This window comes from Salvelinus fontinalis, chromosome 36 (genome assembly GCF_029448725.1).
Source record: "Salvelinus fontinalis isolate EN_2023a chromosome 36, ASM2944872v1, whole genome shotgun sequence".
Lineage (NCBI taxonomy): Eukaryota > Metazoa > Chordata > Actinopteri > Salmoniformes > Salmonidae > Salvelinus > Salvelinus fontinalis.
The window spans coordinates 15,483,453-15,555,033 of NC_074700.1; the positions used below are offsets into that span (position 1 = coordinate 15,483,453).

General features: G+C 43.2%; 4 protein-coding genes and 1 long non-coding RNA gene across 5 annotated transcripts; 3 read left to right on the plus strand and 2 right to left on the minus strand.

Annotated features, from left to right (window-relative positions):
• Positions 1-2,830: 2,830 nt before the first annotated feature.
• LOC129835268 (uncharacterized) lies at positions 2,831-7,960 on the minus strand. The gene is made up of 3 exons (XM_055900829.1): positions 7,736-7,960; positions 7,562-7,620; positions 2,831-5,719 (listed from the first exon to the last, which is right to left on the minus strand). The coding sequence occupies exons 1-3, from the start codon at positions 7,762-7,764 to the stop codon at positions 3,075-3,077; spliced, it is 2,733 nt and encodes a 910-aa protein (XP_055756804.1). The 5' UTR covers positions 7,765-7,960; the 3' UTR covers positions 2,831-3,074.
• Positions 7,961-8,281: 321 nt separating this feature from the next.
• Positions 8,282-9,919, minus strand: LOC129835269 (RING finger protein 227-like). The gene is made up of 2 exons (XM_055900830.1): positions 9,398-9,919; positions 8,282-9,201 (listed from the first exon to the last, which is right to left on the minus strand). Exons 1-2 carry the CDS (start codon positions 9,855-9,857, stop codon positions 9,143-9,145), a joined length of 519 nt encoding a protein of 172 aa, XP_055756805.1. The 5' UTR covers positions 9,858-9,919; the 3' UTR covers positions 8,282-9,142.
• Positions 9,920-18,487: 8,568 nt separating this feature from the next.
• Positions 18,488-19,554, plus strand: LOC129835816 (E3 ubiquitin-protein ligase RNF186-like). The gene has a single exon (XM_055901591.1). It carries the CDS (start codon positions 18,488-18,490, stop codon positions 19,127-19,129), a length of 642 nt encoding a protein of 213 aa, XP_055757566.1. The 3' UTR covers positions 19,130-19,554.
• Positions 19,555-20,028: 474 nt separating this feature from the next.
• LOC129835270 (segment polarity protein dishevelled homolog DVL-2-like) lies at positions 20,029-51,338 on the plus strand. Its single transcript, XM_055900831.1, has 15 exons — positions 20,029-20,116; positions 20,328-20,523; positions 37,388-37,457; positions 38,950-39,113; positions 40,508-40,617; positions 40,876-41,096; positions 41,210-41,279; positions 41,710-41,849; positions 41,970-42,046; positions 42,165-42,232; positions 42,398-42,532; positions 43,037-43,168; positions 43,288-43,464; positions 48,945-49,178; positions 49,427-51,338. Exons 2-15 carry the CDS (start codon positions 20,363-20,365, stop codon positions 49,969-49,971), a joined length of 2,304 nt encoding a protein of 767 aa, XP_055756806.1. The 5' UTR covers positions 20,029-20,116; positions 20,328-20,362; the 3' UTR covers positions 49,972-51,338.
• A 10,541-nt stretch (positions 51,339-61,879) lies between these two features.
• On the plus strand, positions 61,880-69,194 carry LOC129835271 (uncharacterized). The gene is made up of 3 exons (XR_008756401.1): positions 61,880-64,739; positions 64,831-64,891; positions 64,992-69,194. It is a non-coding gene; the product is annotated as an uncharacterized LOC129835271 (long non-coding RNA).
• The last annotated feature ends 2,387 nt before the right edge of the window (positions 69,195-71,581 follow it).

Here is a 71,581-nt window from a genome sequence, read left to right on the forward strand (position 1 = left end):
AGGGGAAGATGACGGTGAGGCCTCCATGCTTTACTTTCCTTGAAAGCTTCCTGAAAACCAGACACATGGTACAGAATTCCCCTCACAGTGGGAGACAGGGGGACCAGGGGTTAGGCCGTTTTAAAGAGAGAAAACACACACACACACACATACATACATATGCAAAAACAAACACACAGAGTGAGAAAGAGAGTTATGTGAGAGAGAGCTTAGAAAGAGCCGTCAGTCTAACACCTTGGCTTTGATGGCTTTGAACTCTGAGGGGGACTTCTATGGGAAAGTGGAACACCACGAGTTTTGCAGGGGAGGGGTGGGTGGGCTGTAGGGTAGTTGCATTAATCCATTGTACAATGTACTTCAACTTGATTGACAGATCCCCCAAGCTTCTCCCTTGGCCCCCCGCTGCTGGATCCTGAAAAGCAGTTGAGGACAAGCGAAGAAGTGGGTATTTTAGTGAGGCTTGCACGCTGGGAAAAGGTAAAGGGTCATCCTCCATAAATTAAACTGTTAGCACTGGGATTTGAGCTTAGCATGGACACATGGAACTGTGTTAGATCACTAGCGGCTGGACCAAAGCAACAACATCCCTGTACTTGTGAAATATGTCTAATTCAGACTGAAGAAAATTCCCAGTTAAAAGCCACTAAACTATACTGAAAACTATAAAACGCAACATGCAACAGTTTCAACGATTTTGCTGAGTTACAGTTCATAAGGAAATCAGTCAATTGAAATGAATTCATTAGGCCCTAATCTATGGATTTCACGACTGGGCAGGGGCGCAGCCATGGGTGGGCCCACCACCCATTTGGAAGCCAGGCCGACCCACTGGGGAGCCAGACCCAGCTAATCAGAATGAGTTTTTCCCTACAAAAGGTTTATTACAGACAGAAATATACCTGAGCACGTGGCATTGTGTTGTGACAAAATTGCAAATTTTAGAGGGGCCTGTTATTTTCCCCAGCTCAAGGTGCACCTGTGTAATTATTTTATTTGGATCTCTTTTAGTTCTCAAACACTTAAACATTAAAATACAATTTATAATACAATCACAATACACTGACATATGTATCAGATAAATACTCTAACAGTCTGAAAAGATAATTGGTTCCTTCATCCTCCATAGTCCTGCACAATAGTATGGTTTGAATGTATATATTGAAAGGTTTCTGGTTTGCTCAGATAAATTATTCAATTTCTTTATTGCTCTGAATCAAAATGTTGTTTTGCCTAGTGGGCTAACTATTGATCATGCTGTCAGCTTCTTGATAGTCCATCCACCTGTCAGGTGGATGGACTATCTTGACAAAGGATAGAATGCTCACTAACCGTGAAGTAAACAAATTTGTGCACACATTGAGAGAAATAAGCTTTTTATAAATATGGAACATTTCAGAGATTTTATTTCAGCTGGGACCAGCACTTCACGTGTTGCATTTATATTTTTGTTCAGTGTAGTTTCAAAGTTAATGTCACATCTACAAATAGTGAAATGCCTTTCTCGCTAGCTCTAACCCCAATAATGCAGTAATCTATGACAATGTAATACTAAAAATAAGTTAGAACAAAAACAAGAAACTAAGTTGGACTATAACTAATCCAGCAATAATGTTTGTATGTACAGTGAATTTGTTTTAGAGTTTCATATTTTTGAGTTCCCCTTCTCTACTTCTACAGAGTCTTGTAGTAAGTAAGCACTAACATAACACTTTACACTGGGGAAACCAAGGGGACCTGGAAAAATAAAATATGCCTTTGGTTTTAAATAGTCAAACGCCACCTAGTGGGCTAACTAAGTACTTGGAATAAGTGCACTTGAAATCAATGAGTCCAACACAAGTCTAGACACGCTATTACTCCACTGTGTGTATGTCAAGAACGGCACTGACTACAATCTGGATATCAGGTTGACTGAATATGTATGTGACCTAGAACTCGGGGATTGTCTCGACAATAATTCCAATGTACATGTTCTTATGACAGATGCATTTCAACTATTGTTTCGATCTCATTTGACCTATCCCCCCCCCCCCCCCCCCCCACTCTAGCAGCAAGGTCAAGTGAACATAAACCACATATACAGACTTTCTTGCGATAGACTTGTAAAACTAGACTCATTTACAACATCCAAAAGAGCAGTCGTTATCATTTAAAAGAGACGTTTTCCATGTGGTTTTGTCAAACAAGGGACCATTATGCCAAACCCTCAAGCCGAGACTGGATAGAAAGTCTGTCAGTAGATTTTAGCCAGAGGACCTTTACAAGGGACTCAACTGATGGGTAAACTATAATTTCACCAACAAAATTCCAATAAGTCTCCCTCCATTTCCATTAACTAATACTCCATGACAAAATCCAAAGAATTTGTTCCCAAACAACCCTAAAATGATGTACTGTGGACCATGTGTGCATCCCAAATGCTACCCTTCTCCCCTATGTAGTGCACTACTTAGTATTAGATTAGAATGGGCATCTTGGGGTGAGATGTAAAAAATAAAAATAAAAATTAGCACTAATTGTTAATTTACTGTATTTTGCCCTTGAGATGTCAATGCTTGAAGTGGGTTAATACATCCTATATTTATAAGCCGCTAAACCAATGTCAGATGCGGCTAACCAGATAAAGTAGACTAAAAAGTTGTTGGGGAATATGGTTGGTTCAACGTAAGTAAATTCTTCCCAAAGAGAAAGTCTAACATCACACAACAATATCACCACTTATGGTGTCACCTGTACAAAAGGTTAACCACGCTGCAATCCTGTTAGTCTTCGCTGAATTGTTAAGTTTCAACCCAATGGCAAGTCTGCATTAAAGAGAACAAGAAAAATCTAAGTATGAATATTTATTATAAATTATCACATTTACAAGCACAACCATGTTCTGAATAAATACTTGAGCAGGGCTATGGGGTCAGGTCACATCTTTCATGAATTCAAACCGGACTGACTTCAAGGAAAGATTACCTGCAGACATCCTCAACTAGTTAAGTTCTTTCCTCATGGCTCCCAAACTACTACCACTTTGAACATCCCCTATGACACTACCCACATCCCCCTTGCCACTCTGAGCAGTGTTACTTGGGAATGGTGGGAGTGGGAAGGCCTTGGGGTGACCCGAACCCTCTGGGTGTTGGTTGATCCTTGTCCAGTGCACCGCCATCGTGGCCTGACGCTGCGGTATTGGATGTTGACTGCACACTGGGTCTGGAGCTTCCCCATGGTTGGATTCCACTGAAAGAGGCACTTCCTAGGATATCAGCAAATGGGATAGCCTTGAACCTCATGGTTTGGGGCTTGGCTGGTTGGGAGGCGGTGTCGTTCGAAGGTGAAATACTATTTTGGCTCTTCACCTTGACACGTTTGCCCTTTACAATGCTGCTGGTGGGTTTGCGATGCTCTGCAAGTTCAGTGGGGCTTAGGTCTGGTTGAACTTGGACTCTGGGAGGGCTTGGGTGGACACTGGGGGCAGAGGTGGGCACAACTGGGGGTGGATGCTCTTTGATGGGAGGCACCGTTTGTGCACCGAGATCAGCGACCTTGTCCTGGGTTGATCCTGCTTTGCTTCTAGGTTTTTGGAAGCCCATGAAAGCATAGCTATTCTGGCTTTTTGGGAGTTTACCAGATATGAACCTAAAGGGATTTCTTGTCATTTCATTTCTATCCGAGTCATGTGGGTGAGACTTGGGGTCTTCATAACCAGAATGATTCACAGTTTTGTGAAATGAGTCACTGCTTTGAGAAGCTTCTATACTGTGGAAATTTTGGCTCTGACTGGCTGTTGTCAAAGTAATGGAGGTGGGCTGGATTTCAGCAGGGGCAGATGCATTGCTGCCTGAGGGCCTAGTTTCACCCGGGAGCTTTATGCCCAGAACACCTTCATACTGTCTGAACCTGGAACCTTTGGGGCTTCTGTAAATTACAGACCGAAACTTGTTGAACATAGCTTCAGGCTTGAAAGGGGCCGAGCTTGTTGGACCAGGTTTAGCCTCTCCTGCAGTCAAACTGTCATGGAAAACATTGTTGCCGGGCAGACTAAAGGTTGGCTGAACATGTTTTAGACTCTCACTCTGGTGAGATTGTAGTAGGGTTGGTTGGGATCCCTTGAAAACATGGCCGATTTTAGCCTTGTTATCCTCGCTAGGTGTATATCTAACAAACCAAGGCCTACCGGCTCTCGTGGTAGAGCCGGGCATGTCAGTGGTAGTAGTCTGCGCTTCTGAAGACTGGACATTGGAGGCATGCAGGCTGTTAGAGACTAGGTCGTCTTCTATGGATATAAGTTCGACTTCTCGTGGACCTGATTTGAATGTCCTTGGGGCTAGAGTATCGCTTGGGGCAGAGGAAGTTGTAGTGGAAGCTACTCGAATTCTAGGTGCAAAGCTATACTTTCTGTATACAGCTGGATACCCACTGACAGAACTCATTCTCATGCCCCTAGGTATACCATGACTATTTCTCCAGCCAGTAACCTGACTCTTTGCAGTGTTTGTGTTGATTGAAGGTCTGATAGCAACAGAGGGTATGTCATCGTCACTCACGATGGGAGCCAATGTTTCCTCGGGATCTTGATATTGGAACCCTCCGAGTGTATTGACATTCATGGATCTTCCAGGTTTGTAAACACCTGTGGCTAACCCGTACTGACCACTGGATGAGCTTCTTAGCCCAGATTTCTTCCAAGGGACATAACTACTCTTGGTTTTCAAAGACTGGTCAGGGGCAGTTTCTCTCGCTGCAGGCTCAGAGGGACTTTGGGTGGGTTGAGTTGCAGTGGGGGCTATTGTGTTCCAGAAAGAGCCAAATCTAATAAGAGGTTGAATTCTGCTGAAAGCACTTTTAGCCATTTCACCAGGGAAATAGCTACTAGGGCCATCTCCACTTTGAGCAAAGTTGGCACTGTGATGGAAGGGTTTGTTGATACTAGAAGCATGTTGGGCTTCACTGGTAGCATCTACTTTAGAAGAACCGGATTGGCTCAGAGTTGGTGGGTGCACTTGTTGTCCATTGGCAGACTTAAAAGCTGTAGGGTACAACTGAGAGCCTATGTAGTCATACCCCCTTTGCACATGTGTGGCTCTTCCAGATCCATGAACACTGGAGTTTCCTTCACTTTGGTTAGCAGAGGCAGCACCAAGTCTGCTAATGGTCTTCACTCCTTCACTAGGGCCCTTGCGAGTGGTGTCAGAGGTGCTGGAAGTGGGTTGGGATTCCCTGAAGCGGTAGGAAGACAGAAACGTTCTGTATTTGGATTTCTCATTCGTGCTCACAGGGTTTTCAGCCTGTTGTGCTGGGATGGGGGTGTGTTCAACAGCAGGAGAGCCAAATATGTCCCTGGCAGGTTGCGAACTACTGGTGGTAACATGGCTCCTTTGGATCATAGGGTTTGAGACTGAATGAAAGGTACCAGAGGCACCCCAGGTTCTGGGGACAATTGGGCTACCTAGGCCACTAGAAGGGTAGGTACGAAAATGGACAGTCTTACTGGGCACAGAGATGTTTGAAAATCTGTTAGATTGACTGTTGGGAGGTTGAGACTCCTCACCATCAGGGGAATCTTCTATCCCAGTTTGGTCTCCCGGTCTCAGCCTAAGGACACTACTGGGGACCGGTTGGCTTGGGCTGAGACTATGGCTAAATGTGTAAGGGTTGTAGAAAGTCCTCCATTTTATTGGGCCCTGTGTACCGAGAGAACTTCTCTGTTCGTGTACTGCTCTCCTGCCTACAGGGAAATAAGAGTGCAATTCAGTATTACTCATACATTTCATGTCTAAATACACTGAACAAAATTACAAGATGCAACATGTAAAGTGTTGTCCCCATGTCCTGAAATAACAGATCCCAGAAATGTCAAACAGCTTATTTCTCAAATTTGTTCACATTCCTGTAAATTAGCATTTCCCCTTTGCCAAGACAATCCATCCACCGGACTGGTGTGGCATATCAAGAAGCTGATTAAACAGCATGATCATTAAACAGGTGCACATTGTGCTGGGGACAATAAGACATGTGGCATTGTGTTGGTGTGACAAAACTGCACATTTTAGAGTGGCCTTATGTTTTTAGGGAGCGTGCAATTGGCATGCTGACTGCAGGATTGTCCACCAAAACTGTTACCAGAGGAAGGAATGTTAGTTTCTCTACCATAAGCCACCGCCGTAGTTTTAGAGAATTTGACAGTACGTTCAACCGGCATAACAACCGCAGACCACGTGTAGCCATGCCAGCCTAGGCCTCCACATCTGGCTTCTTCACCTGCGGGGGTCGTCGGAGACCAGCCACACGGACAGCTGATGAAACAGGGTTTGCACAACCAAAGAAATAAATAATCTCAGGGAAGCGCATCTCGTCATCACCGTCAAGCTCGTCATCACCAGCGTTTGGGCCTGACTGCAGTTTGGCGTCGTAACGTACTTCAGTGGCAAAATGCTCACCGTCGATGGCCACTGGAGAAGTGTGCTCTTCACGGATGAATGCCGGTTTCAACTGTACCGGGCAGATGGCGTGCATGGCGTTGTGTGGGCGAGCAGTTTGTCAATGTGAACAGAGTGCCCCATGGTGGCAGTTGGGTTATGTATGGGCAGACATACACAATTGCATTTTAAAAATCAGTGGCAATTTGAATGCACAGATATCATGAGATCCTGAGGCCCGTTGTCGTACAATTGATCCGCCACCATGTTTCAGCATGATAATGCACAGCCCCATTTCGCAAGGATCTGTACACAAAGTGTCCCAGTTCTTCCATGGCCTGCATACTCAGACATGTCACCCATTGAGCATGTTTGGGATGCTGTGGTTCGACATGTACAAAAGCATGTTCCAGTTCCTGACAATATCCAGCAACATTGCACAGCCATTGTGGAATGTTGTCACACTCCTCTTCAATCAGCCTGATCAACTCTATGCGAAGGAGCTGTTGTGCTGCATGAGGCAAATGGTGGTCACACCAGATATCAACTGGTTTTCTGACCCATGCCCCTACCTTTCTAAAGGTATCTATGGATTTCACATGACTGGGAATACAGACTAGGGCGTAGTGAATTTTACATTTGACAGATTCCCTTATATGAACTGTAACTCAGTAAAATTGTTGGTGAGTGAATTAAAACCTCACATCAAATTGTGTCGCTGAATGAAATGGACATGTTGGTAGTGCTCAGTTTCCTAGTCAGATTATTTGGACAGAAAAAAAATGCTGAGCTCTAAATATAAAAAGTTAAGTTTGCTTGTCCTTACATTTAATATGTATGGTTACTAATAAAGTAACACGGCAGCTATGGAAGTTCACTGAGCATGTTGTTTTCAAACTAAGTCTAAATCATATCGCCTCAAGGAAAACAATTTCACGTCACAAGATACGAGGTCAAGCACACAGGTTATGTAAGGATAGATTCTGAGCAATACCCCTGGGCAGCTGGATGTTGTTAACCATTAACCCAACTCACGTATTGAAGTCTATGACAAACAAAAACTTTACAGACATAGGTATGACCCAAAAAAAACATTAACTTTCTGTACAATAAGTTAAAAATAGAAATGGTATCATGTTTATTACGCTTACCCCTTGATAAACATGAACTGACATCCACAGTAGCTAATACCAGGCACAGGAACAGAAGTCTATAGGACAAAAAAAAAGTGATATTTACATTACTGAAAGACTAGTCAACCTCTCATTGTTATCAGTACACAAAGTATTGGGCAATAGTCTGAGGCTACCTGATTAAGAACATACCTAGATTTAAGTCTTAGAGTCCTCGACATTATTGCTGGCCATCAACCAACATATGATACACGGCAGCACAATCAGATTGTAACTGACAAGGAGTCCAAGGTAAAAGCCTTGTTTTAACAACCTCTTGTTCCTCTAGTTGTTAAATAGTGCGCTGTGCTCACAGATCCTCTTGATTAGCATATTAGATGTGCCTGTTGCTATCTCAACAGGTGCATCTAATTCAGGACCCGTTCAGAAGAGTGCAACATTACAGTATGTTTCAATAGGGATGTATTGTGTAGATTAAAACATATTCTTGTCTGTATAGAATAGGCCAGGGAATCACGTTAGCGCTGTTACATTTCAATTTGCGTCCTGAAATTTTCTGAATGTTTCACCTCACTGAACACACGCCCGGCCCATGTGAACACAGGTGCAACCATTTATGTTGATTGCATCCTCCAGATTTTTTGGGGGAAATTACACCTGGTCTCACTTGTTGGATAGGTCTATATGGCATGAGCTTACGCAGTCTTATATTCTAAATAATGGTAAACCAAGCAGAAGTTCAGAACAGTATTATTTATTAATTTATTCTTCAGCGAAAAAGCAAGCATCAGTTATTACTGCACGCCATTCATCCCGGCGAGATGAAAATTAACAAAACAATAACATGTTTTATTACAACAAAACAAAGGTGCAAAATATCACACACAATCAATAGAAGTGAATTAAATAAATACATTATATTCAAATAAAGTTCTCTTGAACTGAGCACCAACAATATTCAACACATTCTAATATTTGGAAATGGAAAGCCATAGGCTACATCAAAGCACAAAAAATACAATTTTAGATAAAACTATTTCATTCAGTAGCCCATTGGCTTCAAATAATAGCCTATAGTTGTGTTATTTTAGGACTTTACAATTATGTTACCATTATGTGTTTGGTCACCATCAATTATTACATGCATGTGTGAAGGGACACATAGGCCTAGTTAGCTATTATATGAAATACATATTACTGCTTGCTCCAACTGGACCCGCCAGTCTTCTACATTCCAAATTGGCTACTGTAGCGTAGGCTCGTGGACGGCAACGCCCCCTCTCTGATCAATCAGGTGCAACTGAGGTGCGTTCAGTTCGATCAAACGTTTGCTAAGTAACGGAAAGGTTTGTACCGACTGACACGACACGTTTCCCCAAAACGTTCTTGAACAGACTGTGATAGGCGGCTCCCGTTTGCTGGGTGTGTCGAGGTGTGGCTTGAAGCAATGAGTGACGTATTTAAAAGGGCAGTGGCCACGCTGACAGCTTTCTCAAACTGGTCGTTCAGTACAGCACCGGATCCGTTCAACTGAACGTGCCAGAACGTAAAAACGTACTGAATGCAGCCCTGATGACTTTCCAGTCAACGAAGTCCGCATCAAATGGTATAGCATGACATCATGAAGAGGTCTATTAGGTCTTCATCAGTCATACAATCTGTAGGGGAAAAATAAAATATGTATGAGAATACAATAAATGGCCTTCTTTAGGCAGGCTATAATAGCCTACTTTGGTCCGCAGGTAATTTGTTAATGAAAATGCCATCAAAGTAGGCTAAGAAAAGAAACTACCGGAATATGAAGTGATGTTTTCTGAAAACTAAAGAGTATTGCAATAGAATAGGGCTACTTACGCGCTCTCCTTTGGGAATGATTCCCAGTGAATTTGCCCCAGACGCGCCTCAGCGAACGGTGGAACCTTCCACCTCTGGAACCCGAAGATGAGTCCCTTTCCTCGGCTGAGTTCTCATGAGGAGTCTCGTTGTCATCCTCCTTCCCCTCACTATCCTCCTCGTCGTCTGTCATGCTTTCATCGAGAACGCCAGATACCACCATGCGCTCTAGAACACTTTCGTCTACCCGAAGCGCTGCCCTCACTTTACCCGATACAGAGGTCGGGTATCGGCAGAGTGGGCAAACAATTGTCTTGTCCTGCGGCGAACATTCCTTGGATTCCACTTCACATACTGAGGATTGGGAAAGAGTCACTAGACAGCGCTCACAAAAGCTGTGTTTACACTGTAACTCACGAGGACACCGACGGCCGGTGTTGTAGCTTCGGTAACAAATTCCGCACTCAAGTTCTGAACACATTTTTCGTTCAACGAGAATTAACTGTCTGAATGAGTTGGCTATTAGGCTATATGTATATTTCTTAGTGTGGGAGGGACTTTCACTTGACAGATTGCCAAAAAAATAGTAGTAACCTATGACTAATCTTTTGGAAATAGTGATGTCATCAAAGAGACGCGGCGTTCGCGTGCTAACCCTCCCACTCTCCACCCACACGTCCTTTTTACTGTATATGGAAGAGAGTTAGTGGGCCATTCTGCTACAGTTTGGCCAATGTCTCTGATATTCAACCACAGTTTCCAGGTATGAAGAAAGCCCACTATACAGATGAACTATCACCCACATTTCCCAGATATAACAGAACCATGAATGTAAGACAAAGTGCTTGCATCAAGAATGTTTCCTCTCCTTTGAAATAGTGATTTTAATATTATTATGTGTCAAACTGGCTCCTGTCTGTCTGTGTCTTTAAACAACAGAACTGCCTTATGGGGGGAGGAGAGAGGCAAAGATACGATTAAGAATCTTTTAAAAATTCCAGATCCCTTAGTAAATTCCCTCTGTCTGTTTCTTGATGACAGCAGACTACTTTGTAGCTGGATAGAACAGGAGTGAACCATGACTGCAAGGAGCATGCGCTGTCAACTTCCTATGCTGTCCCATAGCCTATCTGCTAATGCCTGTCTAGCCCATAGATAAACCCATATCAGTCACTTAAGATGACCCATATGTCTCACTGTTGTCTACTCTAGTGACTCACACTGGCTCCGATACCCTTTGAATTCCATCTCATTTGATATGCCCTTGATTACTGTAAGCATAATAGAAACATTGATATCAAACAAGCTGATAGTTGCGAACGTGTTGTGCAACAATCTGTTATGAAAACACAGCAACATACTATTGTCTCTGTTGCCGCTGCCTACTCACTCTACTCACTCTACTGGCTTTACCCTTCCCAGAAATCCCAGCACCTCCCTCTTACTGACACTCTCAGGGGTGTATCTGGTCGTAAACGTGACGTCAGCCTTTCGTCCCCACGCTAATCCTCCAGACAAAGCCCAGGACCTATCAGGTGACCCAGTAACTCTTTTCATGGTGATTTCCTCCTCCTACAGCCAAAGCCAAGAGTAACAGGATCTTAGGGAGGATAAGACATTTGAAAGAAATTAGGCAGTACTCTTTGATGTGTTATTGTGATCTGAGGAACCATTTTCCTCTGTGCCTGCCACCTGTAGATTGACTTACTGTAAAAAGGGATAGTCTATTTATGTAAAGAACAAAACCGTGTAGAACTTGTACTGAACAGAAAAAAGAGGTTTAAGGCTAGTCTTCCGGAACCGGATTAGGCCTATTCCTGGACTAGAAAATACTCTCAATGGAGATTGAGCATTGAGCATTGAGCAGCATGCTTTTTAGTCCAGGGGTAGGCTTAATTTGGGTCTATTAAACCTGCCCATAACCTTTACAAACATAATACAATTTTATTTTTTTAATGACACATTCCTTTCACTTTCTCATTCCCAGCTCAGTCCATATAATGATGAATTGACAAACTATTTAACTTTTGTCATGTGATTGGGAAGTACCGAGATTCCGTTCTTCATTTGAAATAACACCCACATGGGGCTCTGAAGTTTAAACTCAGCTCAGATAAGGAGACGGGGAAAGCTGGGTGTGTGTTTTGAAAGTGAGTCATCCTCTCGTGGGTGAAAGAGTGTAACGTCCAATCTCACACATACATTATGGTGACTCGATGCAATAAGGTCCACTGACTGTCATACCTGACCAGACACGCCACTCTGGGTTTCTTCACGGTACCCAAACAAAAAAACGTATTGAATACGTTGCTTAGTTATGTATTAGAGCCATGTCATCATGGAATGCTCTGCCACCAGAGGTTACTCAGGCAAAAAGCAAGTTTAGCTTTGAAAAACAGATACAAAAAGACATATTGTATCACAATGCCTCTTCTCTCATCTAATGTAACGGCACTGTATATTAATATGTATATATGGATAGTGTGTAAATATTCATATATAATTGTGACATACGATACACACACACACCATACCACAGCATGAATGCACAGAAACACATGCACACATAATATTTTTGAATTAGGCAAAGAGTGATTTTTTTGTATCCTATTTTTGGCAACCTAACTGTATAGGGATCTTATTTGACTGCATACATGCATGATCAGAGACATGTTTCTCTGTAGATATACTATATATACAAAATAATGTAGACACCCCTTGAAATTAGTGGATTCAGCTATTTCAGCCACACCCCTTGCTGACAGGTGTTTAAAATTGAGCACACAGCCATGCCATCTCCATAGACAAACTTTGGCAGTAGAATGGCCTTACTGAAGAGCTCAGTAACTTTCAACGTGGCACCGTCATAGGATGTCACCTTTCCAACAAGTCAGTTCATTACATTTCTGCCCTGATAGAGCTGCCCCCGTCAACTGTAAGTGCTGTTATTGTGACGTGGAAACGCCTAGGAGCAACAATGGCTCAGCCGCGAAGTGGTAGGCCGCACAAGCTCACAGAATGGGACCGCCGAGTACTGAAGCGCGTAACACATAAAATTGTCTGTCCTTGGCTGCAACACTCACTACTGAGTTCCAAACTGCCTCTGGAAGCAATGTCAGCACAATAACTGTTCGTCGGGAGCTTCATGAAATGGGTTTCCATGGCCGAGCAGCCGCACACAAGCCTAAGATCACCATGTGCAATGCCAAGCGTCGGCTGCAGTGGTGTAAAGCTCGCCGCCATTGGACTCTGGAGCAGTGGAAACGTGTTCTCTGGAGTGATGAATCATGCTTCACCATCTGGCAGTCCGACGAACGAATCTGGGTTTGGCGGATGCCAGGAGAACGCTACCTGCCCGAATGCATAGTGCCAAACTGCCACCTGTAAAGTTTGGAGGAGGAATAATTGTCTGGGGCTGTTTTTCATGGTTTGGGCTAGGCCCCTGAGTTCCAGTGAAGGGAAATCTTAATGCTACAGCGTACAATGACATTCTAGACCAGGCCTGGGGCATTTAAACTGAATATCATGATTAGTTGATTATTGGAGTCAGGTGTTTTAGCTGGGGCTGGGGCAAAAGTGTGACACCAATCAGGCCCCTGAGGACTGGAGTTGACCAGGCCTGTTCTAGATGATTCTGTGCTTCCAACTTTGTAGCAACAGTTTGGGGAAGGCCCTTTCCTGCTTTAGCATGACAATGCCCCCGTGCAAAAAGCGATGTCCATACAGAAATGGTTTGTCGAGATCGGTGTGGAAGAACTTGACTGGCCTGCACAGAGCCCTGACCTCAACCCCATTGAACACCTGTGGGGTGAATTGGAACGCCAACTGCAAGTCAGGCCTAATTGCTCAACATCAGTGCCCGACCTTACTAATGCTCTTGTGGCTGAAGGGAAGCAAGTCCCTGCAGCAACGTTCCAACATCTAGTGGAAAGCCTTCCCAGAAATGTGGGGGCTGTTATAGCAGCAAAAGAGGAACAACTCCATATTAATGCCCATGTTTTTGGCATGAGATGTTCGACGAGCAGGTGTCCACATAATTTAGTCATGTAGTATATTTCAGAGAGGATGTTAGCATGTGTGGCAATATGTTTCCTGGGGTCTTGCAGATATACAGATAGAAAGACTAAACATCATATAAGTTCCATTAGACCAGCACCAGTAACTCAACTAGTTATCAGGTCGCTGCTTTTTGAACTGATATCCCAAAATCAGAAAACATGTATTCCACACTTGAATGATATCCACAGTAATTTGACTCACAACTGTCATTCTGAATACCCTGTACATTGACAAAGACAATGTACATACAAAATACTGTACTGTGAGGACTGTGAGAAGTGTCAGGGTTATAGGAGGTGGCTTCTACCTCTATTCCATGTCCCTGGTTACCAGTTACCACCACAACCTAGAGATGACTTAATGTCAGGGCAACCAGGAGATAACCCTGGCTCCAGTAGGAGAGAGGAGAGGATGTCAAGGCATGGGTAAAGCAAGAGAGGAGAGGAGATATGGAGTGAAAGAAAACAGAGGGAGAGCGAGCCAGTATAAATAAGAGGTAGAGAGGTAGATTAACGAAGTGTGTTGTTAATTTTTACTGTAAATGAGAACCATGATGTGTCCGGTGAGAATTTTGGTAGTGGATAAGAACGCCAAAGCTCACCCTTATCTGAGGGGTGTGTGACAGCGAGTGTATGAGGCGGTAAGTGTTTGTTATCTTCCCACACACTACATGGTTATGAATTCTCGGTGACTTTAACTCCCATGGTGGTTTCATATCAACTGAACTACATACAGTAGATCAAGTATGGCAATATATTAATATACAGGCCATCATAGCAGTTGTGACATCATGCAGTATGTATTTTTGCCATTCTGTTGTAATGCTGCACTGTATACCATTTCTGACTGTGGATGTCAAGGAGTTGGAGAAAGTCATTCATTGTTGTCAAGCAAATTACACAGGGTAAATGTTGACCAAATTTGTCTGGAATGTGTATTGAGATTATTGAACCAAATACAAGTGTGACATGTACAGATAGACCAATCCCATGGAAACATGTTTCTTACAATCTCTGCTCCTGGGGCCCAATACAAAATAGACCACTATTGCTAGGCAACTGCCCTGTTGAGTATGGCTTGCCTTGCTCTATCCCATGTGAATGGAGAGGCTGCTGTTTATGAAAGTACAGTTTGATCTTTATGAGGTAAACACATGGACACCTAAGGGAATATCAGATGAGTACAGCACACCCCTTTTCCATCATGTACTGTATATTACAATTGATTTTCATATTGTGGTTCATTGGTCCTATTGTGCAGCAGTGGAACAACACTTTGGGAGGAGATCCTTGGCAGTTTACTTGATTCAAATCTCTATTTCACTAGTCAACTATCAGTGGAATTTTAAACAAACCCAGTAGTGCTGAGGGCATTCTTATTCCTTGTATGATCGTTGCGTTGGTGTTGTTGGTGCATCAGCATTCTAACTAGCCCACAGTGAGAAATACCTGAAACGCAACCAAACACAACAACACACAGAGGAACAGAGAGAGTGTCGGGCCCGGTAATCACTTCTATTCACAGCTCCTGTCCTACTTTGTTTTTCCACCTCCACTTCTCTACCTTTTACTTATTATACTGCTTATACTGCTATTATACTGCTAGAGAAGAAAAGGGACATGTTTATCTGACCCCTCTTACAAACAGACCCATTTTTACCACCTTATGCCTGCATAATCCTTTTATAATTACCATGTGCAGGCTGAAATGCCAGGGACAAGTGGCAGTAGTGGTGTGCAGATGTTGGGGGGCATCTATTTTAATAAATCTATTGAATATACACCATCAAAAATCAACATTATTAATTTGTTTTGGCAGGTGCTAAGAAACTAAAAAATGTATTTTCAAAACTATAGAATGGCATATTTTTTGTTGAATTATGTTACCTCATGTTAGTCTGAAGCCATTCGGCTATGGGTTTCACAGCCCTGTAATAATATATATTTTTTAAACTGACAAATACAGAATTTTACTCCAATCTGGCAACCCTCATAAAATCTGACAAATTACCAGTATCCCAAAGTATTAAGTGAAAACAAGCATAGAAAACAGTATTGGCATTAATACAATTTTTAAAAACGTAAGACTACTATTATATTATAACTATTTCGGCGACAACCTGGTTGATTAACAATATTGGGTTGTTGTTTTATAAATAACAAAATGTGGGACACATTTTTTTTTTTAAATAAATTGCAATCCTATCTTCAAACGCGTGCGAGTATCCTGTTCATATTTCACAACCACGGGTTTTTGTAGCTGCCTTTACTCGATTGAGCAAAAATAATAGCCTTACACTTGATTTGGGATAAATTATTGCATGCTAAATGATCCTGATCAGTGATAGTTGAGCAAACGAATAGATGAGCTATACCACCTCCACTTATTTGCCCATTATTTCCCCATCCAGAAACCAATTAACCAAGTAGCGTATACAGAAGGAGATCAGTGAAACAAAATCACATTGATTGAAGTCACGGGCTTTTGGTTGGGAGTAGTTCTAGGCTACTAAACGACTGTGAGTGAAGAGCAAAATAATCCACTAGCTAAACTAAACTACATAACATGCAGGCAAAATGTTCTAATAAATGAGCCAACTAGGCAAGAGCAGCACTCGCCTCAATTTAGCTAACATTTTCCCAGCCTAATTGTAGCCTAACCAATATGCAAACAGAGATTCAGTGAAAACAAATCGGACATTGATTTATCAAGAGCCCCCATGCTTGTCTCAAAGCAGAGCGATGGCGCTGTCCCAATCTGAAAACTGCGCACAAACTGAAATTATAATCTTGTTGACTGTAGGCGGGTAGGCTATTGTTTGAAATGGATTACAATGATTGGATGACTTTGGGCGTTTCAGTAAGCAACAATTTGATAGTATGCCTTCAATTGCATTAGCCTACTTTATGCCAATATTTTCATCATTCAGTGATAGTTATTCCCACAGTAATTCTTAATGGATCCATCCAGTTGTGGTTAGGAAAACATTGCATCCTTAGTGGTGGGTTATGGGAGAAGTGGCAGGACGATGGTTAACTGGCGTTGCCTCGCAACCATCAAGTTTAAAGCCTCTTAAATTGTAAAGTCCCCTGTTTAGGGGACCAACATTTTGTTTTATAAATCGATTTGTGCACATGCCTGCAATCGTTACATCATAGCGCAGTAGGAGAGAGTGGTTTCATCACAGTAGCAGATTCAGAGATCGATTTATAGCGATTCATCTCAAATAGTTTATAGATTAAAAAAAAAACTGTCATAGATAGACAAGATTAATATGAGATGAAAGAGAAGTTCCTAATGGGTTCAGGAAGCTAAAATAGAGCTCAGTGAGACGTTCACAGTGATGGGGGCTGATGTTCTGATCAAATCACATTTTATTTGTCACATGCGCCAAATACAACAGGTGTAAGACCTTACAGTGAAATGCTTACTTACAAGCCCTTAAGCAACAATGAAGTTTTAAGAAAAATACAACAAAAAAAGAAATAAAAGTAACAAATAATTAAAGAGCACCATTAAAATAACAATAGCGAGGCTATATACAGGGTGTTCTGGTACAGATCAAGAGAGACCTTTAGAAAATATGCACATTTTCTCTAACACTGTCACGACTTCGACCGAGGCAGGCTCTCCTTCGCGTGCGGGTGGCGTTCGGCGGTCGTCGTCACCGGCCTATTAGCTGCCACTGATCCTTTTCTCCCCCTCCCTATGTGGTTATTGGGTTCACCTGTTGTGTATTAGGGTTAATTAGTTGGGCTCATTAGTCAGCCAGCCGGCACGTTTCTTTGTGCGGGATTGTTTGTTTGTAAGTAGTGGTGTTGTTTTTGGTGCTACGTGTTTTCTGGACTGTGTTTCCCCCCCCCCCCCCCCTCCCGTGTCTGGGGCTGGTTAAATAGTACACCCAGTGTGTTAGTAGGGTGGCCTAGTTTGCCCGTGTTCATTAAAGAACATTTTGTACTGGCACCTGCTGTTTCCTGCGTTTTGACTCCACGCTCCGACACCCAGGCCTTACAAACACTAAACATACAAATCTGTATTTTATAGTTATAAGGAAGATGAAATGTTATAATCTGATTATACTATATTTAGGAAGTATATAAATAATTTCAAGCGGTATTTATACAGTTCTGTTGAATAGGAAATACGTCATATAAAATACTTCATATTTTTATCATATTTGTACTGTGTATTTGAGCTGTGTCCTCAAGTGAATACACCTCAGCAATTAATTTTTTTAAATTACAAAAAAGTGAGACTTTCTTGGAGTATGCAACATTACTAGTTATTGTTTATGGCCCTCTCATAATAAATAATTACTTTGGGGACTTACAATTAGTTACATTTAACTGGTTTAAATAGCATAGTGCGTGCCAATGCCGCCTCAGCATTATGGCTAAGTTTCATACTAAGCCGTAGGCAGAAGTTTACCGAAATGATTACTAGATCATTAGGCGGCAATAAAAGTTTTGGCTTTGATACCGGCAATAGCTTTCAGATATATGGAAAAGGCAGAAAAAAGTTGGCAGTATGCGAAAGTTGGCGGAAGAACGTCTTAGTATGAAAGGGATATCAGTTTGAGTGTGGATCCTGCAGTCAGGCTTTCCATTTCCTCTGCTCCCCACTGCTAGGGGCTAGGGGGCAGGCTTTACATCTCTTCTTCATTTGGTAATTAACTGAAGCCAGTGATTCAAGGGCTTAGGAATCTCGTCATAAACCAAGCTGAAACAGAACAGAAAACCCCAAGGACCAGGTTTAAGATGGACTATTTGTACCCCATATAGGCCTAGGCCCATTTTATTTCCCCTCTGTTATACACATACTGAAAGGTTAGGTTACGATAGCCAAAAACACTTGAACTGTAATACTGTATCAGAATATAATCAATATGTATTATATAATATCTTCCTCCATATTCTGCAGACATAGAACATCTGCAGCAAAGAACATCTGCAGCAAAGAACATCTGACCACCCCAAACGCAGTCTGACCCTGAACCCCACCCCCCTCCCCCCCAACTCCCATCCCCACTTCCATCTCTCCCTTTCACTCACGATGGCTGAGCCTCCAGAACCAGTGCACTTCCAGGGGGACCAAGCATCAGCAGAAGCAGCGGCACTCGGCTCTGAGCCGGGTGAGTCCACAGAGGTGGAGTGTCCCATCTGCTACCACGAGTATAACCAGTGTGGCAAGTGTCCTCGCATGCTGGAATGCCTCCACGTCTTCTGCACCGAGTGCCTCCAGAGAATCCAGCTGTTCCCGTATCCAGCTGAACCCGCGGATCCCCAGAGCCCTCGCAGCACTGCCATTTTCTGCCCCCTCTGCCGCCACCCCACCCTGCTGGAGACCGGCGACCCCCTCACCCTGCCCTGCAACTCCCGCATTCTGGCTCAACTGCCCCCCATGGCTTTCTGCACACCCGTGTCGATGGCTGCCCACTTGGCCACCGTCACCCAGAGGGTGGTCCTCTCCCTGGATACCAGCAGGGACGCCCGCTTCATCATCCTGCCCACAGTGAGCCTAAGGGTGGAGCAGATGCACCCAAGCGATAGGCCCCATGGTGGAGGTGTGGGCCTGGTGGGTGAGGTGGAGGTGCTGCAGCACCACAGGAGGACCCTGGCCGTGGTGTTCTGGGTGTTGTTTGTGATGACCTGCGTGGTGGGACTGGTGTTTGGGCCCAGGTTTTTCCGCAACTAAGGGGAGAAGGAACCGAGGGGCCTGTTCCAATACTTTTACATGCAGCCTTCCTTCCTTTTGTCTTTCCTTGTTTCCTTCCCCCTTGCTCAAGGAAGGAAGGAAGGAAGGGTGTATTGTCAAAATATTTGAATATGGCCTAAGATCTAGACTGAACTACGTGCCTACATCCAACGTAGCCTTGAAACGTCCTGTTAGCTTCAATTCAACTGTAAATGACATATCTTTAAAATATATAAAAGGTTGATGCATACAGTCTCATAATCACATGTCTAGTTCCGATTGTTGAGAAAATTATATATAGACAGTTCTGAGTTGTTTGGCTATGCACTGATTTAGAGTTCCCTCTAGTGGTCTAATCTAGGAGCACCTATTACATTGGGGCGCCAGGTAGCCTAGTGGTTAGAGTGTTGGGCCAGTCAACAGCTTGCTTGTTTCGAATCCCTGATCCGAATAGGAGATAAATCTGCCGATCTGCCCTTGAGCAAGGCACTTAACCGTAATTGCTCCAGGGTTGCGCAATAATGCCTGATCCCTGGCCTTGACCCCACTCCCTGAGAGTGTCTCAGGGGGAGTGGAATTTCACACCAAGCACTTGTACAGGTTAACCATTAGTACATGTGTGAAACAGGACAAATATAAGCACCCCCTATTTGACCTTTGATTGTATTGGCTATTTATTCAAATATTTTCATATGTTTCACATTTTGACTCTCTCTCCCTGTGCATGTGTGTGTGTGTAAAATCATTTAGGCTGCATAATGAAGATGAATTATGGCTAATGTGAATGTGGAAAATGTATTGTGGAATAAAATCTCCGGAATATCTCTACAGGGGGACGAGGGCACGTTTAGCAAAAACGTAAAGGGAGCATACACGACGTCATACGCCGCGTTGGCTTGCAACAGTCGAGAGAAACGGTTTTAGAGTCCCCCTTCCCTCCGTATGTTTTTGGTGGGGGAAAAGTTGTGGGTGGCCGATAGTGTGAAGGTAGGGTGTGCTTGGTTTTTAACCATTTGGCCGTAGGAGAATGATATATTGTATCTTTGGGAGATAGAAACTAAGGGGATATGCACGTGGTATAAGTATACTTTTTAACTTTTTTGTTAGTTCTGGCCAGTGCAAATTTACTGGCTAGCGTTGTAAGAGCATTTCACCTCACCCCCTTTTCCCGTTAGCCTGTTAGCTTTCTCTTCCATAGTTTCTGTGGGACAGCTGAAAAAAGGGTTTAGAGAAATGGCGGAAACCAAAATAATATACCACATCGACGAGGAGGAGACGCCGTATTTGGTGAAGATTCCGATTCCTGCCGAAAATATCACTTTGTTGGATTTTAAACAGGTCTTGAACAAGCCAAACTACAAATTCTTCTTCAAGTCTATGGACCAGGACTTTGGGTGAGTGAGAGCTAACGTTAGTGATTCATGATTGTGCGAGAGTCGGGTTGTGGGTTTCAGGCAAATTATGATAAAGGGGAAAATCAACCAACCCAGAATGAGTTCTATAAGCGCAATAGGAGCCAATGAATGTCTCCAAGTGTGCCTTAATGTTACGAACGTTTGTGAGTGACTTTCGCCTTTCGAAAGGGATGGGATGTGGGGGGTGACTGACTGCGCGCAGAATGCGAACCATTCAATTAGGCCTCTCTCGCCATACATCACACCCTTCCCTTTCTCATAGCTAAGAGCGCCTTCTCTCTTAGAGATTGATAGAAATGTACATAATTGATACCTGGAGGAAAATGGAGGAGGGTCATGCTTTTTCAGTCAAGGGGAGGCTTTAGTATTTAAAAAAAATTCTAGTCCAGGGGAGGGTCATGTGATTTGTAATGGCAATATTTCTCAGTGTTTGCGTTGCTTATTAGGCTATACATCAATGTGTGCTATAGGCTACAAAGTGCATACTCAGAAACCCAGAGCAGAGTTACATTTCTTAGATAGCTGCTGGGATGGTGTAAATAAAACTAGGCTACATTACACACTGCAATTCCACCCCTGAGCCCCTGCCAGCTCTGCTCTTGGGCCCCTATTCCAACCCAAGTTAAGCGACTGTAAATGGAACGTAATTCCATTTTAATGTGCTTTTTTCTCTATGTATTGAGACTTTGAACTTAAGTATGAGAATAACATGCTATTCACCTACTTTGTTTGAGGTGTCGCTCGACTAAAGGTGTGTTTACAGATGACATATTCTGACCTTGACTTAATTTCCTTATAATTCCACCAATTTTACGCTTGAGGAAACCATAAGATCAGCAAACCTGTCAGTTCCAAGTGGGAAAAGCGTCTGCTTTTTTCCAATTAAAAAAAAGCAATAATTTATAAATTGGTAAGAGCTATTGATAAGAGCAAGTTAAATTAGTATTGTAAATGCACATAGCAATTGTTTTACATGGTTTTTCCTTATGATCCCAGGAGATGAATGTGAAACCAGCCATATGGAAGCAAACTGAAAATCATATCGACATGTATTGCGGCCCCTTTTTCTACAGTGAAATCGGATATTAATTAGGGCCGATTTCAAGTTTTCATAACAATCAGATATCGGTATTTTTGGGCGCTGATTTGCCGTTAAAAAAAATATATATATTATTTTTTATTATTTTTTTTTATTATTTTTTTAAAATATATATATTTTTAAATTATTTTTACACCTTTATTTAATCTTTATTTAACTAGGCAAGTCAGTTAAGAACACATTCTTATTTTCAATGACGGCCTACAAGGCAGAACGACAGATTTTTAACCTTGTCAGCTCGGGGGATTCAATCTTGCAACCTTACAGTTAACTAGTCCAATGCTCTAACACTTGATTACATTGCACTCCACGAGGAGCCTGCCTGTTACGCGAATGCAGTAAGCTAAGGTAAGTTGCTAGCTAGCATTAAACTTATCTTATAAAAAAAACAATCAATCAATGACTGTCATTGCTCCAATGTATACTTAACCATAAACATCAATGCCTTTCATAAAATCAATACACAAGTATATATTTTTAAACCTGCATATTTAGCTAAAAGAAATCCAGGTTAGCAGGCAATATTGACCAGGTGAAATTGTGTCATTTCTCTTGCGTTCATTGCACGCAGAGTCAGGGTATATGCAACAGTTTGGGCCGCCTGGCTCTTTGCGAACTAATTTGCATAACATAACATTGTAGGTTGTGCAATGTAACAGGAATATTTAGACTCATGAATGCCACCCGTTAGATAAAATACGGAATGGAATAAACGTTTTGTTTTCGTGGTGATAGTTTCCGGATTAGTCAAAGGTATATGGTTTAGAGAAATAGTCGAAGCGTTATAATTCCTGTAATAACTTGCGGCTGAACTTGAAAGGTGTTCCTTCGTTATTTTACCGTTCATGTCTTCCATAGAGAATGTCTTGATCTACTTCAAATAAGGTCTGTTTTTCGCGGAGGAGGAGACTGACAGGGGACCATGCAGACAAGCTCTGCTTTCTGCACTACAACCTAAAACTTTGTAACTGGGAATATTGAAGACCCATGAAAGCTGGTGGTTCGTTTTAACATATGTTCTCATGTTATTTGAGACTAAATTGATTTTATTTATGTATTATATTAAGTTAAAATAAAAGCGTTCATTGTTCATTCAGTATTATTGCAATAGTCATTATTACAAAAATGTGTGTATGATATATATATATACACACACACTTTTTTTAATCGGCCGATTTAATCGGTATCGGCTTTTTTTGTCCTCCAATAATCGGTATCGTTATTGGCGTTGAAAAATCATAATCGGTCGACCTCTAATAGGAACGGTGGGTTAACTGCCTTGTTCAGGGGCAGAACGACAGATTTTTACCTGGTCAGCTCGGGGATTCGATCTTGCAACCTTCCGGTTACTAGTCCAACGCTTTAACCACCTGCCTTACATTGCACTCCAAGAGGAGCCTGCATGGCAGGCTGACTACCTGTTACGTGAGTGCAGCAAGAAGCCAAGGTAAGTTGCTGGCCTGCTGTCGCTGGCCTGCTGGAGGTCATTTTGCAGGGCTCTGGTAGTGCACCTCCTTGCACAAAGGCGGAGGTAGCGGTCCTGCTGCTGGGTTGTTGCCCTCCTACGGCTTCCTCCACGTCTCCTGATGTACTGGCCTGTCTCCTGGTAGCGCCTCCATGCTCTGGACACTACGCTGACAGACACAACAAACCTTTTTGCCACAGCTCACATTGATGTGCCATCCTGGATGAACTGCACTACCTGAGCCACTTGTGTGGGTTGTAGACTCCGTCTCATGCTACCACTAGAGTGAGAGCACCGCCAGCATTCAAAAGTGACCAAAACATCAGCCAGGAAGCATAGGAACTGAGAAGTGGTGTGTGGTCACCACCTGCAGAAGCATTCCTTTTTTGGGGGTGTCTTACTAATTGCCTATAATTTCCACCTTTTGTCTATTCCATTTGCACAACAGCATGTGAAATTTATTGTCAATCAGTGTTGCTTCCTAAGTGGACAGTTTGATTTCACAGAAGTGTGATTGACTTGGAGTTACATTGTGTTGTTTAAGTGTTCCCTTTTATTTTTTGAGCAGTGTATATTATATATAAACCATCCAAGTAATCGGTATCGGCTTTTTTGGTCCTCCAATAATCGGTATCGGCGTTGAAAAATCATAATCTGTCGACCTCTTCTCTGGAGGGACCTGAAAATAGCTGTGCAACGACGCTCCCGATCCAACCTGACAGAACTTGAGAGGATTTGCAGAGAAGAATCTGAGTAACTCTCCAAATACAGGTGTGCCAAGCTTGTAGAGTTATACCCAAGAAGACTTCGTTTAAAATAAAATAAAAATGTATACATTTGTCAACATTTCTAAAATGTTGTTTTTGCTTTGTCATTATGCGGTATTGTGTGTAGATTGAGGGGGGGGGGGGGGGGGGGGGGGGGGAACTATTTAATCGATTTTAGAATAAGGCTGTAACATAACAAAATGTGTGACAAGTCAAGGGGTCTGATTTCTTTCAGAATGCAATGTATGCATAGTCACTTTACCCTACATGTACAAATTACCTCGACTAACCAGTACCCCCGCACATTGACTCGGTACCAGTACCCCCTGTATATAGCTTCATTATTGTTATTTTATTGTTACTTTAAAATATATATATTTTAGTTCATTTACGCAATATTTTCTTAACTGCATTGTTGATTTAAGGGCTTGTAGGTAAGCATTTCACGATACGGTTGTATTCGGCGCATGTGACACACAAGATTAGATTCTTAGGGCTGAAGCTGCCGAGTTGTCGTATGCGCTTTAGAATGTTTTGATTATATGCCCAGGCTTTTCTCTGTTTTATTTTACAATTTGTATCATTTTAAACATTTGCCACTATCGGGAGCCATCGTCAGTAATACCCACATACATGTATTATTGCATCATTGCATTTGGTTTACCTTTCTTTCCCTTGTCACATCTTTGTAAGTTGTGCCTGAGGATCGCTAGCATTAGTGGATCATGCATCTGTGAGAATGCTGCTCATCGACTACAGCTCGGCCTTCAATACCATAGTGCCCAATAAGCTCATTACAAAGCTCGTAACCCTGGGTCTGAACTCCTCCCTATACAACTAGGTCCTGGAATTCCTGATAGTCCACCCCAAGTGGTGAAGGTAGGCAACATGACCTCCTAGACACTGATTCTCAACACGGGGGCCCCGCAAGGGTGCGTCCTCATTCCCCTCCTGTATTCCCTGCGTGGCCATATACAGTTCCAACTCCATCAAATTCGCTGACGACATGACCGAAGTAGGCCTAAATAACTATGCAACAGCCTACAGGGAGGAGGTAGGCACTGTGACGGTGTGCTGCCAGGTAAACAACCTCTCCCTCAACGTTAGCAAAACAAAGGAGCTGATTGTGGACTTTAGGAGGAACCAAGCCGGACACGCCCCCATCCTCATCAATGGGAGACGGCCAATAACTTCAAATTCCTTGACGTACACGTCTCTGATAAGCTGAAATGGTCAAACCATACAGACACCGTAGTGAAGAAGGTGCATCAGCGACTCTTCAACCTCTGGAAATTCGGCCTGTCCCTGAGCACCATCAAGAGCATACTGTCGGGCTGCATCACAGCATGGTACGGCATCTCCATTGCCGCGGACTGCAAGGCTCTTCAGAGGGTGATACGTGCAGTCGAATGCACCATTGAGTGCACACTGCCTGCACTACACTTTTCGTAAAAATACCATCGGCTACACATTACTCAATGTAAACTTGCCTAGCCTACATCTCGACCGCTACCTCTGGAGGTAGTGCACTACACTTGCCCGACAGTTGCCATCCTTGAATCAGGGCAGTGTTGAGCCAACACTCCTACAGTATAAATGGTAATAGCGGAACAAAGTTTTTGAAACAGCTGAAATATTTCCTAATATTTGAGACATGTTTTATTGAGTTTTTACTTGAAATTGCACTACCAGCCTGTTGCATCCTGAAACTGCCGGCTGCACTGAGCCACCTAAAACTTTGGAAGGTCATCTCCAAGTAGGCTGTTGTGCCTTTGGCCAGACGGAAGACACTCCTCATTAAGTCTGCCATAAAGGCCTGATTGGTGGAGTGCTGCAGAGATGGTTGTCCTTGAAGGTTCTCCCATCTCCACAGAGGAACTCTGGAGCTCTCTGAGTGACCATCAGGTTCTTGGTCACCTCCCTGACAAGGCCCTTCTACCCTGATTGCTCAGTTTGGTCGAGCAGCCAGCTCCAGCAAGTCTTGGTGGTTCCAAACTTAAGCATGATGGAGGCCACTTTAATCTTGGGGACCTTCATGCTGCAGATTTTCTTTGGTACCCTTCTCCAGATCTGTGCCTCGACACAATCATGTCTCTGAGCTCTACGGACAGGTCCTTTGACCTCATGGCTTGGTTTTTGCTCTGGCATGCACTGTCAACTGTGCAACCTTATATAGACAGGTGTGTGCCTTTTCCAAATCATGTCCAGTCAATTGAATGTACCGCAGGTTGACTCCAATCAAGTTGTAGAAACTTCTCAGGGAGGATCAATGGAAACAGGATGTGCCTGAGCTCAAATTTGAGTGTCACAGCAAAGGGTCTGAATACTTACACTACCGTTCAAAAGTTTGTGTCACTTAGAAATGTCCTTGTTTTTGAAAGAAAATCACATGTTTTGTCCATTTTTAAAATGACATAAAATTTATCAGAAATACAGCCTAGACATTGTTAATGTTGTAAATGACTATTGTAGCTGGAAACGGCTGAATTTTTATGGAATATCTACATAGGCGTACAGAGGCCCATTATCAACAACCATCACTCCTGTGTTCCAATGGCACGTTGTGTTAGCTAATCCAAGTTTATCATTTTAAAAGGCTAATTGATCATTAGAAATCCCTTTTGCAATTAAGTTAGCACAGCTGAAAACTGTTCTAATTTAAAGAAGCAATACAACTGGCCTTTAGACTAGTTGAGTATCTGGAGCATCAGCATTTGTGTGTTCGTTTACATGCTCAAAATGGCCAGAAACAATTAACTTTCTTCTGAAGCTCGTCAGTCTATTCTTGTTCTGAGAAATGAAGGCTCTTCCATAAGATATTTCAGATTTTTTACTGAATACATTTAGAAAATTGTCTAAACATGTTTTTACTTTGTCATGCATGGGTTATTGTGTGGAGATTGAGGGTATTTAAAAAAAAAAAAATACATTTAGGAATAAAGTTATAATGTAACAAAATGGAAAAAGTGAAGGGGTCTGAATACTTCCCGAAGGCGCTGTAAATGCATAGCTGAGCCTTTAAAAACATGTGTTTTCCCCTGGCCCAGATGGGATCGCTGCAGAAAGGCTTCGCTAGGCTACCTACAGCTGTTATCAGTAGGCTACAGTTGATCAGACTGAGGAGGACTAATTGTGCACTTTGAAAAAGCAAGATGTATTTCATTTTTGGGTGCTTCCCATATAAAACAGCTCATCGTGGTAATTCAATTTTACCACATGTAAGGATTATGCATGAAGCCTGTGGTCCCGTGTGGCTCAGTTGGTAGAGCATGGCGCTTGCGCTTGCAACGCCAGGCTTGCAACGCCAGGGTTGTGGGTTCAATTCCCACGGGGGGACCAGGGTTCAATTCCCACGGGGGGACCAGGATGAATATGTATGAACTTTCCAATTTGTAAGTCGCTCTGGATAAGAGCGTCTGCTAAATGACTTAAATGTAAATATAAGCCTGGTTAGTTGTAAGGTAGGCCTACTGTACTTTTTTTATATGTATGAGAGGGTTAATTGTTCATTTTGATAGGCTAATATTACTTAATGAAGACATGCTGTTATAGCAACTGTGCTTTTCTCTTGAAGCTAAAATGTAATGATTGATGACTACAGATGAGAAAATAAACCCTTTAATTTTCTGCAAATACAAGCTTGTGATTCACAAGTTGTGAATTGTTGAATTATTCAAGAGTGTAATATGGTTTGGTTGCATTATTCAGTATTGTAATATGTTTTAGAAGAAAAGTTTGTCATTGTTGAATATTTTGTGCTAGTGTATCTACTGTGATATTTACGATCAATTTGAGCTGTAGACCAAGAATGTTGTTAGCCACAACGAAAGATAAGGTAAGACAAGAATGTAATGTGAATTGAAAAGTATAATTCCCTTTTCCCTTCCCCGCCCCTCACTCTTCTTCATATCTCGTAGTGGGAATAGGGCCTTGGAGCATATGGGTCAAAGCATAACTTCTGCCATGAATACTACCTTTTACAATGAATGGACACCAAAAGAAAAAACTCACCCTGGCTGTTCTCATCCCCATCTCTCGCTCTCTCTCCCTCCCATCTTGTTAAATCCTAAGCATCTCTTACTTTTGGAAACTGGACCAAGTTTTTGTCTCCCTGAATACCATACCGTGGCCGGCTGGGGGGGTGAATAAATTTATTTTTATTTATTATTTTTATTATTTATTTTTTATATATATTTGTAATGACAATTACAACAATACTGAATGAACACTTTTATTTTAACTTAATGATACATAAATAAAATCTATTTAGTCTCAAATAAATAATGAAACATGTTCGATTTGGTTTAAATAATTCAAAAACGGTGTTGGAGAAGAAAGTAAAAGTGCAAAATGTGCCATGTAAAAAAGCTAACGTAAGTTCCTTGCTCAGAACATGAGAACGTATGAAAGCTGGTGGTTCCTTTTTAACATCTGTCTTCAATATTCCCAGTTCTTCAATATTCCCAGTTAAGAAGTTTTAGGTTGTAGTTATTATAGGATTATTTCTCTATACCATTTGTATTTCATATACCTTTTGACTATTGGATGTTTATATTGGAACTTTATTGCCAGCCTAATCTCAGGAGTTAATAGGCTTGAAGTCAAACAGCGCTGTGCTTCAAGCATTGTGAAGAGCTGCTGGCAAATGCAGGAAAGTGCTGTTTGAATGAATGCTTACGAGCCTGCTGCTGCCTACCACCGCTCAGTCAGACTGCGCTATCAAATATCAAATCATAGACTTAATTATAACATAACACAGAAATACGAGCCGTAGGTCATTAATATGGTCGAATCCGGAAACTATCATTTCGAAAATGTTTACTCTTTCAGTAAAATATGGAACCGTTCTGTATTTTATCGAACGGGTGGCAACCCTAAGTCTAAATATTGCTGTTACATTGTACAACCTTCAATGTTATGTAATAATTCTGGCAAATTAATTATGAGCCAGGTGGCCAAAATGTTGCATATACCCTGACTCTGCGTGCAATGAACGCAAGAGAAGTGACACAATTTCCCTGGTTAATATTGCCTGCTAACATGAATTTCTTTTAACTAAATATGCAGGTTTAAAAAAATATATACTTCTGTGTATTGATTTTAAGAAAGGCATTGATGTTTATGGTTAGGTTCATTGGTGCAACGATTGTGCTTTTTTTTCGCGAATGCACTTTTGTTAAATCATCACCCGTTTGGCAAAGTAAGCTTTGATTTGAAGATAATTTAACAGGCACCACATTGATTATATGCAACGCAGGACAAGCTTGTTAAACTAGTAATATCATCAACCATGTGTAGTTAACTAGTGATTATGTTAAGATTGACTTGTTTTTTATAAGTCTTATGCTATGTAGCAACTTACCTTGGCCCCTTGCTGCACTCGTGTAACAGGTGGTCAGCCTGGCACGCAGTCTCCTCGTGGTTTGCAATGTAATCGCCACACAAAAAATGCAGATTACTGATTGTTATGAAATCGGCCCTAATTAATCGGTCGACCTCTACTTTAGACATACTTTTTTCCTCCCCTTACTCCCATTTAAAACCTCCAGACTGAAAGAGCTGTCACTGTCAATTCATCTTTCTTTGGTAGCTGTTTGTCAGTTGTGCCCTACCCTAGGTTGAATGGAATGCATGTTTGTGGTGGAGTTTGCCTGATGAGACCTAGGGCTTCTGTTAAACACATTAATTGCAGTAAAACCGCTTGCGTTTTGTAAGCTACTCTGAAATGTAAACTTACTCAAACGAAGAACACCACAAAATTGCAACTTATATTATAAAAACAGTCGCTAAAACAATCAAGTGCTCCTGCATCTACTGAGTTGTCTGACCATACTTCTACCGCAACATTTTGAAACGAACCTCAAAGTCAGTTACAAGTAGGTTACATTTAAACTCTGCTCAGAAGTCAGCTACCCAATCAAAACCGAGCTACTTTTCTCAGGGTCTGTTCCTTCAGCCTGTGGCCTCAGCAAAGTAACTAAAGCATCAGGGTGTTTTCTGCCTGTTCCTTGTGTGTTTTCATTTCCGGGAGTGCGAGCCAGCTGTCAGACAGGCTGTGTCAGTCAGGGCAGAGCCAGCAGAGTGGAGCAGACCAGGAGACCCTAGGGTTGGAGAGATGCCATTTGCTGGGGGTCTGGCTGCGGCAGAGTCAACATGAAGAGAGGCGAGAGAGATGCACAGGAGGGGTGGGGGAAGTGGATGGTTGTTTTGGGTGTGATGTGTGAGAGATTAATAGATGGGAGAAAAAAGTTTGTTTGGGATGTGCGGCCAAGGAGTAATGGTTATGAGGGAATATTCGAGATGTTTGTGTTTTGAGGCTTTTTTGTGCGTTGGTGAAATAGCTTGAGGGGAGGTAATTTGTTAGTTTGTAATGGTGAGGTATGTGGACAATTACTCTGTGTAGAATGTTGCATCTGTCTGTCCCTTTCTGGATGCAATTTGAGTCCGTCCTCACTAGGGTTGGAAACTTTCCGGAAATTTTCCATGGGAAGTTAAGCCCGGGAATTTGGGGAATTTTGTTTAAATTCATCAAAGTTAGCTTATAACAGTGAACCTTTTTTTGTGCGAAACACATAAGGCAATTCTAGGTCTTGTGGCATATTTTGGTTAAACTATCCCCAATTCAATGGAATTACAACCCTGCACAGTGCATTCTTCCATCACATGTACAGTACAGCTGATTCTCAAGATCTTGCACACTAATGAGATGCTATTGAGCCCACACTACTACACTGTCTGAGCTAAGGACTACATGCTATCTGGTAAGTTTTGATTACAATACTGTGTGGGGTGAATATATTTTATGACATACATGATTTCTTAACTAGTAAATAGTTGGCTACAGCAAAGTGTTTTATATCATTTCTAACAATTTCTGCTAGTTAGTGTTTGCTTCCATGTGGGTTTTAGTTTGCTTGAGCCTGCTAACTGAGTGTTAATTCACCTGTTTCCATACATGTTTCATTTTAAAACATTTATCTTACAAAGGAGTTGTTTAATCTAACTGTTTAAACTGCCAGCTACTCATCCCCAGAAGATAAGATATGCATATTATTAGTAGATTTGGATAGAAAACACTGGAGTTTCTAAAACTGTTTGAATCATGTCTGTGAGTATAACAGAACTTATTTATCAGGCGAAACCCGAGGACAAACCATTCAGATTTCTTTGTTGTTGAGATCACTCTTTTCAATGAGTTTTCATTGGGAAACCAGATTTCTAAGGGACCTTCTTCTTCTTTCTAAGGGACCACTTCCACTGGAAGTCAACAGTCTTTAGAAATTGGTTGAGGTTTTCCTTTGTGTAATGAAGAAGTACGGCCATCTTGAAGGAGGGTCCATTCCAGCCTTGTGTAGGTCTACAATCTTGTCCCTGACATCCTTGGAGAGCTCTTTGGTCTTGGCCATGGTGGAGAGTTTGGAATCTGATTGATTGCTTCTGTGGACAGGTGTCTTTTATACAGGTAACAAACTGAGATTAGGAGCACTCCCTTTAAGAGTGTGCTCCTAATCTCAGCTTGTTACCTGTATAAAAGACACCTGGGAGCCAGAAATCTTTCTGATTGAGAGGGGGTCAAATACTTATTTCCCTCATTAAAATGCAAATCAATTTATAACATTTTTGACATGCCTTTTTCTGGATTTATTTGTTGTTATTCTGTCTCTCACTGTTCAAATAAACCTACCATTAAATTTATAGACCGATCATTTCTTTGTCAGTGGGCAAACGTACAAATTCAGCAGGGGATCAAATACTTTTCCCCCTCACTGTATGATAAGGTGAAAGGTTTGTTTCTGTCTCCATATGATATTGTAAATATATCCAATGCAAAAAACATCTACATTTTAAATGGTATTAATATTAATTTGCATATATTCCCGTTAATTCCCACAAAGTTTCTACGTCTGAATATTCCCGACATGTGCAACCCTAGTCCTCACAGAGCGAGAAAGAAGAGGAGCGAGCAACCAAAATTATTCAGACGGCGGGAGAAAGAGTGAGAGCAGGGGAAGAAAAAGAAGGTAGGAGGGAAAGAGAGGGGTACCAAGAGGAGGTAAGAAAGAAGAGGAGATGTGTGTATGTGAGAGAGACTAAACCAAGTTCGCTCACACAAGGCCAGCCTCCTGCTGGTGACAATGCCTCCCCAGTGCCCACAACAATCTGGCCCTGTGCTACCACTCACCCACAACAATCTGGCCACACCCGCTGCTTACAAAACCCCAGAGTGGGCCTAGCAGACCGTACTACACACAAAATGTTGCAAACACCAACATCCATACGCACGCACACAACCTGTCTCAGGGTTTCCGTTAGCTGGTAATAGCCAGCTTTTGGCCATAGAAAATAGAAAAGCCATTCAAGAAAATTGGTCCAGACTAATTGTCCGGGAAAGGAAGAAAAAAAATCCCATTTGCGAAATAATGCTTTTTAGTTTATACATTGATGGAAATTCATTTGGCTGGTCATGCTAATTGGTCTATAGGTTAATTTGCATAATTTTGTGGCATTAAATTGGCGAATGTGTACAGTATAGTCGTTATGTACAGTAAGGGTCAAAAGTTTGGACACCTACTCATTCAAGGGTTTTGCTTGATTTATTATTTTCTACATTTTAGAATAATAGAAGACATCAAAACTATGAAATAACACATGGAATCATGTAGTAACCAAAAAGTTGTTAATCAAATCAACATTTATTTTATAATTGAGATTCTTCAAAGTAGCCACTTTGCCTTGACAGCACCTCTTCATGAGGTAGTCAACTGGAATGCATTTCAATTAACAAGTGTGTCTTGTTAATTTGTGGAATTTCTTTCCTTAGTGTGTTTGAACCAATCAGTTGTGTTGTGACAAGGTAGGGGTGGTATACAGAGATGGTCTTTTACCAAATAGGGCTAAGTCCACATTATGGCAAGAGCAGCTCAAATAAGCAAAGAGAAACAACAGTCCATTGCTTTAAGACACGGTCAGTCAATACGGAACATTTTAAGAACTTTGAAAGTTTCTTGTAGTGCAGTCGCAAAAACCATCAAGCGCTATGATGAAACTGGCTCTCATGAGGACCGCCACAGGAAAGGAAAATCTGGAGTTACCTCTGGTGCAGAGGATAAGTTCATTTGAGTTACCAGCCTCAGAAATTGCAGCCAAATAAGTGCTTCACAGAGTTCAAGTAACAGACACATCTCAACATCAACTGTTCAGAGGAGACTGCGTAAATCAGGCCTTCATGGTCGAATTGCTTCAAAGAAACCACTAGTAAAGCAAACCAATAAGAAGAATAGATTTGCTTGGGCCAAGAAACACGGGAAATGGACATTAGACCGGTATAAATCTCTCCTTTGGTCTGAGTCCAAATTTGAGTTTTTTGGTTCCAATCGCCAAGTCTTTGTGAGACGCTGAGTAGGAGAACGAATGATCTCCACGTTTGGTTCCCACCGTGAAGCATGGAGGAGGTGGTGTGATGGTGACACTCAATTCTATTTTGAATTCAAGGCACGCTTAACCTGTTTGGGATATGGGGCAGCATTTTCACGTTCGGATGAAATGCCTGCCCAGTTAAAACTTCCTGCGACTCAGGTCCAGAAGCTAATATATGAATATTATTAGTAGATTTGGAATAAAAACACTCTGAAGTTTCTAAAACTGTGTGATGTCTGTGAGTAGAACAGAACTCATATGGCAGGTGAAAACCTGAGAAAAATCCAACCAGAAAGTGGGAATCTGAGGTTTGTAGTTTTTCAACTCATTGCCTTTCTAATATACAGTGTCTATGGGGTCATATTGCATTTCCTAAGGCTTCCATTAGATGTCAACAGTCTTTAGAACCTTGTTTGAGGCTTCTACTGTGAAGGAGGAGAGAAGGAGAGCTGTTTCAACCAGATGTCTGGCAGAGTGCCATGAGCTGGTCACATGCATGGCTGTGAGAGCGACCTGCGTTCCATTGACAAAGGAATTCTCCGGTTGAAACATTATTGAAGATTTATGTTAAAAACATCCTAAAGATTGATTCTATACATCGTTTGACATTTTCCTAAGGACTTTTATAACTTTTGGGACTTTTCTTCTGAACTTTCGCCTGGACTTGCCCGCGCCTCGTGAGTTTGGATTGTGAACTAAACGCGCTAACAAAAAGGAGGTATTTGGACATAAATTATGGACTTTATCGAACAAAACAAACATTTATTGTGGAACTGAGATTCCTGGGAGTGCATTCTGATGAAGATAATCAAAGGTAAGTGAATATTTATAATGCTATTTCTGACTTTTGTTGACTCCACAACATGGCGGGTACCTGTATGGCTTGTTTTTGTGTCTGAGCTGCGTACTCAGATTATTGCATGGTGTGCTTTTTCTGTAAAGCTTTTTTGAAATCTGACACATCGGTTGCATTAAGGAGAAGTATATCTTTAATTCTGTGCATAACGCCTGTATCTTTTATCAAAGTTTATGATGATTATTTCTGTAAATTGATGTGGCTCTCTGAAAATTCGCCGGATGTTTTCGAGGCACAACATTACTGACCATAACGCGCCAATGTAAGCTGAGGTTTTTATAGATATAAATATGAACTATCGAACAAAACATAACTGTATTGTGTAACATGAAGTCCTATGAGTGCCATCTAATGAAGATCATCAAAGGTTAGTGATTTAATTTTATCTCTATTTCTGCTTTTTATGACTCCTCGCTTTGGCCGGAAAATGGCTGTATGTATTTTGTGACTAGGCTCTGACCTAACAAAATCATATGGTGTGCTTTCGCTGTAAAGCCTTTTTGAAATCGGACACGATGGGTAGATTTAACAAGAAGTTAAGATTTAATTTGGTGTAATGCACTTGTGAATGTATGAAAGTTTAAATATTTAGAAAAAATATTTTTGAATTCCGTGTTCTGCCTTTTCAGCGGAATGTTGTCGAGGGGTTCTGCTAGCCCTAGCCGTAATTAACCAACATGGCTACCACAGCATTCTGCATTGGTTTGCGCCTAGTGGGACTATCATTTGTTTTTCAACAGCACAATGACACAAAACACACCACCAGGCTGTGTAAAGGCTATTTGACCAAGGAGAGTGATGGAGTGCTGCATTAGATGTTTCTCCATATATTTATATGTACATATTCTTAATCATTCCTTTACACTTGTGTGTGTGTATAAGGTAGTTGTTGTGAAATTGTTAGATATCACTGCACGGTCGGAACTAGAAGCACAAGCATTTCGCTACACTCGCATTAACATCTGCTAACCATGTGTATGTGACCAACAAAGTTTGATTTGATTTGGCCTCCAATCACATGACCTCAACCCAATTGAGATGGTTTGGGATGACTTGGAACACAGAGTGAAGGAAAAGCAGCCAATAAGTGTTCAGCCTACGTAGGAACTCTTTCAAGACTGTTGGAAATGCATTCCAGGTGAAGCTGGTCGAGAGAGTGCCAAGAGTGTGCAAAGCTGTTGTTTTGGCAAAGTGTCTACTTTGAAGAATCTTAAGTATAAAATTATATTTTGATTTAACACTTTTGATGTCTTTACTATTATTCTACAGTGTAGTAAATACTACAAATAAAGAAAAACCCTGGAATGAGTAGGCGGTTCCAAACTTGACTGGTAGTCTCATCACACGCATACAACAAACAAACAGAGCTTTTGAGTGGAAAATCTGTCAAAGGCTGTTGCTGCTGCAGCATCTCAAAAGCAACGGAAGGCAGGCTTCAGCAGCGCATCTACTTTACAATGAGTTGGAGGCATTATGCATTTTGAAAACATACTTAATATTTTGAAACCTGAATGCTTGAATACATATTATGAGGCATGTGTTATCTTCCTTCAAAGTAGCCTATTAGATCTCCTCTCTTTCTAAATATCGAATGTCTATTTTCATCTGTCACATCAAACCGCTAGCATGTGTGGTGACCTTTTGATAACGTTTTACCGCTAATTGCATTATGGAACGAACATTTGCGCGTAGCCTACTGCCTGGTGCCCATTGCTGCGCTTATAATGTGAAGAAGTAATAGTTTGTCAACATTTTTAAGCAAAATGTTCTGATCTGTTGCACGAGACTCATTGTTTTTGAAAGTTTTTATTTTTATGTAGCCTAGGCCTACTGGTTGTATGAATTTGGTCGATTGTCCCAGAGTCTGTTTTGGAATAGCTATTTCTTTCTCGACAAGCTGACCTATAGGTGAACTTTTTCTACGATGTGGATAGTAGATTTACATAGGGTATAGCAGGGGTCTCCAACCTTTTTGAGCGAGAGCTGCTTTAAAAAAAATGAAACGTCGCAAGCTACAATTTTTGTTTATAGCTTTCAAGTACGCACCTTTTCTCTCCTCTGCAACTCTTCCCGGGTCCTTAGTGCACTGTTTTCTGTCAATATACTGTACCCCCCCCCCCAATGTTTCATTTTTCCTGTTTTTAGATTTTTTTTGGGTTTTCACTCGCAAAATTACAATAGTTCATAGAGAAACAAGGAAATTGGATGTTGTGAGTCCATGTCAATGCTTAAATCCTATCTGAAGACACTTTTTAAAATTAAAACGAACAAATGTGGATTTTGTGTGTAATTCCCCTTTAATTGCACATCTAGCAGGTGAGGAATGTGCCCTTCTAGCGATGGTTCTGTACTGACTAATGCACATTTCATGTAAAAGTTTGCAAATAATATACATATGATATACTTCTGCCAGGTAAGCCTGCTTTTCAGTTAACACTTAATTGAGAAGGCTTTGGGGAAAGTATTCTGTCAACCCACAAGATGGCTAGGCTTATCGCATCAACTGGCTACAGACTGAGTGATAGACAAACCTGTGCACCACACAGACAGGCGGGGGAAATATTGCTGGAAGTTAATTGGCAGATATTGTTAGATTTAGCTTCTTTTTTTTGTTGCCAATAGTGGCTAACCAGGGGTGAGATAATGATATGTTGCGTTGATTAGCTGGGAGCTTGCGTGTGTCTGATACTGCTGAGATTTGTTTGACAGTTTGCGGTGGAAATTGCATGTAGGCTACTTTCAGAATTGTTTGGGGAGCTACTCATAGATGGGGTGCCCAGTAGTTCACGATGGACCTGATCCTAGTCTGGGCAGTCAGTTAAGTGTCTCCTCGAAACAGTACTCGTGTCCAGCCCAGGTCCTAAGTACTGCTGTAATAACATGGTAGCCGGACAAACGGAGAGAAATTATACAGCAGATGCTACCTGTCCACCTAAGAGTGAAGAGGTGGATGCAGAGGGAAAGAAGGGTCTGAAGTTATAGAAGTCTTGAGAAACAATGGCTGGTCCATGAGTTTGTTTAGTTGTGTGTGTGTGTTTATCTATCTCCATTGTGGTTTGGGTAATGATGGTGAGTCATTGGAAAACAAGCAATAACACAGCAGTGTCCTCATGTTGCTCTTTGCGTCTGTCTCCGGTCTATGAGTTTACAGTGTGTATTTGTCTCTGTGTTTGTTACTCTTTGCCTAATCACAGCCGCATCAAACTCCTCTCTGTTCTTTTTCTTCTGTCTGTCTTCAGGGTGGTGAAGGAAGAGATCTCGGATGAAAGTGCTAAGCTCCCCTGCTTCAACGGACGTGTGGTGTCATGGGTAAGAACAGAGTTGGGAGAGGTAGACTGTACACCATTATCTTGGACCCGTAAAAGACCAGCAGGAGAAGGGGAGCCAGAGGGGGGGAATTCCTGAATCGCTTGAAACTATTTTTCCAGGACTGAGTTGTAAAAGTCCCGTTCCCAAGTCGAAGCAATATAGCTGAAATGGTCCTAGCAGCTCAAATATATTATACGTAATTGAGCTTTGAACCTGAAGCGGAGCCAGAGATGTAGCCTACAAACTCTGGCAAACTCATTCTGGGATTGAGAGCTTAAACAGGCACCGTGTTGGCGTCAAAGGTTCCAAACCATTACTTTATCTTCGAAGAATGCCAATTAGAATGTTATTGTCATGGAACTCTTGGTGCCAACATAGCCAACTTTAACAACCTCTGTAGCCTAGGCCTTGCTATAACTAGTAGAACCGTTACAAGAACCCACTATCTGTGATCGTAACACTGAAGAAACAAAGGATTTCTTACATCCTCAAATTCCCCCGCTTATGATTACCCTAAAGAAGGTTATTACTTTGAGTCCTCCAGACAAAACATTGGGACTTGTCCCGGATAAGGGGGGTTGGGAGGAATGCATCTGCTAAGTGCATAAGGAGGAGGAGGACAAGAAGGAAGGGAAAGGGATTGAAAGGGTTGGCCAAATAGAGGAGACCATAAGGATGGATACATGATAGGATGGTGGAGGGATGATCCCAGAGGGACGAGTGCTCTATAGTCAAACAGCCATTAGAGGAGAGGGAGGAAAGTTTTTAAAGAAAGGGGGGCAAATTGTTCTCTGTCACTCGGGGCAGGGATATTAAACCACAAACCGGTTCTCAATGTTAAGTTCAAGACAGAACATTTGAATGCATGTAGTTTGTTCAAGTCCCTCCTTTTCATACAACAGAAATGTATATAAAACCAGAGTCTGTGGTGATGGTTAAGGTAGTTGGTATGTTTGTTAGCATTGTTAACCCCTCCCCCTCCAGGCATACGTGTGTGTGTATAGGTGTATGCTAGGTCTGTGGAGTAGGTAATAGAACACCAGTGCTATTGATAGGGCCTAATTGCATGGGTGTTTCCTTTTTACCTTGCAACCATCCATGGAGGAGTGTGACTGATGTTTGTGTGTGTGTCTGTTTTCGTTCTCTCAAGCACTCTGGGTATATAATGGAGGGAGACGGGCTAAGTATCGGGTTAGTGTCTGTTAGACCCCTGAGATTTTCCTCTGAATGGAGTAAAGATGTGTTTGTCAAAGCAATTGACATCTCTTACCCCCATTTTTTTTTTTTCCCTACCTATCCCTTTCTTTTATCCCCATATTTATTTTCTCTCCCCCTCAACCTATTCCCCCCCTGTCTCGTATGCTCTCCTCTGCTTCTTACTTAATTCCTCTTTCGCCCTCATCCTCCTTTTTTCCCCTCCATCCTCACTTTCATCCACTTTCAACTCCTTGTCCCTCTATCCATCTCTCCACTATTCTCCTCTCCTCCTCAGTTAGTATCATCAGACACCCCAGCAGCAGCAGAGCTGGTATCACCAGTCCTTCCTCCGCCCCTAGCAGAAGTCCGGCCCCTGCCCTCACCCCCTCCTCCTCCCCTCCCACCCCCACCTGTCGAGAGGACCGGGGGCATCGGTGACTCCAGACCCCCATCATTCCAGTACTTACACACAGACACCCTCTTCCACAATCACATGAATCACAGTGTCCTAGTCTCACTGTGCTGCATCTCTTACACTGTATCTAGTGTATTCTACTCCAGCCATCATGTTACCTACTGTTAAATACAACTGCCCATTTCAACATGATCATAGCCTGTGCCGCCCATTGACTCTTAAGCACCTGTCTAGAATATAATAATACACAGCAAACCTGGGTTTAAATAGTGTTTAATATCATTAGCTGCACTAGATTCAGTATGCCTGGCACAATGGGACCAATGGAATGGCCCCAAAAGTACAAACCCGCCCATCTAGCACTGTTATTGAAAATTTCAAATACTGTTTGAACCCAGTTGTGATATACAGTACCAGTCTACTAGGCTTGATCCATTGTTTCCTAATCATACACATTGTAGGGTGTCCAATCAGAAATGCATCTTTTAACCAATTGGTAAAATAATATGTTAATTGTATAGATACTCCTCTAAGGAAACCAGTGGTCAAAACTCATGTCTATCATAATCTCTTCAAAATCTATTGGAGTTTTAACCCATGTAGAATGTTTAAGGTGAATAATTTAATGGCCAGAGAAGAAAAATTGGGAAATAGCATAGCGTCAGCTAGGCTGGATGCTGTGCGAGAACTGACAGTCTCACCTTTTGAACAAATTTTTCTTGTCGAATCCGGAGGACATAAAACATTGTCGAGGTAAGCTGGACATCGATTTTGAGACATGACATGTAGTATTTTCATATTTCAGTATACGCGTTTCAAATTAATGAGGTGCGCTTGTTTTTGTGAGAAATCTTGTCAGTGAAATGTCAACGGAGCACTGAGCATTTTACATTTAATTCAGCTCGTATTAATTTAGCTTTTTGCGACCTGCTGAAACAACTTTGCAGACGACCACCACAACATGTAAAGTACTCAAAAGTCACTGTGAGAAAGCGGCGCTTCTGTCAACAGAGCTTGGTGCGTATTATCGGATGTATTAGGTTACGAAATCCGACTTTTTGGATATCATTGTTATATGTTAGGAAGACCCCCACTGAACGTTTCAGAACATAAAGAATCATATTTGTCTTAGTCAACTTTGTTTTATAACGCAAGGAAGTGACTTTTCATCACCAAAGTGCATTTTCTCCCACCCTGGGCAGAATGGGTGTACACCCTACACCATTGTATGCTAGCTATCTGTCCTCCGGTCCTAATATGATCTGGCTTGTAGCCTATTTGATTAGAGGTTATGTGTGCTGCTATTTGTTGTTTATTAGGTAATGTATGTAACAGAGCCGACATACAATACCATCTTTCATTCACCCATAGAATTAGAGTGAGTAGAATGGACAAAGTATTTCTATGTTTTCCCTACTTTTACCCTCTCCCTATCCAGTCCCAATGCAGCAGACAGTGTGGAGAACCTGGATGACCAGTCGGAAACAGAGTCTGTGGTGTCTTTTAGGAGAGAGCGACCCAGACACAGGGAGGCCACGGAGCAGCGTGGTGAGCACTCTGCACATGATGAAACACCACTGGGTTGTGTTCAGTAGGGCACACGTAGGAAAAAATGGACAATGACAATGAGCGTTTCTAATTGGCCAATGTCAGGCTTCCCGTTTTCAAAATGTTTTCTCCCATTTCGGGCCTACTGAACACAACTCTTGTTCTAGAGGTAAAAACAATTGACATTGACAACATTACTACGCATGAAAGCTATAGTAAAGCCTCTCTTTCTCTCGCCCTCTCTCTTCGGTGCCTCAGGGCCGAGGATGAACGGCCAGAGCGGCATGGAGCGCCACCTAGCGGGCTATGAGAGCGCTACCACTGTGATGAGCAGCGAGCTGGACACCACCAGCTTCTGTGACTCCGAGGAGGATGACACCATCAGCCGATTCAGCGGCTCCACGGAGCAGAGCACGGCATCCAGGCTGCTCAAACGCCACCGCAGACGCAGGAAACAGCGCCCCCCGAGGCTAGAAAGGGTAATGCACATATACTTTTTTTTTTAACTTGAAACATTGCAAGTCAGACATGGCCCATTTCTGTGTTGGTAAGTATTGTAGTTATACTGTGTTTTTCCCATGTCTTGTCCCAGGCGTCGTCGTTCAGCAGTGTGACAGACTCCACCATGTCTCTGAACATCATTACCGTCACACTCAACATGGGTCAGTAACATCACTGTTCCCTTCTAATGTCTCTCTGTTGTTTTTACCTCTTCCATCTGTTTCTCTGACCTTCTCTTTGACTGTCATGCTTCTTCACATTATTTTATACCTCGAACCTAACGTCTACCTAACCAGTACTCTGCCCAGTCCGTTTTGTAAAAAAAATAATATTTCTCGAAATGGCCCAGAAATCCTAGCCTGGTGAAACCAGCCTGGCATTGCAATAGCTCACATTCTGTGACGTGAAATGAAACGCGTGTTCATCGATCAGGCTATAGAAATCCACCCCTCTCACACACTTCTGCCCTATTGACCTCCCTATTGGGCCTGGTCCAAAATAGTGCACCATTTAAGGAATAGGGTGCCTTTTGTGACAAAGCCTAATCTCCCAATCTCTTTGTCTCCTTTGCCCCCCCCCCCCCCCCTGTAGAGAAGTACAACTTCCTGGGTATCAGCATCGTGGGGCAGAGCAACGAGAGGGGCGACGGGGGCATCTACATCGGCTCCATCATGAAGGGAGGGGCGGTGGCAGCAGACGGACGCATCGAACCCGGGGACATGCTGCTACAGGTGTGGGGTCGCCCGGGGGACTACAGGATGACACTAGATAGCCATGATACTACTGGTGTCATTTGTTCCTGACTTAAGATTGAACCATTAATGTTTACTGACTCTGGCTTTCTCATCAAGGTGAACGACATCAACTTTGAGAACATGAGCAACGATGACGCCGTGCGTGTGCTGAGGGAGATCGTACACAAACCGGGGTCAGTGGCTGACATAAATACGTTCTCATTGGCATTCCCAACCAGTTGTTCTCAGTGGGAAATGTCTGGTCAGTTGACATGTGATGATGATGGTGGTGATGACCTGTCTCTCTCTCAGACCCATCATCCTGACAGTGGCCAAGTGCTGGGACCCGTCACCTCAGGGCTACTTCACACTCCCTCGCAGTGAGTAGTAAGCTGGACGCCTCGTCTCTACCGTAGAGATAGATGGAAGACACATTTATATAGTGGTGCCATCAATACATTATCCTCTGAAATGTCAAATAAATTATGTTTCAAATGAATAAATTAGACATTTTGCCCCCCCCCCCCCCCCCCCTCTCTCTGTAGATGAGCCGATCCGGCCAATAGACCCAGCAGTGTGGGTGAACCACTCGGTGGCCCTGACGGGGGCCTACCCCCCCTACACCGCCAGCTCCGCTCTCAGCACCATCACCTCTTCCTCCTCCGTCACTGAGACAGAACGTCAGTACCCTTTTTCTCTTTCTATCTCTTTTTCAGTCTCTCTATTTTAGCATTCTCTCTTTTCAACTTTACCTACTCTCACGCTCCGTTCAACTCCTCCATTCACTCTTTCCCTCTCTCTCCTTGACCCCCGTCTGCTGTCTCTTACTTCATCTGTTTGTCTTCTGTTTCTTTCGTCTCTGCCCTCCCTCTCTCTGCCATCTTTTTTATATTGTGGTCTATCCATCCCTTTTTCGTGTGCCAGGTGTTATAAACTCGGCCATGGCACAGGAAGCACCAGCCACATCTGTCTTTCTCTTCTGGTCTTCATTGTTTTATGTGGTCAATGATGGCTGTCTACCTCCCTCTGTTGTCCCCCCTCCCGTTCTCTCTCCTCCTCTATCCCCCTACTTTTTCCCTCCCTACAACCCCCCACCCTTTTTTTAAATCTCCATGTCTTTATTTCTCTCTCCTCGTCTCTCTCTCCCTCCTTTTCTTTCTCTTACCCCTTCTCTGTCTCTCCAGGTTTTGATGACTTTAACCTGTCCCTCCACTCTGACATGTCGTCGGTGGCTAAGGCCATGGCGTCCCCGGAGTCTGGCCTTGAGGTCAGAGACAGGATGTGGCTCAAGATCACCATCCCCAACGCCTTCCTGGGTGAGAGAGGGTGTGAACACTGAGGGACAATAGTGACGCTGTGGATGGGGGGGGGTCGAACTGATGGAACACATCTCCTGTTTTTCTCCTTTTTTTTTCATCCCTGTGTGTGTGTCCAGGTTCTGACGTGGTGGAGTGGCTTTACCACCACATCGAGGGCTTCCAGGACCGCCGCGAGGCCCGGAAGTATGCCAGTAACCTGCTGAAGGCCGGCTTCATCCGCCACACAGTCAACAAGATCACCTTCTCAGAGCAGTGTTACTACATCTTCGGAGACTTCAGCGACTGCGAGAACTGTGAGTACTTATGGGGGGAGGACTTTTGTACAGGGAAAAACCTGAACACTTTTAATTCCTTTTGATTTTATTTAGGATAAGGTATTTGTGGAAAGGTTGATGCTTATACACTCTCGTCTGTATGTATTTGGGCAGTGCAGCTAAAAATGTAACATTATGAGAGAGAGTACAGAATGTGACTTTTTATTTCAGGGTGTTTTCATTACAATTTTAGAAGTAAAAGCATTTTATATATCTATTCGTCCCGTCCCCCTCAAGTCGAGAATCCATTCATCTACTCACTTCGAAAGAAAATGACTCCAGTTACCATTCAGTAACTATAGGGCAAAACACAACCAAAACCAACTGCAAATTTTTTTATTTTTTTATTTCACCTTTATTTAACCAGGTAGGCTAGTTGAGAACAAGTTCTCATTTGCAACTGCGACCTGACCAAGATAAAGCATAGCAGTGTGAACAGACAACAACACAGAGTTACACATGGAGTAAACAATAAACAAGTCAATAACATGGTAGAAAAAGAGAATCTATATACAATGTGTGCAAAAGGCATGAGGTAGGCAATAAATTGAGTAATTACAATTTAGCAGATTAACACTGGAGTGATAAATCATCAGATGATCATGTGCAAGAAGAGATACTGGTGTGCAAAAGAGCAGAAAAGTAAATAAATAAAAGCAGTATGGGGGGTGAGGTAGGTAAATTGGGTGGGTAGTTTACAGATGGACTATGTACAGCTGCAGCGATCGGTTAGCTGCTCGGATAGCAGATTTTTAAAGTTGTTGAGGGAGATGAAAGTCTCCAACTTCAGAGATTTTTGCAATTCGTTCCAGTCGCAGGCAGCAGAGAACTGGAAGGAAAGGCGTCCAAATGAGGTTTTGGCTTTAGGGATGATCAGTGAGATACACCTGCTGGAGCGCGTGCTACGGGTGGGTGTAGCCATCGTGACCAGTGAACTGAGATAAGGCGGCACTTTACCTAGCATAGCCTTGTAGATGACCTGGAGCCAGTGGGTCTGACGACGAACATGTAGCGAGGGCCAGCCGACTAGGGCATACAGGTCGCAGTGGTGGGTCGTATAAGGTGCTTTAGTAACAAAACGGATGGCACTGTGATAGACTGCATCCAGTTTGCTGAGTAGAGTATTGGAAGCTATTTTGTAGATGACATCGCCGAAGTCGAGGATCGGTAGGATAGTCAGTTTTACTAGGGTAAGTTTGGCGGCGTGAGTGAAGGAGGCTTTGTTGCGGAATAGAAAGCCGACTCTAGATTTGATTTTGGATTGGAGATGTTTGATATGAGTCTGGAAGGAGAGTTTGCAGTCTAGCCAGACACCTAGGTACTTATAGATGTCCAAATATTCTAGGTCGGAACCGTCCAGGGTGGTGATGCTAGTCGGGAGTGCGGGTGCAGGCATCGAACGGTTGAAAAGCATGCATTTGGTTTTACTAGCGTTTAAGAGCAGTTGGAGGCCACGGAAGGAGTGTTGTATGGCATTGAAGCTCGTTTGGAGGTTAGATAGCACAGTGTCCAAGGAAGGGCCGGAAGTGTACAGAATGGTGTCGTCTGCATAGAGGTGGATCAGGGAATCGCCCGCAGCAAGAGCAACATCATTGATGTATACAGAGAAAAGAGTCGGCCCGAGAATTGAAACCTGTGGTACCCCCATAGAGACTGCCAGAGGACCGGACATCATGCCCTCCGATTTGACACACTGAACTCTGTCTGCAAAGTAGTTGGTGAACCAGGCGAGGCAGTCATTAGAAAAACCGAGGCTACTGAGTCTGCCGATAAGAATATGGTGATTGACAGAGTCGAAAGCCTTGGCCAGGTCGATGAAGACGGCTGCACAGTAATGTCTTTTATCGATGGCGGTTATGACATCGTTTAGTACCTTGAGCGTGGCTGAGGTGCACCCGTGACCGGCTCGGAAACCGGATTGCACAGCGGAGAAGGTACGGTGGGATTCGAGATGGTCAGTGATCTGTTTGTTGACTTGGCTTTCGAAGACCTTAGATAGGCAGGGCAGGATGGATATAGGTCTGTAACAGTTTGGGTCCAGGGTGTCTCCCCCTTTGAAGAGGGGGATGACCGCGGCAGCTTTCCAATCCTTGGGGATCTCAGATGATACGAAGGAGAGGTTGAACAGGCTGGTAATAGGGGGTGCGACAATGGCGGCGGACAGTTTCAGAAATAGGGGGTCCAGATTGTCAAGCCCAGCTGATTTGTATGGGTCCAGGTTTTCCAGCTCTTTCAGAACCTCTGCTATCTGGATATGGGTAAAGGAGAAGCTGGGGAGGCTTGGGCGAGTAGCAGCGGGGGGGGAGGGGCTGTTGGCCAAGGTTGGAGTCGCCAGGAGGAAGGCATGGCCAGCCATTGAGAAATGTTTGTTGAAGTTTTTGATTATCCTGGACTTATCAGTGATGACCGTGTTACCTAGCCTCAGTGAAGTGGGCAGCTGGGAGGAGGTGCTCTTGTTTTCCATGGACTTTACAGTATCCCAGAACTTTTTGGAGTTAGAGCTACAGGATGCAAATTTCTGCTTGAAAAAGCTGGCCTTTGCTTTCCTGACTGACTGCGTGTACTGGTTCCTGACTTCCCTGAACAGTTGCATATCGCGGGGGCTCTTCGATGCTATTGCAGTTCGCCACAGGATGTTTTTGTGCTGGTCGAGGGCTGTCAGGTCTGGAGTGAACGAAGGGCTATATCTGTTCTTGGTTCTGCATTTTTTGAACTGAGCATGCTTGTCTAATATGGTGAGGAAGTAACTTTTAAAGAATGACCAGGCATCCTCAACTGACGGGATAAGGTCAATATCCTTCCAGGGTACCCGGGCCAGGTCGATTAGAAAGGCCTGCTCGCAGAAGTGTTTTAGGGAGCGTTTGACAGTGATGAGGGGTGGTCGTTTGGCAGCGGGCCCGTGGCGGATACAGGCAATGAGGCAGTGATCGCTGAGATCTTGATTGAAGACAGCAGAGGTGTATTTGGAGGGCAAGTTGGTCAGGATAATGTCTATTAGGGTGCCCATGTTTACGGATTTAGGGTTGTACCTGGTGGGTTCCTTGATGATTTGTGTGAGATTGAGGGCATCAAGCTTAGATTGTAGGACTGCCGGGGTGTTAAGCATATCCCAGTTTAGGTCACCTAACAGAACAAACTCTGAAGCTAGATGGGGAGCGATCAATTCACAGATGGTGTCCAGGGCACAGCTGGGAGGTGAGGGGGGTCGGTAGCAGGCTACAACAGTGAGAGACTTATTTCTGGAGAGATTAATTTTTAAAATTAGAAGTTCCCACTGTTTGGGCATAGACCTGGAAAGTATGACAGAACTTTGCAGGCTATCTCTGCAGTAGATTGCAACTCCTCCCCCTTTGGCAGTTCTATCTTGACGGAAAGTGTTATAGTTGGGTATGGAAATCTCAGAATTTTTGGTGGCCTTCCTAAGCCAGGATTCGGACACGGCGAGGACATCAGGGTTGGCGGAGTGTGCTAAAGCGGTGAGTAAGGCAAACTTAGGGAGGAGGCTTCTGATGTTGACATGCATGAGGCCAAGGCTTTTTCGATCACAGAAGTCAACAAATGAGGGTGACTGGGGACATGCAGGGCCTGGGTTTACCTCCACATCACCCGAGGAACAGAGGAGTAGCAGGATGAGGGTGCGGCTAAAGGCTATCAAAACTGGTCGCCTAGAGCGTTGGGGACAAGGAATAAAAGGAGCAGATTTATAGGCGTGGTAGAATAGATTCTGGGCATAATGTGCAGACCAGGGTATGGTGGGGCACGGGTACAGCGGAGGCAAGCCCAGGCACTGGGTGATGATAAGAGAGGTTGTATCTCTGGACATGCTGGTCTCAATGGGTGAGGTCACCGCATGTGTGGGGGGTGGGACAAAGGAGGTATCAGAGGTACGGAGAGTGGAACTACGGGGTCCATTGCAAACCAAAACAATGATAACTAGCCTGAACAACAGTATGCAAGGCATATTGATATTTGAGGGAGACATGCAGTAAGGCGTAAAGTGATTGCAGGTCTTGATTGGGAGAGCTAGCTAATACAACAGGTGATAAAACAGCAGCTAGTCAGCTAACACAGCAACAGTAGGTAAAAATGGCGACGGCTAGGCAGAGAGGGTCGGATTAACTACACACAGATCCTGAGTTAAAGCACAGAGCCGACAGATAAAACACAAATAAACGGAATGGAGTACCGTGAATTAATGGACAGTCAAGCAGGCATCAGCTATGTAGCCAAGTGATCATAGTGTCCAGGGGGCAGCCGTAGATGGGGCAGTGAGGCCTCCACTAAACTAGCCCGCGGCGTTTAAAGTTAGTAGCCCGGGGGGAGGTCTGCTCAGACGGAGGCCGGTTGAGGGCACAGCGGATGGGCTATTCGTCTGCAGACCAGACGTGGTCGTGTCGACAGAGAATCCAAGCCGGATGGCGATGGCGAATGAGAGGTTGTCTGTTCAGATAGCAGCCGATATGCTCAAGACAGCTAACGATTAGCGTGCCGCAGTTAGCATATGGGCGTTCGGGTTACGTCGCGATGGAGGGGCCAGTTGAATAACTCCCTCGGGCAGATAACGACGGTATCCCAGTCGTGAAGGCCCGGTGGGGCTCCGCATCGGCAGTAAACGGGTCCGGATAGGTGATTGTAGCCCAGGAGTGGCTGATGGAACTCTTCAGCTGGCTAGCTCCGGGATAATTGGTGTTTGCTCCGGAATTGATGTTAGCCAATAGTCACTTGGATAGCAGCTGGTTAGCTGCAAGATCCAGGTGTAAATGTCCAGAGCTTGCGGTAAAAATCCGGGGATATGGAGAGAAAAAAGGTCTGGTATGCTCTGGTCTGAGTCGCGTTGTACAAAACTGGCAATAGTTTTCCGAGCTAAAGGATAGCTGATGAGCGCTAGCTGTGGTTAGCTGAACTACTAACGTTAGCTTGTGAGCTGGCTAACTTCTGGCTAGCTTCTGTTGTTGATTTCGGATACGAGGTGAATAATACCTTTGAGGGGGAAAAAAAACAGATCCGCACCACATTTGGTGAGGTGGGTTGCAGGAGAGTGTTTTGAAGTTGAGTTTTTAAGAAGAAAAAAATATATATAAAAATATATAAAATATATATACACGGGACAGGACAAGGACAAAGGACATCTGACTGCTACGCCATCTTGGATCCAACGTTTTTAGTTAAAAGCTTGACGTCGTCATTGCGGGCTAAGAATATGGGACCAAATACCGTTTGACTACTTTAATACACTACAAGTGAATTTGTCCAAACACTTCTTCAAACGGAGGGACTAGATACTTAAAGTGCTTTCATTTCTAAACAGTTAAAGATGTGTACGAAAATCCCCTCAAAATAAAAGGTGGCTTCATATGAAACATTTTGATTTCAAATCAAAATATAACCAGTTTAACTTGACCTCTCTCCTTTTCTCCCCTCCCTCTCTACTCTCTTCTTCCTCCCTCTTTCCCCCCAAGACATGGCCAACCTGTCCCTGAACGACAACGACGGATCCAGTGGGGCCTCTGACCAAGACACCCTGGCCCCCCTGCCCCTCCCGGGGGTCACGCCCTGGCCCCTGCTACACTCCTTCCCCTCCTTCCAGTACCCCCACCCTCACCCCTACTCCAGTCAACCCCCACCCTACCACGAGCTGTCCAGCTACAGCTTCGCCCCAGGCAGCACGGGCACAGCCAGCCAGCACAGCGAAGGTAAGCCCAAAGGGGAGGGAGGGATCGACAGAGTGAGGGGAGGTAAAGAGAAAGAGAGACAGAGTGAGAGGGGAAGTAGGGAAAGAGGGTCGGGGAGGGTGTCACATTTGGTGGCTAATTTCCAAATTGTGACTGCATTGAGAGCTGGCAGTGACATGTATGAGAGCTGGCAGTTTTAAGCTGTTTGAACTTGTTCTATACTCCCCTGACCCGTTCTAACCAGTTCCGACCTGTTTTTTTCCCCCTAGGGAGTCGGAGCAGTGGATCTACAAAGAGTGAGGGTGGCGAGAGGCGGCGGGGAATTAAGGGAGGTCCTGGCAGCACGGTGGTGGGTGGGGGAGGAGGAGGAGAGAAGTCCCCCTCTGGAGGGGAAGGGGAGGGCTCGGGCAGCGGCAGCGAATCGGAATACTCTGTCCGCAGCAGCCTGAGGCGTGGCCACGGCTCGGCCACGCCCAGCGAACACAGCCACACATCACAGCGCTCGCATCATCACCGCATGCCCCCCCACATGTCCCCCTACCCTCCCGGGATGCCCATGCCCTACAACCCTATGATGGTGATGATGGTGCCCCAACATCCACACATGGGACACCCAAACATGGGACACCTCCACCAGCACCATCCCTCGGTCCCCATGCACCCAGGCTTGGGCCCCTCCGCTGTCCCTGGAGGACCACCCGGGGCCCCCCCAACCCGTGACCTGGGCTCTGTGCCCCCTGAGCTGACCGCCTCACGCCAGTCCTTCCACCTAGCAATGGGCAACCCCAGCGAGTTCTTTGTGGATGTCATGTAGTCTGATGACGTGTGTGTGTGTGTGTGTGTGTGTGTGCTTGTGAGGTGATTGACCATTTGTGTGAGGTCTAGGAGTATTCCACTCTCTGGATGACTGACTGTTCTAGTCTGGTGGTAATTAACTTGTGGTCTGATTAGGCCCTAGTAGATTGGTGTCGCTCATTTCTAGTCTGGTAAAAACTGGGTTCAACAGTGAGTCAGAGGAATTTTGGCACAGTATCGTAAAAGACGTGAAATGCATAACGTCTGGTTTCCCTCTTAAATATACTGGCATATTTTCAAGTCTGGTTGTTTTCCCTCCTAACCGTTTAGCTAGACAGACCTACAATCAAGAGGTCAGATCTAGGAGCAGCAACTCCCCCCACAACGTTCCACATATCTTATGACTCCAACATGTTGCTGGACTCCATATCAGATAAGCCGCAACTCTTGTTTGATTTCAAGCATGTATATTGGTTTAGTTCTGCCTCTCACACACCGTCTGTGAAGCTGTTGTGTGTTTTCTAACTGATTTACCTTTTAGCATCGTGTTTGTTTTTCCTACCTGGGACTGACTGGCTGGGTGTGAGGAACAGTACTGGTCTTTCATTGAATTGACCGAAGTAACATATTAACGGGCCAAATGAAGAGTCGTCGCCAAGTGTCATTGAGGACTAGAACAGTAGAGGGCGCCACTTGCTCTTATTTTCTATAGGGAAGAAGACATTTACATTACATTTAAGTCATTTAGCAGACGCTCTTATCCAGAGCGACTTACAAATTGGTGCATTCACCATTTGAAAAGGTGAAATGTGTCATGTTTTCATTGATTTATGAACATAGTGGGACGTTAAGTGAAGTATCCTATTTTGTATGAATTTGTGTGCCAACTAGTTTTAAATGCAATCGTACAGAATGGTTCATGTTAAGGTACAGGCCAACTTCTGTCTAGTATTCAGAGGATAGATACCTCAAATGACAAGAATGGGTGCCATGTATTGTAACACTGTCTAGGACTATGTGGTATAGGAAATGGTACTGGGAGGAAGAAGAGGGCACACCAAAAATGGTACTTTTGGGATTGAATCATGAGTTTTCGCTTTAAATAACTGTGATCCCCTCCTCATACTTTGTATGTTACTGACGCACGTAAGCGTCCATTTTGTACGAGTGAAAATATATATATATATTGAAGATAATCTTGTTTAACCCAGAACAAAATGCAGATATCTGTCCACAAGAGATGAGGATGTATAACCGAACCATAAAGGTGCTAAATGAAGTCAATAGTTTCAAAGTATAGCAGTGTCACATTGGGGTGTCATTTTTGTTTGATTTCATTGTCACTTTTGTTTCTGTATTTGAGAATAAATGTGTAATAGACTGAAATCCAAAGACAATTGTTTTTTCTCTTGTATATGTAAATGGTTTTTATAGATAATTATTAACACACTTTCCAGCACAGTAGATGGAATTTTCTTTGAGTGAGTTATATTTTGTTGACTTCCATGTTTCTCATGCTGTAGAAGTCTGTTGACAGGTGGAGAATGGCGTGCAATTGCGGCCTGAATTCGGGGCTTTCCTGCATCATCTCTTTATACTTCTTTTGGTCCACATGCAGGAATGCCCTGAATTGTGGGCAGCGATCTCTGGCCCCTGCCCTACGGAGGGGGCGGCAAAGGGCGAGACGTCTCACTGGTTCATTCTTTTCAGGGCGGGTAGGGTGAGCTGAGGGAACAATAAGTAGACCAGAGCTGAGCATAATATTATGGAGGAACCGTGTGCTCGTGGGAAAAGCATGCTTACGCGAGAGGAAACACCCACTTACATAGACAGGAACCTTGATATTTTAGTAAAAATGTTTGTCATTTAGCAGATGCTCTTTTCAAGAGCGATTTACAGGAGCAATTAAGTGCCTTGCTCAAGTGCACATTGACAGATTTTTCACGAAGTCAGCTCAGGGATTCGAATCGGAGACCTTTCGGTTAGTGGCTCAATACTCTTAACCACTAGGCTACATTTCATTCAATTCTACATAGTTTACATGATAGAAGACATTAGCTGAATCTTTTTTTAATGCCACACAAATAGACCGGAATGAGTGACACTGACAAACTGAGATCAATCTGGTCTTGAGTTCAAACAATAGCCCAGGCCAATGAAGCAACACACAGATAGTACAATATTAGGAGGCTATATACTGTATGTGTATATACAGTGCCTTCGGAAAGTATTCAGACCCCTTCCTTTTTCCCACATTTTGTTACGTTACAGCCTTATTCTATAATGGATTAAATTGTTTTAAATCCCTCATCAATCTACACACAATAACCCATAATGACAAAGTGAAAACAGGTTTTCAGAATTTTGCTAAAAAGCAAAACCCAAGCCATGAGGTTGAAGGAATTGTCCGTAGATCTCCAAGACAGGATTGTGTTGAGGCACAGACCTGGGGAAAGGTACCGAAGAAAATCTGCAGCATTGAAGGTCCCCAAGAACACCGTGGCCTCCATCATTCTTAAATGGAAAATGTTTAGAGCTGGCCACCTGGCCAAACAGCAATCAGAGCACAAGGGCCTTGGTCAGTGAGATGAACAAGAACCCAATGGTCACTCTGACAGAGCACCAGAGTTCCTCGGTGGAGATGGGAGAAAATTCCAGAAGGACAACCATATCTGCAGCACTCCACCAATCAGGCCTTAGTGGAAGAGTGGCTAGACGGAAGCCACTCCTCAGTAAAAGGCACATGACAGCCCACTTGGAGTTTGCCAAAAGGCACCTAAAGGACTCTCAGACCATGAGAAACAAGATGTTCTGGTCTGATGAAACCAAGATTGAACTCTGGCCTGAATGCCAAGCATCACGTCTGGAGGAAACCTGGCACCATCCCTACAGTGAAGCATGGTAGTGGCAGCATCATGCTGTGGGGATGTTTTTCAGCGGCAGGGACTGGAAGACTAGTCAGGATCGAGGGAAAGATGAACGGAGCAAAGTACAGAGAGATCCTTGGATGAAAACCTGCTCCAGAGCGCTCAGGACCTCAGACTGGGGCGAAGGTTCACCCTACAACAGGACAACGACCCTAAATACACAGCCAAGACAACTCAGGAGTGGCTTCGGGACAAGTCTGAATATCCTTGAGTGGCCCAGCCAGTCCGGACTTGAACATGATCAAACATCTTTGGAGAGACTTGAAAATAGCTGTGCAGAGACGCTCCCCATCCAACCTGACAGAGCTTGCGAGGATCTGCAGAGAAGAATGGGAGAAACTCATGACGCTTGTAGCTTCATAGCCAAGAAGTCTTGAGGCTGTAATCGCTACCAAAGGTGCTTCAACAAAGTACTGAGTAAATTACCTTTATTTAACTAGGAAAGTCAGATAAGATCAAATTCTTATTAACAATGACGGCCTACAGCGGCCGAACCCGGACTAATTGTGCACCGCCCTATGGGACTCCCAATCACGGCCAGTTGTGATACAGCCTGGATTCAAACCAGGGTGTCTGTAGTGACGCCTCTAGCACTGAGATGCAGTGCCTTAGACCGCTACACCACTCAGGAGCCCAAAGGGTCAGAATACTTATGTAAATGTGATATTTCAGTATTTTATTTGATCAATTAGCAAAAATTTCTACAAACCTGTTTTTGCTTCATCATTATGGGATATTGTGTGTAAATTTATGAAGAAAAAACACTATTTAAATCAATTTTAGAATAAGTGGTCAAGTGGTCTGAATGCACTGTGTGTGACACACAGTTGAAGTCGGAAGTTTACATACACAGGTTGGCGTCATTAAAACTTGTTTTTCAACCACTCCACAAATTTCTTGTTAACAAACTGTAGATTTTGAAGTTGCTTAGGACATCTACTTTGTGCATGACAAGTAATTTTTTCAACAATTGTTTACAGACAGATTATTTCACTTATAATTCACTGTTTCATAATTCCAGTGGGTCAGAACTTTACATACACCAAGTTGACTGTGCCTTTAAACAGCTTGGAAAATTCCAGAAAATTATGTAATGGCTTTAGAAGCTTCTGATAGGCTAATTGACATAGTTTGAGTCAATTGGAGGTGTACCTGTGGATGTATTTCAAGGCCTACCTTCAAAATTCAGTGCCTCTTTGCTTGACATCATGGGAAAATCAAAAGAAATCAGCCAAGAAGTCAGAAAATACATTTTGGACCTCCACCAGTCTGGTTTATCCGTAGGGAGCAATTTCCAAACGCCTGAAGATACCACGTTCATCTGTACAAACAATAGTACACAAGTATAAACACCATGGGATCATGCAGCCGTCATACTGCTCAGAGATGAACGTACTTTGGTTCAAAAAGTGCAATTCAATCCCAGAACAACTGCAAAGGACCTTGTGAAGATGCTGGAGGAAACAGGTACCAAGGTATCTATATCCACAGTAAAACGAGTCCTATATCGACATAACCTGAACGGCCGCTCAGCAAGGAAGAAGCCACTGCTCCAAAACCTCCATAAAAAAGCCAGACTACGGTTTGCAACTGCACATGGGAACAACGATTGTACTTTTTGGAGAAATGTCCTCTGGTCTGATGAAACAAAATGGCCATAAAGATCATTATGTTTGGAGGAAAAAGGGGGAGGTTTGCAAGCCGAAGAACACCATCCCAAACATGAAGCACGGGGGTGGCAGCACCGTTGTGGGGGTGCTTTGCTGCAGGAGGGACTGGTGCACTTCACAAAATAGATGGTGTCATGAGGAAGGAAAATGATGTGGATATATTGAAGCAATATCTGAAGACATCAGTCAGGAAGTTAAAACTTGTCCTCCATGCAGATGATTCTGCGCTGTTGGTTTCACACAAAGACAAAAATGTGGTTGAAAGTCCTCCGTGGTGAACTTCTGATTGTCAGTAAATGGCTATATGACAATAACTGTCACTTCACCTTGGAAAAACAGTCCCATCTTGTATGTGTACAAAGAGAAACTGAGGAAATCCCCTGAATGTAAGTTGGTAGTAGGTGACATAGTGGTCCCAGCAAAAGACACATTTAATTATCTTGGATGTGTGCTAGATAACCATCTGACAGGGGAGAACATAGTTCAAAGCGTTCTCTCCAAAGTGAACCATACAACTTGGTTTCTGGCACAAACCTCAACATTTCTGTTTAAGAATGCAATGGTGGCATTGACAGGGGCTCTTCCTGGTATAATAGTGCACCTAAGATAATTAAAAACCAACTGCAGACATCTCAGGAATATTTATACAAACTTTTAGCACGTACTCATCTTGATTGTTCCCACTTTGAAAGCCATCGATGGCTCAAAGTGGAGGAGAGAGTCTCGCAGATTAAATTGTGTCTTGTACATCAGATTGTCCATAGTATGGTCCCAGGTACCTATGTAACTACTTTAACTTGGTCCGGGATACCCATAACTATTCCACTAGAAGGAGTGAAACTGACATTTTTTTTTAGATTTAATATTGGTATGAGGGAAGGAAACCTTTTTGTACACAGCTGGCATTCTTTGGAATAGTCTTCCAAAGATTTTGAAATGTATAACCTCCATAGGCAGTTTCAAGTTCTCATTGAAAAAATGCAAAATGGTGGCATGTCTCAAAAGTCGTAAGTGAGAAGAAAATGCCCGGGATAGATACGGTCTGTCTTGGTGTCTATTATGTATCATATTGTGATTGTCTTGTATATATTAGGCATTGCTTGTTCTATATATGTATTAGGGGTATGTAAGACAAGGAAGATGTACCTGTCCAGAGTTGTTTATCCAATATTGAAGTTATTGGAAGAACTGTCCACATTTACTTTTCATCAGCCAACAAGATGAGTAGACCTAACGAACAGCAAAAGCACTAGCTTATGTCAATCTACACTGCTCAAAAAAATAAAGGGAACACTTAAACAACACAATGTAACTTCAAGTCAATCACACTTCTGTGAAATCAAACTGTCCACTTAGGAAGCAACACTGATTGACAATAAATTTCACATGCTGTTGTGCAAATGGAATAGACAAAAGGTGGAAATTATAGGCAATTAGCAAGACACCCCCAAAACAGGAGTGATTCTGCAGGTGGTGACCACAGACCACTTCTCAGTTCCTATGCTTCCTGGCTGATGTTTTGGTCACTTTTGAATGCTGGCGGTGCTCTCACTAGTGGTAGCATGAGACGGAATCTACAACCCACACAAGTGGCTCAGGTAGTGCAGTTCATCCTGGATGGCACATCAATGCGAACTGTGGCAAAAAGGTTTGCTGTGTCTGTCAGCGTAGTGTCCAGAGCATGCAGGTGCTACCAGGAGACAGGCCAGTACATCAGGAGACGTGGAGGAGGCCGTAGGAGGGCAACAACCCAGCAGCAGGACCGGTACCTCCGCCTTTGTGCAAGGAGGTGCACTGCCAGAGCCCTGCAAAAGGACCTCCAGCAGGCCACAAATGTGCATGTGTCAGCATATGGTCTCACAAGGGGTCTGAGGATCTCATCTCGGTACCTAATGGCAGTCAGGCTACCTCTGGCGAGCACATGGAGGGCTGTGCGGCCCCACAAAGAAATGCCACCCCACACCATGACTGACCCATCGCCAAACCGATCATGCTGGAGGATGTTGCAGGCAGCAGAACGTTCTCCACGGCGTCTCCAGACTCTGTCACGTCTGTCACATGTGCTCATGTGCTCAGTTTGAACCTGCTTTCATCTGTGAAGAGCACAGGGCGCCAGTGGCGAATTTGCCAATCTTGGTGTTCTCTGGCAAATGCCAAACGTCCTGCACGGTGTTGGGCTGTAAGCACAACCCCCACCTGTGGACGTCGGGCCCTCATACCACCCTCATGGAGTCTGTTTCTGACCGTTTGAGCAGACACATGCACATTTGTGGCCTGCTGGAGGTCATTTTGCAGGGCGCTGGCAGTGCACCTCCTTGCACTAAGGCGGAGGTAGCGGTCCTGCTGCTGGGTTGTTGCCCTCCTACGGCCTCCTCCACGTCTCCTGATGTACTGGCCTGTCTGCTGGTAGCGCCTGCATGCTCTGGACACTACGCTGACAGACACAGCAAACCTTTTTGCCACAGTTCGCATTGATGTGCCATCCTGGATGAACTGCACTACCTGAGCCACTTGTGTGGGTTGTAGACTCCGTCTCATGCTACCACTAGAGTGAGAGCACCGCCAGCATTCAAAAGTGACCAAAACATCAGCCAGGAAGCATAGGAACTGATAAGTGGTCTGTGGTCACCACCTGCAGAATCACTCCTTTATTGGGGGTGTCTTGCTAATTGCCTATAATTTCCACCTTTTGTCTATTCCATTTGCACAACAGCATGTGAAATTTATTGTCAATCAGTGCTGCTTCCTAAGTGGACAGTTTGATTTCACAGAAGTGTGATTGACTTGGAGTTACATTGTGTTGTTTAAGTGTTCCCTTTATTTTTTTGAGCAGTGTACTATCCCCCATAGTACAAAAGTTGACCTATTCTGTGTGAGAAATAAATATTCCAAACATAGTCTGGGACAGTTGTGGGATGCGATAGATCCCAAATTAATACAACCACTAGCACAAAAAAACGTTTTTATATAACGAAGCTGATGCAACAGATCAGAAGGTTTAGCTTAAAATGTTGCAATGCACACACGGCAGTAGGCCATAAGCGTGAATGTTCCATTTGCGGGGAAACACCATTCTCAAAGCAAATTTGATTCATGTGAGTAATGCTTTTATTATAAAGGTACATTTTTATGGTGAAATTGATCTTCCCCAAACTTTAAACTCACTCGCTGCGTTTGTATTCCAGTTAGGCTCTACCTGGATTAATGTGCTTCATTTCAAGAAGTTATTTGGCTACTTTAGTTGTAATACAAACCTTATCAAAACATATAGGCTAGGCTACATGTGGTGTGCGACTATGATTTGAAAAAGTCACAAAAAAGGCATGCTCTGTTTCTTGCCTTAAGCTGGGCATCATTCACAAGTGATAGATAATATTGTCACCCATCAGACTATTCTTGATTTAATCTTGTCTTTACATATAATAAATAATATATGTGTGAAATATGTTTTGATTTAGAATGGACCATAATCATGCACCTGTCTCGAAACAGGGGCAGCGGAAAAAAGACATGTCATCTATGCACTTAAATAGCAAATGGAGGACACTTTTCCCCGTGGTTCATTGTTGTGAAGAGAAGCAATGTGCTTAATATTAGGAAGTTGAGAAATAAATATAGTAGGCCTAACCTATAGAAAGCAGATGGGATCTTTGTATTTTTATTAGCTCCATCACTCTGTTTTCTTACGCAATTGCATATCCTATAGAAATGTTGCGCAACATGAGCTCATGGGCTCTCATGAAGTGTTTTATTTGATTTTTGATCACATTTGCATTGATGTCAGAGTGATTAGAGGGACAATAGATTGCTGACTACCAGGCAGTTAGCATGTGTGGTAGACTACTAATGACCATCAGCAGCATCAGAGCTTGGAGAAGCCTAATAACCACGACTAAACGGTCACGTGGAATTTGACTGCTGTCATGACTATTGACCACTAGTGTGGCGGTAATATGGTCACCTGAACAGCCCTACGACCAACCGGCCTCACAACTCAACCGGCCTCAAATGCAGACCATGTGTAACCACGCCAGCACACGATCGTCACATCCAGCATCTTCACCTGTGGGATTGTCTGAGACCAGCCCCCCAGACAGCTGATGAAACAGTGGGTTTTCATAACTGAAGAATTTCTGCACAAACTGTCAGAAACCGTCTCCGGGAAGCTCATCTGCATGCTCATTGTCCTCACCAGGTTCTTGACCTGACCGCAGGTTGGCGTCGTATCCGACTTCAGTGGGTTAATGCTCACCTTCGATGGCCACTGGCATGCTGGAGAAGTGTGCTCTTGACGGATTAATCCCCATTTCAGTTGTACAAGGCAGAGCGATTTTCTGATGGCTGATCTTAACTCATGAACCTTAACTCACTAAAATCTTTGAAGTTGTTGCATGTTGCGATTTTATATTTTTGTTCAGGGTAGTTTAGGATTGGAGCCCAGCCATGTTGGTAATGACAACAGGTAACCCACACTGGGCATGACGCCACGCGTGTTGAGTGGTGAGATGGGCTTCTCTCTAGGTGCCTAGTATTTTATATTTGCTTCACTCTACTGCCGCCTTTTATTTTGCCACACGTGTTTCCCCTGGTAGTGGGTGGGGGGAATTTCGCTGTCATGCATTGTACTGGCACCTGTTTTTGCAGTGCCATATCCTGTGAAAGCTTCAGGGTGCAGCACGATCAACTTGTCTTTTTAGATATTGCTCTATACGCATTTCTGCCAAATCTTACAGATTCACAATAAAGAATAATAAAGTCATCTGATTTAAAAGGAGGACATGGAATATACAAATAAATATCATAGAATAATTGCTAGATAATGTTGTAGCTAACTAACAATACACAGTATAGCCTAACAGATTATTTAAAAAAATGTATGCACATACTATTTCATAGCTATCACCACAGTCACCACAAATGTAGACCTAGTGGAGTCTGTGGTTGGTATTTCTCAGTAGTTTAGTTATTTTGCTACTTCTAGCCCCCGTCTCAGCTCTCCTATTGTGGTTGGTTGTATTTTTGCAAGGCAAGACTTCAGCTCACAACTCGTGGGTTGTAGTTGCAGCTCTCTGTGAGACCTAGAATCTTTGGTTAAGGCCTCGCATCTGCCTTTTGCTTCCTCCATTGCTAAATGCCCTGCCCCGAAAACACGTGAACAAGTCCCAGTATTGAGGTAATTTGAAGCTGGTGTCTCAAGATGTGATGTTTCTTATTGTTTATATTCCTCTCTCTCTGACAAAGCTAGACTGAGTATGAGCTTCCTCCATTTATGACAACTAATTAATTTGTGCCTTCACTCAAAATCTATCTTTTTAAAATGTGCATTTCCTTATGGGCACCAAAACATGTAAGTCTGAGAAGAATGATGACAAGGAAAAACTACTAGCTTACTGTACGTTGAGGTTATGATACTTTACATTATTATACTTTGAGTATTTATTGAGGTTTTAAAAGCCAGATCCCTCTGCTCATATGGACTGGATGTCTCCCTCAGGTGGACCACACAGCCAACAGGAACCAGTTTGGCAACTAAATCCACAACTACGGAACCGTCCAAGAGAAGGTGGTCATAGAGGTCAGAGGAACCACGCACACACACAGACACACACACACAGACACACACACACAGACACACACACACAGACACACACACACAGACACACACACACAGACACACACACACAGACACACACACACAGACACACACACACACAGACACACACACACAGACACACACACACAGACACACACACACAGACACACACACACAGACACACACACACAGACACACACACACACACACACACACACAGACACACACATTATGTGCTTCTTTTAATTTTGTAGGGGTCTTTTTACAGTCCATGGCCTACACGATTTGTGGGAACATGGTCAGTTGGTTCCTTGGAAGTTGTGGGAACGTACATTTTTGGTTTCCCAATGGTTCTGGTAACAAAGTTTCCTCACCAGTAAAACAATGTTTTTTAAATGTTCTGAGAATGGCAGTGAAACTTTTGCCTGTTCTCAGAACTTACATTTTTAGGTTGCAGGGAGGTTCTAGGAACGTTTTACTGTGGTTCCCTGAAAGTTTTCCTGGGAGGTTTTATTAATGTTATGAGAATGGAAATTATAGGTTATTTGAAGGTAATTTAAATAATGTTCTGAGAATAACTCAATAACTCTACTAGCTTAGTTTGGGTTAACTGTGTTGAACTCCAAGCACAGAGAAGACACTTGGAAATTCATTTGCTTTACATTAATTTACATTATTGTGGCACGGCGTCAGTAAGATTTGAACCTCTGATCTTCTGTTCTCTGGAATTAGTCCACTGCACCACCAGGATGGAGCTAGCATGCCATGTTTTTTTTAAATCATACAAACCTTATGTTCTCCAGCAAGAAAATTAAATAATGTCGCTCAAACAGAAGGGGGAACTAACCACAACCAAAACTAAACAGTTGGGGTTTTAGGAGGGGTTCTGTAAGACACTCATGTGGGTGTCCACTGAAAGTTGACTAGCAACAACAATTTAGCAACAACAACTTGGACCTAAAAGACACCAGCCATGAGCGCCCACTACATTTGCCCAAGAACAGGCTAACTTAATTAAAACCCACACCAAACGTAAAGACAGAAAGCAAATCAAAAAGTGGAGCACAACAAAAACAGGGAAGCTCAGATAAAGGAGGGTTTGTCTAGAAATTAAATGGGGAGCTCCAACTAAAGGTGTTAACTCTCCACCTCGCTCAAGATAACCAGAGCACTGGACCAGCCACTCTTAAATATCACCTGGGCCAGCACAGGTGAAACACCTTCCCACTAACACAATGACAAACCAGCACACGTGTAACATATACTGACTAACGAGGTTCCACCAAATTGGTGCGCCCCACGTGCTAACAGTCCAGCCTCGAAATAGAAATGGAAAAACCAAAGCCTGTAACAATTTTATTCAAACAGACCCCATTTCAAAGGAAACAAGCATTCGTTAAGATTAGTGTGCGTGCCCCACACACCTCAACACATTTAACAAGTTAGATGATCGATTTTTGTTGATGCTGAGAACGGGGGAATGGATATGTTTTCTGAACGTTACTAAAGTTTTCTTGTGGTTATTATGGAAAGTATTCTTAAAATCGTTGGAACATGAGGAAACCTATATGCTGAAGTCCTGAAATTCCCACAGGAGAACGTTGTTTCTTAACATTCCCTGAACTATTTGAGAACATTCCCAATGTCCAACCTGTTAGAGAACATTCCTAGAACATTACCAACATTTAAATTAAATGTAACCATGTTTCAACTTTTAAGAAACATTCTGTTAAAGTAATGAAATATCAAGAAAATTACTTTTTTTTGTCAAGTTTCTTTAATGTGCTGAGAATGTTCCAAAGCCAAGCAACTATCCTTCACCACTCCCAGAAAGTTGTGGGAAGATTGTATGAAAAATAACCATAGGATAACCACACTCTCTACAACCTCTCAGAAAATATGGTTCTCCGAACAGTATGTGCTAGCAGGGTTGTCTCTAAGTATTCACACCCATCCATTGGACACCATTACAATATCTGACATTTTGTTTCACTATGTTTATGTGTGGTCTTCCTTATTCTGTGGAAGCCTTGCTGTCGGGACATGATCGTAAACAAGGGAAGTGGAAATGCTGTGTCAGTTATGCTTTTTGAAATGTAGGGGGGAACCTGCTTGAGAAATGAATGCGGTGTGTGAGTTTGCGTGTTTGCTCTGTCTCTGTTGACAGGAAGCAGCGTGGACAGTAACTTACGAGTGCATTCAGATCATGGGAGGCATTGGCTTCATGAAGGTGAGATGTCTCAGAATGCAGTCTATTTGTTATTCAGTTCTGAGAACACTCATCGTTCTTGGTGTGGTTGAGCGCTGCATGTCACGTTACAGAACAACCACCAGGCCCCAGAGGCTGCATTTAGACAAGCAGCCCAATTCTGATATTTTTTTCACTAATTGGTCTTTTTACCAATCAGATTGGCTCTAAAAAAAAAGATTGGATGTGAAAAGATCGGATGTCCTTGGCCAATTAGTGGAAAAAAATATCAGAATTCGGCTGCCTCTGTGAACGCAGCCTTTGACACACATAGACACACACGCACAGCAACACCACACAGCTCAGAAACCTCATTCGTGTTGAAACAGCAGGCTGTTGTAAGGGGGTGGTGGAAACATTGTAGGGGTGTTAAGGAAAAGATAGCTGGAGGTGAGGGTAGAAACAAGACGACTCGCTGTGCTATAAATACACCAGACACAATGTAGGTCACTGTTTGTAAAGGTCCTGACTAAGATGTTTGTGGATCTTAACATTGTCAACAAAGGTGGTAATATGGAGCATATTCCGTGTGCAGGTGGAATAGCCAATAAAATCTATGCACAAGACGTAACAGATTACAATTGTACTCACTAACCCTGGTCCAGGAGAGCCCCAGGGTGGGTTGACTTTTGTTCCAGCCCAGCACTAATTCACACGATTCGACCAGGCCTAATCGATCATGTGTGTTAGTGCTGTGATGGAGCAAAAGCCTGCACACCATGTAGTTCCCCTGTACCACCGCAACTGGCAACTGCTGCAATTCGTAATTTATTACTTGTTTAGTTGTACTGTTACCACTAGTCTATGGAATACAGCATGTCAGGTAAGTATTACTGGAAGATATCGCTACCACACCATGGCCACTCTAACTTACATCTGGCCAATGTGTATGTGAGGGCGGTGGACTCTACAGTAGCTATTCTCAACTGGTGGGTGGTCGCGGGAAGTTTTGAATGGGTTAGTTTGCGACTAAGACGACCTGCTTTAATTTGGGTCACGATTGAAACCAGTTGAGAACCACTGCTTTACAGTATGTATAACCCAGTCTATTTTTAGAACAGACATCATAGTTCTTCCACTGTGCACACTGTCTTCTCAGAGCGATAGTGTCACATAACCTCCTCAATGCAAGCTGAGGCTCTGTTGCATCATATAGCTAAGACTGACTACCAATAATATTCATGCGTGAAGCATCCAACTGGCCAAATGGTTCACTGTTCAATGGATAGTTTAGAAAGTAAAATGTCTAAATTGTTCAATTGAGCTTCATGCATGAATAGTATTGGTAGTCAGTCTTAGCTACATTTTCAGAGCCAACCTCCTTAACTTGACATTTTGACATGTTCTGTTTGTGTGTGTGTTTGCTTGGATACAGGATTCCAGAGTCGAGCAAGTTCTAATGTCTAAGAATCTTCCGGATCTTCGAAGGGACCAATGTCATAATCTGGCTATTCGTGGCACAACAGAGGTTCAATGGTTAATATGTAGAATACTAGGAAGCAAAGATTTGATAAGACATACGAGGCTACAATTCTCTGTTACTAATAATAATTCTGTGTAAGTGCTGATAATTACTCAGCAGTCTTTTATCAGAATGTAAAGTCACTAACTGTACTGTTGTGAACAGGACGTGTTTTCCGTTTGATAGTGAGTGCACTGTTGTATTAACATTTCCTCTGCTGTGTAATAGCATTTCCTGTGCTATGTAATAGCACTTCCTGTATGGACTCTATTAAGTACAATAACTTCCTGTATGGACTGTATTAGCTGCAATAACTATTACAGCATTACTCCACCATTATAGAATTACACCACTATAGCATTAAGACGTGAATCTAGCTATACAAAAAAACAAAGTGTGTGTGTACAGAATGCTGGTAACCAGCTGAGGAGCCTATAGATGGCTCTGAAGAAACCACTGGGCAACACTAGGGAGCTGGCTGGAGAACTCACCAAGAGCTTGGTGACGCATTCACACTCCTTCAAAATACGCAGTACACACACACACTTTATGAACACATCTCTCCTCTCTCTCTGTGTAAGAAGGCCGGTTTGGACACAGGGCTGACACTGCATGGAACTGTTCACCCAGAACTGGCCACCAGTGGAGAACTGGTGAATGTAATAGAGAGAGACATACTGATCTGTCTGTCAGTATGGATGAAATGGATGTTTGTTTATATACCTGTATACTTGGTTGGTCTTTTATATCTGTTATATATCTTGCTCATTCTGCCTCCTTTATGGTTTCTCTCAGTCTGTATTCTGTAAACAATTCCATCCATTGAGCAGTTTGGAGCCCTTGTTGAAGAGCCGCTCCTCAAACACAGGAAGAGGATCCTACTTTAGGTGAGTGAATGGTGGTGAATATGGTAGTTGTGTGATTGTATCAATTAAAACTATGTTTGATGGTATGACTGTAAGTTTGTCGTTGTTACAGATGAGCAGTTTGTGCTGAAGACTGTCGCTGACCTGTACGCCATGGTGGTCTTCCTGTCTAGGTATAAAGTAGTTCACTGATAAACACAATCTCTCTCTCTCACCCACCTACACACTCACACAGACACATTCATCTTCACACTGTGTGTGTTTGGTTCCCAGGGCGTTCCGCTCCCTGAGTCAGGGTCACCTGTCGGCCCAGCATCAGAATTGTGAGACCTGTTGTAATGGAGGTGTGCAGGTGCAAGGTTCTGTCTGATTATAGATGAAGACAAGTATTCCATCTGCCTTTCTCCCCATCATACTCATTTAACCTTTTCTCCCCCTTCTCTTCTCCTTCCCTATTTCTCTCCTCTCCTTCTGTCAGGCCGATGAGAGGATCATGCAAGTGTCTGCGCCCCAGCAACTCCAAGCAGATCTTCAAGAACCCGAGGGCCATCTCTACAGCTGTGGTGGAGAACGGCGGGGTGGTCTCCCCTCCAGCTCAATGGGCTTCTAAATGCCCTCTCTCCTCCCTCCCTCTTCATTTATTTCTCTCCTCTCCTTCTATTTTTCTCCTTCTTTCCTCTTTATCAACTCTGCTCTTACCCGCTCTCTCATCCTCCCCTCTTTCCCTTCCCCTACCATTCCGAACTCTACCTCTCTGACCTACCTCTCCATCTCTCCCACCCCTGCTCTTTGTCTTCTAAGTCAGTTATATTATCCTCCATATAGCGCCAACTCCTGAACATAACACCTGACTCCATCCTGAGAAATATATACTTCCATTATTAACTGGTCGATGCAAAGATGGTTATGAATGTGTGTCTAGAATTGGAAATCCAATGCTGGAACTTGACTGCACTGAATGGTATGGGATTGAGGTTGGAGTTCTCAAATGCACTATGAATGTTAAAGCGCTTATGTACAGCGGCTTCGGAAAGCATTCAGAGCCCTTGACTTTTTCCACATTTTGTTACGTTACAGCCTTATTCTAAAATGGATTAAATAAAACATTTGTCAGAGCAAAAGCCAAGCCATGCGCTCGAAGGAATTCAATCAATCAATCAATCAAGTTTATTTTATATAGCCCTTCGTACATCAGCTAATATCTCGAAGTGCTGTACAGAAACCCAGCCTAAAACCCCAAACAGCAAGCAATGCAGGTGTAGAAGCACGGTGGCTAGGAAAAACTCCCTAGAAAGGCCAAAACCTAGGAAGAAACCTAGAGAGGAACCAGGCTATGAGGGGTGGCCAGTCCTCTTCTGGCTGTGCCGGGTGGAGATTATAACAGAACTATGCCAAGATGTTCAAAATGTTCATAAGTGACAAGCATGGTCAAATAATAATCATGAATAATTTTCAGTTGGCTTTTCATAGCCGGTCATTAAGAGTTGAAAACAGCAGGTCTGGGACAGGTAGGGGTTCCATAACCGCAGGCAGGACAGTTGAAACTGGAATAGCAGCAAGGCCCGGTGGACTGGGGACAGCAAGGAGTCATCATGCCCGGTAGTCCTGACGTATGGTCCGAGGGCTCAGGTTCTCCGAGAGAGAGAAAGAAAGAGAGAAGGAGAGAATTAGAGAGAGCCAAGATTTTCAAAATGTTCATAAATGACAAGCATGGTCAAATAATAATCAGGAATAAATGTCAGTTGGCTTTTTATAGCCGATCATTAAGAGTTGAAAACAGCAGGTCTGGGACAGGTAGGGGTTCCATAACCGCAGGCAGAACAGTTGAAACTGGAACAGCAGCAAGGCCAGGCGGACTGGGGACAGCAAGGAGTCATCATGCCCGGTAGTCCTGACGTATGGTCCTAGGGCTCAGGTTCTCCGAGAGAGAGAAAGAAAGAGAGAAGGAGAGAATTAGAGAGAGCCAAGATTTTCAAAATGTTCATAAATGACAAGCATGGTCAAATAATAATCAGGAATAAAAGTCAGTTGGCTTTTCATAGCCGATCATTAAGAGTTGAAAGCAGCAGGTCTGGGACAGGTAGGGGTTCCATAACCGCAGGCAGAGCAGTTGAAACTGGAACAGCAGCAAGGCCAGGTGGACTGGGGACAGCAAGGAGTCCTCATGCCCGGTTTGCCGTGACGTATGGTCCTAGGGCTCAGGTTCTCAGAGAGAGAAAGAAAGAGAGAACGAGAGAATTAGAGAGAGCATACTTAAATTCACACAGGACACTGGATAAGACAGAAGTACTCCAGGTATAACCAACTGACCCTAGCCCCCCGACACATAAATTACTGCAGCATAAATACTGGAGGCTGAGACAGGAGGGGTCAGGAGACACTGTGGCCCCATCCGAAGATACCCCCGGACAGGGCCAAACAGGAAGGATATAACCCCACCCACTTTGCCAAAGCACAGCCCCCGCACCACTAGAGGGATATCTTCAACCACCAACTTACAATCCTGAGACAAGGCCGAGTATAGCCCACAAAGATCTCCACCACAGCACAAACCGAGGGTTCTACGGAATTGTCCGTAGAGCACCGAGACAGGATTGTGTCGAGGCACAGATCTGGGGAAGGGTACAAAAAAAATGTATGCAGCATTGAAGGTCCCCAAATACACAGTGGCCTCCATCATTCTTAAATGGATTAAGTTTGGAACCACCAAAACTCTTCCTAGAGCTGGCCGCCCGGCCAAACAGAGCAATTGGGGGAGAAGGGTCTTGGTCACGGAGGTGAACAAGAACCCGATGGTCACTCTGACAGAGCTCTAGAGTTCCTCTATGGAGATGGGAGAACCTTCCAGAAGGACAACCATATCTGCAGCACCCCACCAATCAGGCCTTTATGGTAGAGTAACCAGACGGAAGCCACTCCACAGTAAAAGACACATGGCAGCCCGCTTGGAGTTTGCCAAAAGAGATCTAATGACTCTCAGACCATGAGAAACAAGATTCTCTGGTCTGATAAAACCAAGATTGAACGCTTTGGCCTGAATGCCAAGTGTCATGTCTGGAGGAAACCTGGCACAACCCCTATGGTGAAGCATGGTGGTGGCAGCATCATGCTGTGGGGATGTTTTTCAGTGGCAGGGGCTGGGAGACTAGTCAGGATCGAGGCAAAGATGAACGGAGCAAAGTACAGAGAGATCCTTGATGAAAACCTGCTCCAGAGCGCTCAGGACCTCAGACTGGGGCGAAGGTTCACCTTCCAACAGGAGAATGACCCTAAGCAAACAGCCAGGACAACGCAGGAGTGGCTTCGGGACAAGCCTCTGAATGTCCTTGAGTGTCCCAGCCAGAGCCCCGATTGAACATCTATGGAGAGACCTGAAAATAGCTGTACAGCGACGCTCCCCATCCAACCTGACAGAGCTTGAGAGGATCTGCAGAGAAGAATGTGAGAAACTTTCCAAATACAGGTGTGCCAAGCTTGTAGCGTCATTCACAAGGCTGTAATCACTGCCAAAGGTGCTTCAACAAAGTACTGAGTAAAGGGTCTGAATGCTTATGTAAATGTAATTTTTTCTATATTTTTTAATTATTATTATCAAACAATTCTAAACCCTGTTTTTTATGACAATTTTAAAAAAAAATACTTAACAAAATGTACAAAAAGTCAAGGGGTCTTAATACTTTCCGAATGCACTTTATGTAATGTCTTCAGGATTGTCCTATAGTATATCTGAATGTTCATCCTAGTATAACACTGCAAGCTAGTATGATCAGTTCTCCTCTTTTAATTTGATTTGTACCATGAATGCAACATGAATGCAATGTTGATAACATTTTGCATTCAGTAAGCTGAATGAGAGAATTTAACTAACTAGGAAGTCTGAGCGTTGGGCCAGTAACCGAAAGGTTGCTGGAACGAATCCCCGAGCTGACAAGGTAAAAATCTGTCGTCCTGCCCCTGACCAAGGCAGATAACTCACTGTTCCCCGGGCGCCGAAGACGTGGATGTCGATTATGGCAGCCCCCCGCACCTCTCCGATTCAGAGGGGTTGGGTTAAATGCAGGAGACACATTTCAGTTGAACGCATTCAGATGTACAACTGACTAGGTATCACCCTTTCCCTAACCCTTCAAACATTCATGCCCTTCCATGTCAATCTGTGGATTTTGTTTAGAATATATTAATGCATTGCTGGGCTTCTGGAGTGCCTTAAGAAAGTGGATGTGTTTTCCCTCACCCATCTACACACAATACACCATAATGACAAAGTGAAAACATGTTTTAAGATATGTTTGCAAATTTATTGAAAATTAAATGCAAAAATATTGAATTTATGTAAGTATTCACACCCCTGAGACAATACATGTTAGAATAATATTTGGTAGAGATTACAGCTGTGAGTCTTTCTGGGTAAGTCTGTAAAAGCTTTGCACACTTGGATTGTACAATATTTGCACATTATTAAAATTCTTAAATCTCTGTCATGTTGGTTGTTGATCATTGCTAGACAGCCATTTTCAAGTCTCGCCATAGATTTTAAAGCTGATTTTAAGTCATGCTGTAGGCCACTCAGGAACATTCAATGTCGTTTTGGTAAGAAACTCCAGTGGATATTTGGCCTTGGGTTTTAGATTATTGTTCTGCTGAAAGGTGAATTTGTCTCCCAGTGTCTGTTGGAAAGCAGACTGAACTAGGTTTTCCTCCAGGATTTTGCATATGATTAGCTCTATTCTGTTTGTTTTTTTCATCCTAAAAACTCCCTAGTCCTTGCAGATGACCCATAACATGACGCAGCCACCACAATGCTTGAAAATATGAAGAGTGGTGTTCAGTGATGTTGGATTTGCCCCAAACATGACATTTTGTATCAAGGACATAAAGTTCATTTCTTGGCCACATTTCTTGCAGTTTTACTTTAGTGCCTTATTGCAAACATGTCCTGGAATATTTGTTGTTCTTTACAGGCTTCCTTCTTTTCACTCTATCATTTAGGTTAGTATTATGGAGTAACTACAATGTTGTTGATCCATTCTCAGTTTTCTCCAATCACATCCATTAAAATCTGTAACTGTTTGAAAGTCACCATTGGCCTCATGGTGAAATCCCTAAGCGGTTTCCTTCCTCTCCGGCAGCTAAGTTAGGAAGGACACCTGTATCTTTGTAGCGACTGGGTATATTGATACACCATCCAAAGTGTAATTAATAACTTCACCATGCTCAAAGGGATATTCAATGTCTGCTTTTTTATTTTTACCCATCTACCAATAAGTGCCCTACTTTGCGAGGCATTGCAAACCTTCCTGGTCTTTGAGGTTGAATCTGTGTTTGAAATTCACTGCTCGACTGAGGGACCTTACAGATAATTGTATGTGTGGGGTACAGAGATGAGGTAGTCATTAACAAATCATGTTAAACACCATTATTGCACACAGAGCGCGTCCATGCAACTTAGTATCTGACTTGTTAAGCACATTTTTACTCCTGAACTTATTTAGGCTTGCCATAACAGTGGTTGAATACTTGTTGACTCGAGCCATTTCAGTTTTTAATTATAACATGTGTAAAAATGTCTAAAAACATAATTCCACTCTGACATTATGGGGTATTGTGTGTATGCCAGTGACACAGTCTAATTTTAATCAATTTTAAATTCAGGCTGTAAAACAACAAAATGTGGAAAAGTCAAGGAATGTGAATACATTCTGAAGGGACTATGCATGCACCTTCATAATATTTTATATGGTTGGTTAGTCCTGCTTAGTTTCAGTCCATATTAATTCATACAGTACATACAACAAACTTTTAATATTAGGTGACGAAATATTTGGCTTAGAAACGTATTAACAAAATGCTGTTCAGCAGCACTTCGTGACTTGATTTAGAAAAATGTGGTGTTAATATGTTGTTGTATGTGTCGAACTGCTTTGCTTTATCTTGGCCAGGTCGCAATTGTAAATGAGAACGTGTTCTCAATTTGCCTACCTGGTTAAATAAAGGTTAAATAAATAAATAAATAAAATAAATAAATAAAAAATATAATTATTTTACAACTACTGTGACTAACAATGACCAAAGTGCAGATGTTTTCTCAGCTAAAAGTAATAGCAGGTTCATTAACTGTAATAGGGTCAACATAGTTTCTGCTGCCCTAGCAGGATTGTGAACACATGGTTCTTATTTGCTCTGTTCTGAATGTCTGCTAGCCATACAGTGCTCCTTTCAATGTTGTTTTTAAAGATTGCTAGCAATAAGCAATATTTAGTTAAGCTACCAGGTGCATTATTAAGTGAAGATAATAGTTTTAATTGACTCTCATTGGAGAATTGTCAGGTAATAGTGAGTGTTCTTTAAACCAGACCCACCCCACGCACATATTTGGCCAGTGCCTGTTCTCACAGGACTGTAGATTCCTCTAATGTTCAAGGACTTTTGAAGTAAATGTCTTGTCTGTCTGTCTGCACCAGAATGTTGCAGACATTATCCCGCTGGCTTATTGTCTTGAAGCTTGGCCAGTGCAGCGTACCATAGGGTTTAGAGGAGAATAGTGTGATGTGTTGAGAAAATAAATAAAATGTCTAACTGAAAAACATCCATTTTGTCACTTGAACTTCCCTTATTAAGGTCGATGTCCGCGCCCCAGCATAAATCGAATTACTATAATAAAAAATCCCCATAATCTAAGATAGAGAGATTGGATGCGTCTCAACCCACCACAACCGCCTATGTAACGCTTCTGTTTCTGTGGTGGAAGGTGACAGAGCTAGAGCTGTGTTTGTCAGACCATGAGACATCTGAAAATCGGCTGATCTGACAACTTCTTGCTGTAGCGTAGGAACAGTTTGGGCTACACACTGATCTGATTGTGT

Excerpts from the sequence above, each read along its gene's own strand:
- LOC129835268 (XM_055900829.1), bottom strand. The coding sequence starts at position 7,764 with ATGTCGAGGACTCTAAGACTTAAATCTAG. Across the intron at positions 7,621-7,735 it reads ACTCTAAGACTTAAATCTAG|ACTTCTGTTCCTGTGCCTGG; the intron begins GTATGTTCTTAA and ends TTTGTCCTATAG. Across the intron at positions 5,720-7,561 it reads CAGTTCATGTTTATCAAGGG|GCAGGAGAGCAGTACACGAA; the intron begins GTAAGCGTAATA and ends ATTTCCCTGTAG.
- LOC129835269 (XM_055900830.1), bottom strand. The coding sequence starts at position 9,857 with ATGTGTTCAGAACTTGAGTGCGGAATTTGTTACCGAAGCTACAACACC. Across the intron at positions 9,202-9,397 it reads TCATTCCCAAAGGAGAGCGC|ATTGTATGACTGATGAAGAC; the intron begins GTAAGTAGCCCT and ends TTTCCCCTACAG.
- LOC129835816 (XM_055901591.1), top strand. The coding sequence starts at position 18,488 with ATGGCTGAGCCTCCAGAACCAGTGCACTTCCAGGGGGACCAAGCATCA.
- LOC129835270 (XM_055900831.1), top strand. The coding sequence starts at position 20,363 with ATGGCGGAAACCAAAATAATATACCACATCGACGAGGAGGAGACGCCG. Across the intron at positions 20,524-37,387 it reads TCTATGGACCAGGACTTTGG|GGTGGTGAAGGAAGAGATCT; the intron begins GTGAGTGAGAGC and ends GTCTGTCTTCAG. Across the intron at positions 40,618-40,875 it reads GGAGGCCACGGAGCAGCGTG|GGCCGAGGATGAACGGCCAG; the intron begins GTGAGCACTCTG and ends TCGGTGCCTCAG.